This window comes from Gorilla gorilla, chromosome 10 (genome assembly GCF_029281585.2).
Source record: "Gorilla gorilla gorilla isolate KB3781 chromosome 10, NHGRI_mGorGor1-v2.1_pri, whole genome shotgun sequence".
Classification (NCBI taxonomy): domain Eukaryota; kingdom Metazoa; phylum Chordata; class Mammalia; order Primates; family Hominidae; genus Gorilla; species Gorilla gorilla.
The window spans coordinates 112,416,600-112,488,688 of NC_073234.2; the positions used below are offsets into that span (position 1 = coordinate 112,416,600).

General features: G+C 39.3%; 2 long non-coding RNA genes across 2 annotated transcripts; both read right to left on the bottom strand.

Moving 5' to 3' along the window:
* Window positions 1-4,401: 4,401 nt before the first annotated feature.
* Window positions 4,402-8,581, bottom strand: LOC134756525 (uncharacterized). The gene is made up of 3 exons (XR_010129262.1): window positions 8,492-8,581; window positions 5,690-5,777; window positions 4,402-4,939 (listed from the first exon to the last, which is right to left on the bottom strand). It is a non-coding gene; the product is annotated as an uncharacterized lncRNA (long non-coding RNA).
* A 6,026-nt stretch (window positions 8,582-14,607) lies between these two features.
* LOC109029085 (uncharacterized) lies at window positions 14,608-36,817 on the bottom strand. The gene is made up of 4 exons (XR_008670292.2): window positions 36,547-36,817; window positions 17,011-17,100; window positions 16,430-16,563; window positions 14,608-15,643 (listed from the first exon to the last, which is right to left on the bottom strand). It is a non-coding gene; the product is annotated as an uncharacterized lncRNA (long non-coding RNA).
* Between the last annotated feature and the right edge of the window lie 35,272 nt (window positions 36,818-72,089).

Genomic DNA, 72,089 nt, shown 5'->3' on the forward strand with positions numbered 1-72,089 from the left:
ACTCAAAAAACTAAATGTTAGCTAAATGATTTATTACATGGCCTCGTGTATTGGTCTAGTTTCCTCGTGTATTAGACTAGTCAGTTAGACTGTGGAAGATCTTTCACAACAAGAAAACACATCTGATGTATTTTTTTCCTCTAGTCCACCAGTAAGTAGCCTTGTGTTCAACCAAAAATATCTTCCATAAATAGGTATCAATGCATTGGTCACCTATGGAATTGTTGATCAGGACCATTCCCAGTTAGAGAATGCCAGACTTGAAATTTTAAGGCATATATGAAATCCAAAGTGCTTTTCTCCATTCTGTCTCTATGAGGCTGATGGCATATATTTCTTTAGTTGAATAGATACGGAACTGAAATCTGATAGGCAATTTGCAAAGAATTATCATAAGCATTTGGGATTTTTGGTGCTATTGTTCTTTTGATTTAGAGAATAAATTTGAAGGTAGTATAGTAGAAAGAATTCACAGGAAGATGAAGTTACATAGAATATTTGAAATGGAAGCATCAGAAAACCAAATGCTTCAGCACAGCAGAGATAACTAAAATAAACGTATACTCTCCCTCTTACTCTTAGAACTTTACTTATTTATCTGTAAATGTTGCCTGTTCCATATGAGATCCTACACCACTGAAGTTGAGTGACTCAGGAGAGCCTTGAGAAGTGGACATCTGTCAGTGGATGTGCTTAAGCAGAGGTTATCAGCAATGTGTCTGGGGTGCTTCCCAGCTGTGGAGGAAGGTTTTATTAAGTGACATCTAAAGTCACCTCTCAATCAGTATGTTTTGTGATTGTTCATTGAACTTGCATTACATTCATTTTATTAGAATCGAAGATAGCTTTACAAATGCTGAAGCATCATAAGGAAATTTGAGATGAAGACCAACAAGCTAAAAGCGTGGTGTCATTAGATTAAGGGTGGGTTATCCCGATTCAGGGTCTTATTTCTTGGTCAGTACTGCCTGTGAGCCTAAGGATGTATGTTAACTACATGAGTAGTACAAATTTTCTGTCTCTGGCAGTTGAGTCTAGTTTGCAGTGTTTATAATTCTAATTCAATTAGAAATGGATTCAAAGAGCTAATGTTATTTGCAAGAATTTAGAAGTAAATTCCTTAGTAAAATAAATGGAACTTTGGTAGAGTGAATCATAACCTAATTATAAAAAGCCTGGATGTTCTTCTATTAACTTTGCTTAAAGTCTGGCAGAACTTTCGGGAATTCTGGTGTGGATACAGAACTCATGTTCTCACTGTCTGACTTAGTTCAGGATCTGTCTGAAAGTTTTTCTTCTCCCAGCTACAACCACAGTCTCTAAAGACAATTCATTTATTTAAAAAGTCGATAATCTAAACAGTTCCTATTTTTGCCTTCTTGTTGTCAAGGCATCCCCTAGTTGCCTGTATATCCAGGTAGATTAATGAATTCCTAGTCAGGGGCAGCAACTAATTCTGTGTTGCAGATGGAGTGTAATGCATTATTGATGTTCAATAAACATCCAAACAATAGTACTATCACCTTCCCTTTGTTACATTCAGTGATTTTAGCCCAATGTACTCATGGGCTGACTTCATGCAATCAGAACCTGAAAGCCAGGACGGTACTCGCGTGTTTAATGTGAGTGGCCTCCTGGTGGCACTAGGAGGACACCTTCTTTGCACAGAAAGGCCACATGTTTGGCAGGCAGAAAAGATCCAGGATCTAGGATCCTCAAGTCACATCGTGCCTTTTCAAAGTCTATTTGATTACATTTGTTGTGATGTGGACAGGTTCCTACAATTTATCTTACGTCTCAGAAAGTGGTTTGGGGCTGGGCACACATTTTCGTGTTTGTTAATTCCCGAGGTGACACTTTTAAGTCCCCATGTTTCATGTTCCACAGTTCCAGAAAGAATGATTTTTGACTCTTTGATCCTGTAAGAAAAATCCAATTGTTTTTCTCTCTTGCAGTTCATGCCGATGGCTTTTGTTCTCTCATCGTTTTAGCAGGTATTTTCTCTCTCAAGCAAGCCAGAGTCATGGAAGGGGGAGGTCCATCAGGACACTGTAATAATATATATATAAATAACAAGCTGGTGGAATTACAAAGATAGCAGAGTAATTCTTAGAGCAAAAATTGGTTATGGTTATCAAGCTAGAGGACTGTTTTCCATGGTCCAGAGCTCTCTTTTAATGTCATGTCTGTTTCATTCCTCACTTTTAAAACCCTCTTCTGCTTGCTAAGAAGAGAAAACACAGGCTAAGGAATAAAATGAGCTGGATGTGTTTCATTTAGTTAGGTACCTCCCTCACCCTTTGGTCCTTCTGGTTGTTTTCGACCCCTCTACTTCTCTAACAATGTTACTTGGATAATTCAAGACAACCTGAAAAAGCAAAACAATGCAAGGAAGAAGGGCAGCGACAATGACAATGAGCTGAGCTCTCTAGGCTGTTCACAGAATGGCAGCAAAGACAAAGAACTTTTTTTCTGCTTTAGAAAAGCTGCCATTACCTTTCCTCTCTTTCAGACCCTTTTCTTCCTGTTCTTGGCTTCCTTGCAGCTTTTAGCATCTTTTCATGAATGGCTATTTTAACTTCTCTTTTTATCAATAAATAAGATGATGGTACTGTTACTAATTTACTATTTGAAAATAGAGGTTTTAAAGTGGCACTCTTGAAGATTTTAGAATAATTGCAAACTTTAAGTCTCTTCTTTTTCTTTTTTCACCCATCGAAACTGATTTTTTTCTAAGCCAGAGTGTTTTGCCTATTTTTTTTTTTTTTACTGAAGGTGCTTTTTTTAAAGAAAAGGATAATTGAAAGTTGTTCTACATATACAGCTTTTTTAAAAAATCATGTTTCTCAGTGAAAAACAACAACCCTGAAATGAAAGCCAGCTTCAGTCAGACCAAAATGGACTCACAAAGTGGAGCTGACATCCTGAAGGGAGGGGGGAGAAATGCTAATGTCCCAAGTCATCAGTTTGGGCCATTTCAGTGCTAAATGACAGGATCAAGAAGAAAAATTTTGAAATTGATTTTTACGACTGTCTGAAAAAGAAGACCGAAATGAATATTAAATGATTTCTTTGGGGCTGTCAGAAATGATAATGGAAGAAGAGACAGGCCCAGTCTTGCTACTGATGGTAGGATCAGGGAATTTAGAGTCAAGGCAGATTGGAGATGAAGTTCTGTGCTCCAATTTTAAAGAAATGCTAATGAATGGAAGAAAAAGGAAGCAGCAAAGGCATCTGATATGAGTAGTTATGAGCTGGAGAGGGAAGAGGAAAAGATGTGGTATCATACATGTTAGGGAAGAGGTACCATGATGAACATGTGCCGGGCTCTGTATTTTATATGGATAAAAGAACAGCCCCTTCCCTGGGAGGGTGAGCTGCATGAGATGTGGATATGGGGATGGATTTGTCCGGACACATTCGTACTCTCTCCCACCTCGTCCCCACCAATAGCCATGCACATTGATCCATTGACTGGTTAGAGTGGGGCTCCAGGCTGGCTGCCGAACAAGCCCATATGGCATGAGGGTTGCATTTATGTTTTTGGTCTCATTAGCACCATGTTGGAACCAACAGAGTTAGCTGACTAATTAATATAGAGATGGATTGGGTGTTCTCTGGGATTTGGAATCAGTTTCCCTTAAATTAGCCATGTCAATTACCACAAGTCCATAGATACCAATAGTTGGAAAAATATCTGGCAGGAGTTAAAAGCAGATAGGGAAATGCAGATAATTTGGATAAAAATAGAAAAGAACACCAATTTTACCAGGATTGTGCTTTTTCAGCACACAAATTCTAACCATAAAAGCTTTGTGAAGGACTGATACAGCATTTTGATGCGTTACTTTTTCTATGATTTGTTTTCAAATATTTTTTAATTCCATTTTTTTTCTGTTCTCTGAATACACAGGCTAAAAAACCATAATCTTTTTCAGCTTTCTACTTACCAATATTGAAGTGGACAGCAAGCGCTAATTCCCCTATCTTTTGGAAACAATATCCCAGTTTCTGTTTTGGAAACTAATCCATCTTTTCTTTGTCTTATAGGGTTGTATATCAAGGTACCTGGCCTTTTGTAAGCCATGAGGTGGGCAGTTGTTGATTAAATCTAAGCCAGTGGTTCTCACCTGGGGGTAATTTTGCCTACTAGTGGACACTGGGCAAAGTCTAGAGACATTCTGTCTCAGCTAGTGGGGGTGCTATTGCAATCTAGTGTGTAGAGGCCAGGGGTGCCACTCAATACCCTACAATGCACAGGACAGCCGCCCCCACCCCCCGCCACCCACCACAAGGAATTTTCTAGTCCAAAATGTCAGTAGTGCCAACAGGACCTTCTCCTCTGGAATTCAGAAACTTCAGTGATATGATATTAGTGACAAACTCAAAAAATGACTTGACTTATTTATTTGAGTAGCTATGCCTAGTTAAGACTGTCAAGTTGTGCCTGATAGCTAGACCTCCTCAGACCTTTCTTCATTCCTACTTTTGTGTGTGCTGCGGTCTTCAGCCTTTCAATCTATTCTCCACTTTACTCGCTTTTGATACCGTCTTTTTTCCCTTTGATTATCCAGGGATATTTTCTGTTGCTTGCAATCAAAGAACTCTAAAGTGATGTGGAATAACCGGCAGTTGGTTAACATACATATGTCAACTGGCACCTTCTAAGTAGACAGTACCTTACAAATCCTAAATATGGTTCTTATGTAGCTTTCTGGTGGTTGAGGGTCAAATTAGAGCAAGCAGAAGCAGTAGAAAAGAGATCCACATACATATTTGGTTTCTTGCCTTGACCTCCAGGGACCTAAGGCAAGCAACCACTGCAATAATGAGCAGAATCAATAAAGCAAATGATTGCCTGAGAATTCACTCCAAAGCAAGGAAATAAAACATTTTCCAAGCTGGTAGGGCATCAGTAGCTGCAGATCAAGTGAAAATCCTGAAAAGCAAGATTAAAAAAAATAAAGTGACTTACCATCTTTTTAACAATGTCTGCCTTTGACCTCCTTGGGCTGTTTTGCACAATATCTAAGCTAGGGGCTGCAGATAAATAATTTCTTTTCTTTTAAAAAAGTAATTATTCTCATTTTAAGCTTCATTTTAAAATAATGAAAGCATAGATGATAGTACCTTACTCACAGGCATAGAAGTTTTCTTTAAAGAGTTTTAAACTCAGGGCTGACACTGAGCTTGGTGCTGTATTTTATTAAACAGGAGAACCTTTTTTCAAATTAAGATGATCCAGTGAACATATCATTTGATTACCACAGCTAGAATAGGGACTGTACGTAGCTACTTGCGTCTGTTTAGCTGTTGGAGACCTTGGGGGCTGCCTCGTAAAAAGACCTGTTTTGTTGGAAGCTTTTCTTTCACTAAGTGCATGGGTTGGAATATGTTAAACTGTTCTTCAGTGAACAAAATCATAAACATATGTGAGCATACAAATAGAGGATTCGCGTTTGAGATCTCATGAGGTTCATCGTACTTCCAAGACAAGCTTTCTTTTTTTTAAGGTGCCAGCAAAATGCCATGGTATTTTATTTTTGTCTCCGGTAAATTGCTCTGGAAACTTAAACAAATTAAACATCCTGTTTTGTGTTTCCGAGACTCACTGGGGAAACTCAGTCTCTTTAGTCTGAAGTTTCAGGAGGGAAGGAACATCAGAATATAAGATATTGTTTATAATCACCTTTTTGAAATGGTTATGCCTATGCTGGCGTGAAGGGAGGTACATGGGCCATTCAGTATCATCTCGAAGAAGCAGTTCTGTTTATTATCTAAAGAAAAAGAAAACAAATGTGAAGTTTTTAGAGGTGTAAGAGTGTGTGTTTGTGTGCGCGTGTGTGTGTTCTGTTACGCTGTACAATGCAAAATCTGTTATGTTACTGTTCATATTTTAGAAATTGATTTTTAATATAATAGTTATACTCAGTTAAAATCCATTGTTCAAGCCATTTTGAGACAAATTTAAAAGTAAATCTTCATAAAGGAATAATTAATGATCATCATTCCAACCAAGGCAACATGACAGAAATTAACAACTAAAACTTAGGAGTTGCCTTTGGAATTTAATGAGGCTCTGTCTTTCTTGAGTTCCCAATTACTGAAAAATATTTTCCTCCATTGCCCATGTTGGTTAAATGGAAACAGCTACCCTTCCCTCCCCAACATTCAATGGATTTTTCTGGATCACAGTATTGCTTCCCTTTGATTCCTTCCTGCTTAGAAGAAAGAAACAGTCTGGAAGGCCGGACAGCTGGGCTTGTGCCCCTCGACCTGAGGGGTAAAATTAGCTTAAGTGGCTAATTTTAGTGCTTCCTGCTTTCAATGGGGTCTTCTTGACAATAGGAACTGTCTGGCTTGGTTGCTTTTCATGAAAACATCTTAACCTTCCCCCCTGCCCCCACCTGCTTGAACTCTCAGTTGAAATATTACATTTAAAGGCCAAACAGAACCCAAATGAATGGATGATAGCAGCACCTTTCAAATGTCACTTAAAAAAAAATCTATGAACTGAAAGCTCAAGTCCTTTGGGAAGGAACAGAAATGAATTGTCGCCTTTCTCCTCCCTCCTCCCTCTGCAGAGATATTGGCTTTCACTTTCTCTGCTCTCTCTCCCCATTTTCTCCTTCCCTTCTGTCCTCCCCCCCACTGCCTCCCACACACACCTGAGAAATATGAAATTCTGGTTTGGGTGTATGCCTCGGAGGCTGAACTATGCAAGAAGTGTCATCTGTGGAGGTGTTTCCTTTCGGAATGTCATTGTTTAACTTCAGGGTCCTGTTATTTTTGTGTGAACGAAATGTCAGAAAAGAATTTCACCATGTAATTTCCTAGGCATTGACAGGCCTTTGCCATCTGTCATTGGATCGTGGTTTTACCTTTGGTTCCCTGCCATGTTTAGGGTTTTGACCTATTCCTTTGAGTCCTCGTAATTTTACCTCTCAATATCGCCTCTGATGGAAGCCTCTGCTGCCAAGTGTGACTTTTGTAACTTTAGGGAAGGAAGTGATTTCTTTGATAGACTGCTTATTATTATTTTTAAAACCTCAAGTGTCAAGAATCCTGTCACTTGTAGAGTGTTGGCTTGTGATTAATCTCGTGTGTATTATCTATTTTCGTCCTCAGTGTTTGCCCATGAAAAAGGGCTGCATTGTACAAAAGTCTCAGCTTTGCTTTTGAAATGTAGGGCTGAGCTCTGTTTGCTGAAAGAGGTAGTTTAGAGGAGAAGAACTGGTGTAGGAAGAGAAAAAAATCGTAATGGTTTTTATAAGAACCCAAGTTTAATTGGAAAGAAGGAAAACCGAAGTTTTTCATTCCCTACATAGTGAAGATTCTGAGAAATCCTATTGCTCTGAAGTCAGAAGATGGATTTTATAAAGTACAAGCAGATTGTCTTTGAACTGAATTTTAAAGCTCTGCTGTCAGAGTTGACAAGTTCCCGAATTCAATTTTCAAACTAAAACTTAGAAAACTGGGGAAGACACTGTGTCTTCTCAGTAGCTTATCAAAAGAAATGAGGTGGCAGCTCCCACTGCTGTCTCCGGCTGGCCAGGCAGAAGGAGGCAGATGCAGCCCCGTCAAGTTATCTCCGCTCCCTCTCATGGATCATGCGTGTTTGAGAGGGGCTTCAGTATGAGCTCAAGCTGGCTGAGATTGGAGGATCATGACAGGCAGACAGGCTTCTCCTCAAGAACAGGGAGAGTTTTACCGTTTTCAGAGGAGCTTTAAGCACCAGTGATCCTTGCCCAAGACCTATTGGTCTTCACCTTTGGCAGATAAAGGATAAAGATGCATAGACATTAGCACACTAGTTGCTTTACTAGGACAGTGGTAAACTATAGAATTCCAGGCACTGCCGCCACCAGGGCTCTCATCTTTCTTTTGGGAAAAATATTAGCTAGTTTTGGCTCCTAAGTTCTCAAGATCTTCCTTATGTATGGAGGCAATAACTAGTTTTCCTAAAAAAGAAAACATGTGCAAGTAACTACTATATTAATATTAATACAAGCAAATGTTAAATATTTATAATGTGCCTTAGAGCCCATTTAAACCTAATATCAATCCAGTGAAGTAGTTAGTATCATCGACATTGTGCCGGGAGTGAGTTTACTCATGATTTCCTAACCAGTAAGCAGAAGTGCTGGGATTTTGACCCAGCTCCCCCTGACTCCTGACCTTGTCCTCTTAACAAGGGTTTTACACACTCATTCAGGTACTTGGACTATTTCTGTCCCTTGGCTCCAATATTCCTCTAGGATCTCACTGTTCTCTCCAGAGTCAAAGGAACCTGAATAGCAAACAAAGGAAGGCAGCCAGTTTGGAAGATTCTCTGGGAAGTTATTTGGGGCCAGGGTTGAAAATGGTACATCACATTAATACATAATTCTGCATTATACTGTAAAACCACCACCTAAATAAGGACAATGACAAGCTCAGTGGTAGAATTTCTTCCTACAGATTTTTTTCAAAAGTAAATGAATACCACGACCTTTTGAATACTCCAGGTTATGTGATTCTTTTAATTCTTAGATTTCCACAGGCTTTCATTTTGTATCCATTTGGTATCTGAAAATTCAGATTTATTAGTTACTTTATTTCATTTTTGTTCCTGTAACTGTTACAAAAACTTATTAGATTACAATCTAATTACCTGAAACTCTCAATTAACCAGACTTCCCCCCACCTTTTCCATACTTCACTTTTACAAGAAAACGGAAAACCACAGAAAAAATAAGCTCATATCAGCGTTTCTTTTAAAGGTTAAATATGGCCTATGGTCTTATGCCTTTTTGTTAGTTGTTAAAATATGAGCATATTTCTTTATGATTTTGAAATGCTTGGTCTATTGCAAAGTCTGCTAAAAACATAAATGTGATTGTTTTAGTAAGGGTAAACTAATGTCTGTGACAGAATCCCTGCACTTCAGTAGCTCAACTGTAAAAGTTGATGTCTCATTCACCCACAATCCAATGGTAGTTGTTGGTGGTGGTTGCTCTGCTCCACATACTCATTCGGGTACCTGGGCTATTTCTGTCCTGTGGCTCTAATATTCCTGTAGGATCTCACCGTTTTCCCCTGAGACTAAGGAACCTGACTGGCAAACAAAGGAAGGCAGCCAGTTGGAAGATTCTCTGGGAAGTTATTTGGGGCCAAGTTTGGAAGTGGTACACAGCTTTTCCATCTAGATTTCAATGGCCAGGGCCCAGTCACATGACCCCGCCTAACTGCAAGGGTGGCTGGGAAATGTAGCTTAGCTCTGTACCCAGGAAGAAAAAAAGATAGGGTTTGGTATCCACCTAGCCCTGTCTCTGTCATAGCAGTAATGTTACAGTTCTTCTGGAGTTCTTATGGCTGTTCCAATATTGTGAACCATCTTAGAAAAATCCAGTTATCATCAAGATTAATGGTTTCCAAAATCTGGATAATTAAAAAATATCTCTGAAACTTCACTTAGACCCACACAGAATCAGGATGGGCGTGGGGCAGGCCAGGATAGATGCAGGCCAGGAATTTGCATTTCTCAGAAGCTCTGATCATGATTCAGATATAGACAGTCCAGTGTCGTTTGTTGTTTGGGAATCACTGATCTAGATGATGTGCTGGATAAGGCAGCAATACAAGTTAACTCATTTCAAGAAGATGCTAGCACAAAGGACTAGGAGAACAGAAGAGTGATCTTTAGTTGCTTAGTAAAGTAAATTAACCCAAACCCTTGTTTACAACAATTATTTGAATTAATCAAGACTTTGAATATATGTTCTGCGATCAGCTGTTTTGAAAGTCCATAGAGTGTTTCCTAGATAAAAATGCTTCATTTCCCAGTGAAACACTCCTTGCAAGAAGAGATCCACCCTAGATATTAAGAACAGACTGCCTATGTTTTATTATAATTTTGAAAGAAACGCCCATGTCTTATTTCAATCTTTTTCACCCTCCTATGAAGCACAATTATAAATTCCTAGTCACTTAAACTACCCAAGTAGAGGTGAGGCAATTGTGGTAGTGAAACTGTTTTCTGAAGCAAATGTCATTGGGTTTTAAAAATCGAATAGTATATTTCCTATTTTTGGTCTTTAAGTATATGGAGTTGCCAGTTTGTTCTATGCGTGAAAAATAGGTTGAAATGTGTTTTGAAATGCTTGGGACCAGAAGTGTTTTGGATATTGGAGATTTTCAGATTTTGGAATATTTGCATATATATCATGAGAGATCTTGGGGATGAGACCCAAGTCTAAACATGAAGTTCATTTATGTTTCATGTATACTTTATACACATAGCCTGAAGTTAATTTTATATACTATTTTAAATAATTTTATGAATAAAACAAAGTTTTGACTGTGAGCTGTCACATGAGATCAGGTGTGGAATTTTCCACTGGTGGTGTCATATTATTGCTCAAAAATTTTCAAATTTTGGTGCATTTTGGATTTCAGATTCTCAGATTAGGGGCGCTCAACCTGTAATTCTGTTCCATGTAGACTTTTAGAATAGTGTGTGGCTTTTGAGGACTAAAGGTAACTTCTTATAACCAATAAAATTTACAGTGGTGAAATTGATCTCATCAGTTTTGCAGGGCACTCCATGGTTACCTCCCCAAGTGAGACTGGGAGTTGCAGAAGGTGATATACTCATTTGTGGTGCCATCATATTGGATTTATGAAAGGCAGCAGAAATTTATCATCCTTCTCTGATATTCCTTAACTGTAATTTTCTAGTCTCTTGGTTGCTTCTGAGTACATCTAATAAAATGTGCGCTCTTTGAACCTTTGTAACACAAATTTGTTTAAGATCTCAAACTATATATTGCTGTGATCCAAGTGGAGGCTGAGAACCCTCTGAGGGCTGCACTTCCATACCGACAGCAGCATTACAAACTATTCTTCAAAGGACTTTAATCGTATTGCCCTCAGAATTCTTCTGTGTTCTACATTGCCTACCTAATAATGTCCACCCTCCTTAGCCTTTCATTCAAGCATCCTCAGGATCTGACCTCTCTTTGAAACTGCTGGTGAGCTTTCCAGCATTTCGTCTATTAGCCCTTTACCCCAAATCTCTACTCTAGCCAATTAGTCAATTCATTATTTCCCAGAACATCTTGAGTTTTCTGTCCCTTCATCTTTGTGCCTCATATTTCCAAACCTCAATCTCTTCCCAAATGAAATCCAATTAGTTCTTGAAGATTCAGCTCGAAATGCCACCAACTCTGAAACCTTCCCTGTTCAACTTAAGTATGGCAATTATTGCTTGCATTTACCATGATACATTTTAGTTTGGTGTTTCCATGTTGGTTTTTTTACTTGAGTATAAGCTCCTGGAGATTAATGATCTGACTTTTTTCACCTCTTGTTCCCTGTGATGCTTTAACTATGGCAAGCATTTGGTAAATAACCTTCATAATAAATAGCATGCAGTTGGGGATTATGATGCAAAGTGAAAATCCAACTTTAGACTCTTAATTTAGAGCATACTTTCTCAAAGTGGAATAGTGATACAAGTTATTTTGGGGAAAAATATCTGGTTATCTTTACATAGATTGCTTCACTGCAGGGCTTTTCAGAGCCTTTAATATGCTTATAGAATGCCATGTGCTAATGTGACCTATCTTTAAAAGGAGATAGTAAGCATCATATTTCATATTCTTCTGACCACAGAACATTTTTTTTTGTGAAGCATATTGATGAACCAGGGTTTTTAGTGATGCATTTTGGGAAATACTAATTTAGAGTAATATTTTCCCTTTTTATAGTACCCTTTGTTACCAAAAGTGCTTTCACTTTGTTACCAAAGTACCCTTTGTTGCCAAAAGTGTTTTCAGGTCATTCTCATTTTTCTTGAAAATCATTTGCTGCTCATGAGAAAACAAAACAAAATCCTGTTTTCTAATTTGCACTCCTAGACATAATTATTTTTGGTATTATGTGTATGTATGTTTGTAAACTGCCAAAAATCACCAGATACTGTTGGCTTTAGCTAAGAGACATAATTCAGGAGAATTCCTGGTGATCTAAATGAAACCTATAATAAATGAAGACATGCAGCAGAAAGTCATTCTCTTGTCAAACATCTTTGAAGAGATATGCAAAGACTTTGTCTTATAGCAATTTTCCTGAAGGTCACCCACCATTCAGACTATTTATATAAATCTCCATTAATGCAAGCTTTATTTAATGATTTGCTGAATGTTAAGTCAATGATTAAGGTTTTTTATTATTATTGATTTATCTGTTCCACATCTTCTTTCCGAGGACACACAGATTTTTTTTAAAAATCAGGTTATTGCGTGTTTAGATTTCTCTCCCTTAAATCAGGTCTATTATCATCAGCAATCGTTTGTCAGGGATGTAATTACATTTACAGTGGATGAGATTGAATTGCAGAGCAAGAGGAGTTAAAGGATATTTTAAGTTGAAGTTAAACCTGTGATTTTTTATGAACCTTGGGGCACCTAATTAAGTGACTAGTAACAAGCAGGAGTTTCCAAATGTCAAGTGTATAATTATGAAATAAACAAGAGGAGGTCTTTCCAATAAACTTCTATGCTGTGCCCTATTACCTCTCAATGGACCCCAAACAAAGTCTGCTGTTGAACAGTATAAAATTAAGATGGATTTTCACAGTCGATAGAAGCAAATCTTGTCTTCTGGAACATAACCACTAAATACATAGAGTCAGAGTAGATTTGAATCTGGCAGATCTATAGATGAGTCTTAATTTTATCTCTCAAACCATACATTATAAAACAATGCCATGTTATTCCTTTTCATGTCTTTGTTTCCCTCAGCCTCTCTTACAATTGAGCTTCACCACCAACATTTTAGAATTCAAAACACTTATTTATTTTAAACTGGACACTGAATTAAATTTGGTGGAGAGTAGAGGACTGGGAGACAAGTGAAACATTTTAATATTCAATTGAGCATAATATCGTCTATGTGAGAGCTGATAACAGAAAGTGAACGATCTTTCAGATTATACAATTATTAAGGATGAGGGAATCTCATTTTTTTTGGATGAACAAGTCTACAGATTTAATGTACAATATGAGGGCTGTAATTTATAAAATTGTGTTATATTTGGGACTTTTGTTAAATAAGCAGATTTTAAAAAAATTATTATACTTTAAGTTCTGGGATACATGTGCAGAACGTGCAGGTTTGTTACATAGGTATACACGTGCCATGGTGGTTTGCTGCACCCATCAACCCATCATCTACATTAGGTATTTCTCCTAATGCTATCCCTCCCCTAGCCCCCCACCCTCCTGACAGGCCCTGGTGTGTGATGTTGCCCTCCCTGTGTCCTTGTGTTCTCATTGTTCAACTCCCACTTACGAGTGAGAACATGCGGTGTTTGGTTTTCTGTTCCTGTGCTGGTCTGCTGAGAATGATGGCCCCATTTTCATCCCCCATTTACTGCTGTTGTTTCTGTAAACATAGTCATGTTTGACAAATTTCCAAAGGTTTTCACCAGTCAAATATTAGGATCTATTATGTGCTAGGGAGAATAACAGGCACACAAAAAATAATAGTTCTTTTCTCTGCCCCTGGGAAGTTTGAAAGATTGTTGAGTGGGCAAGGTATATACAGAGTAGAAATAATTAGCAATTTTTATAATGAAAGTTTTTGTCATTTGTTATTATACAAGTAATACATGAATCTATTCTTTTTTTTTTTTTTTTGAGACAAAGTCTCACTCTGTCACCCAGGCTGAAGTACAGTGGCGCAATTTTGGCTCACCACAACCTCCGCCTCCTGGGTTCAAGCAATTCTTGTGCCTCGGCCTCCTGAGTAGCTGGGACTACAGGCGCCTGCCACCACACCCGGCTAATTTTTTTAAAATATATTTTTAGTAGAGACAGGGTTTTGCCATGTTCTCCAGGGTGGTCTTGAACTCCTGACCTCAGGTGATCTGCCCACCTCAGCCTCCCAAAGTGCTGGGATTACAGATGTGAGCCACCACACCTGGCCGAATCTATTCTTTTACTTAAGAATATTGTAATGCGCATATGGCCTATTTTTCTCTCAAATAGGTAAATAGAGAGGTAAGTGGATAGATAGATCTGGTTCTTTTCTTTTAACTACCTTCATATCAACCTACGTAATCTTATTTTTTCATTTCTCTACTAATGGGCATTTGCAGTGTGTGCCAGCTTGGCAGCATGAAATAGAGAAACCCAGATAACAGTGATGCAAACAACATAGAGATTTATTTCCCTGTCCTAAAAAGAAGTGCCGAGGCAGGTGGCACAGGGATGCTGTAACAACTCGAGAGGCTGACAGATACCCAAGCTCTTTTCAGCTCACTGTCCTTTCATGTCCTTGTCCTCATGGTCCAATGTGGTTTCTAGAGTTCCAGAGTCACACCTGAATTCCAGGCAATGGGACTGAGTATAGGAAAGAGAAAGCTGTGTCCCTAACGACACTTCCCAGATGTTGTACATACATGTTTACTTACATCTCATTGACCAAAATTTAGTCCCTGTGGCCATAAGTAGCTGTAATGAAAGATGGGACAAGTGGATTTTGTTTGTTTTGTTTAGCTGGGCAGCAATGGGCTCAGCTAAAGATCAGTGTTTTTATAATAAGGAAGAAGGATAGAGATTTGGGGAGGCAGCTGACAGTCTCTGCCACAGATCACTGTCAATTTTTTGCTATTACAAACAATGTAAAAATGACCATTCTTGGACATGGATAACCATGCTGGTTCATATCAGTTAGTGACACATGTTGAGTGAGTTACTAAGATAGAAAGTCCTTGAGGAGGGGCTTGGAGGAGGGGGAGATCATGGTGGGCTGGGGTGGCTGGAGAGGCCATTACTGTTGAGGTGGATCTGAGCTTGGTCCTGCTGCCTGGCAAGTTGCAGATGGGAGGAGTGATTGGTGCTATAGGCAAGCAAGCCAGAGGAATGGCATGCACCAATTCATTCACTTACTCACTCAACAGCTATTGATTGAGCACTTACTATGCGCCAGAGTCTAGTCACGCAGAGATTTGACTGACAAGGCCACTGCCCTCATTGCAACTCACAGACAAATAATTCGCGGCACTTGGAAGTACAACAGTGAACCTTTGGGATAGGCTGTGAGGGGAGTCTGGCTGGATAAGAAGGCTTGGGCTAGACTAAAGGGAACTTGCACGCCAAAAGAGATTAAACCTGATCTTGTAGCCAGCGGGGAGCCACCTAAAGCTTTGATCAGAGGAATGTTGTGACTTGAGTGGTGTTTGAAGAAAGAAAATGTGACATGCACCGGTTAACTGGAGGAGGCAAGGAAAACTTGAAGCAAGGTGGGCAACAAGAAGCTATTCCTGAGCCTTCCCTGTGAGGTGGTGGGGGCCTGTGCTAGACAGCAGTCCAGGGAGCTGTGCAGGTTGCTGGCCCCAGGCGCACTCTCTAGAGAGAGGTGGTCTTGGGTTTGGATCCTGGCTCTTTTCCTTAGTAGTGGGTCAGGCGTAGTCCCTGTTTTAGTCTGCTTGTGCTGCCATAACAAAATACGATAGCCTGGGTGGCCTATAGAACAGAAATTTATTTCCTCGCAATTCTGGAGGTTGGGAAGTGCAAGATCCAGATGCTGGCTGACTTGGTTCTTGGTGAGGATGCTCTTCCTGGTTTGCAGATGGTCACCTGCCTTCCACCTCCTCCTATGGTAAAGAGAGTGAACTCTGGTGTCTCTTCCTCTTCTTATAAGGACACCATCCCTATTGAATTAGAATCCCACCCTCATGACCTCATTTGACTTTTATCACCTCCTCACAGACCCTATCTCCAAACGTAGTCACACTGGAGGCTATGGTTTCAATATACAAATTTTGGAGGGATGCAAACCTTCAGTCCATAACTGTTCTCATAACCGTCTGAAGCACAATTCTCCCTTCTGCAGAATGGCAGTGGGGGGTGGGGGGTGGGGGGGTGGGAAATTCCATCAACCTCTTCAATGGGTCGTCATCACAATTAAGTGAGGTGAGGTGTGTAAAGTACCAAGCATGGTGTCTGACACATGGGACATACACAAAAACTGGAAGCTAGAAGGGACAGATGGGTTGAGCATTTCAATGGAAAAATTTTAGAACTTGGGGTATGGATACAGAAGACAAGGGAGGGTGAGGGCACAGAGATGATGCTGAGGATCTGAGCCAGGGTGATGAGGAGAATGATGTCAATTGACAAAAATAGGAGCATCTGAGAAGGAGCAAGGTTTGGGGGAGAGATTGATGGATTTGATTTTAGGTGTGTTGCCTTTGGTGAGGTGGCTGGATATGCGAGTGGAAATTTCCAGCAGACAGTTGGGTTTTATTTACAAGAGAGGATGTATGGCTGCTAACGACAGCTCCTGGGGGATACAAAATTGGTAGAGGCTGAAATTCAAGAGGAAAGAAACAGAGAATGCAAATGAACCTGTCCAGACCCAATAAACCGGAGGCTCTAACCTATGCAGGAGGAATTTCGTTTTATAAAGTTTTCTGGTTGAACAAATGAACAGGCTGAGGCAAACGTTGAACTGGGAGCTGAATTCTCTGGATCATTTCCTCAGTTCTCCACACTTTAGTTTTGTAGACACATACTGTAGACACAAGGAGATAGTTTAGGGTCCAAGGCCAAATAAACCCACAAAAAAAAATGTACATCTTGAACATTTGGGTTATTTCATATGAAAAAAGAAGTGGTTTTCTCAGTAATAGAACAAAGCAGCTGGAAAATTTGTGTGCTAGGATATCGTCTCTAAACAGTGCAGTCTTGGGCAGTCTGAAAGGCCTTTAGCACTTTAGGATCCAATTAAAAGGGAATTATTTTCTGTTCTACAGCTAAGGAAATGGATCAACAAAGAGGCTGAATGACTGTTTTAAAATCTGACAGATGTAACACGGCAGACAAGGAAATGGGATTTAGAAGGCTTCCCCTTTCTGAGATGTTATTTTCTTCTTAGTGTGGTCTGTCAGTTCTCCCAGCAATGAGTCAGTTGAAATCAACCTTTGATAGACTCATACCAGTAAATAAAAAAATAGCTCACCTTTATCCAGTTGCAGGCAACAGAAAAGAGCAAGTATGTAGAATTTATTCTCTCTCCATCTTTTGGACTCTATCCACACAATCCTGCATCCTCCTCCAAATAAAAGTAAAATTTGATTTTCTTCACTTTAGTTTGTACCCACTTACTCTATTCTGCTGAAATACTAACAGCCCTGATGTCTTTGAATCACCAAATCCACTGGACTTTAAAAAAATCCCCTTTCTGGCTTTTTCTGCTGTTTGTCACTAGTTTATCGAGATCTCTGTCCTCTTGGATTCCTTGATGCCTCACTCTCCTGGTTGTCATGACACCTCAAAGACTCTTCCTTCTTGGTTTTCTTCAGGGGACCCCCTACTGCTTACTAGTTAATTTCTGGCATTCTTTTCATCCTAAGCAAACTACTTTTCCCATTCTCTATACTTTCTCGCCTGGCTGCCCTAATCCATTCTCATTATATCAATTAGCATCAATATACCAAGGACTCCTGAATCTTATCTCTGGCCCAGATTTTTCTTCCAAGCTTTAGACTGACATATCAAACTGGACAGCTTCATTCAGGTATCTCATAAGCACCTCAAGATCAAAATATCTGAAACTAAGGGGGCTCTTTCCTCTTCAAGTTCTTTATCTTCTTCTTTTTTTTTTTAACCATTCTCTTATCTACAAAAGTTGAAATCTGGAAACCAGTATTAATCTCTTTTTCCATCAGCACTTTCAGCCCCTACTCAGGTGTTAATAATAATAATAATAATAATGTTGGCCACTGCCAACATTACTTATATTTCTCAAATCTAGCATTTGTGGAAGATAAATTCAGGATGCTTTATAAGAAGGGAAAAGAAATAAAAGTTAAGATTTGGGGATGTCAGATATATTGATAGTGTGGTTAAACTATGATCAGTCTCACTTTCATCTTCAAGGTAGACTTATTTGCCCAAAAATGATTCATGCATTTTGATGAGATGCAACTTTTTATTTAAAAAATATTCGTTTGGTGAAGAAATAGTAAATACTGGAAATTAAAACAATGGCAACAACAAAATTGGATTTTGTAACAGAAAGTGCATGTACATCCCCTTCTCCCATTTTCAGAGGAGCATATGGAAATCCAGGGGGTAAAATGTCTTCCTTAAGGTTGTAAAGGCATTTTGCAGTAGATGTGCAGGTTTTTAAAATTTTTCTCCTCTGTAGTCTTTCTCCTTCACCACAAGGCTTCCCTTTGCAATGTATGGTGCCCTATGTCTAATAATGAGTCAGGAAACACTCATAGGTTAGGTTCACTGGCACTCTCTGAGTTTTATTCAATCCTTTAGAATATTTATGCTGATTATAGAGGTGGGGTTTGGACAGGACCAGACAAGCCTGACTGCATACATATCTTCACTACCTCTTCCTTCCCTATGCTAGGTATCACCCATCAGTTGCAGCACCGTATTCTTAATGATCCCAGGAACAGCCCCCAAGTCCCTAACACAGGGATCTAGGCAGTCAGTGTCAATCAACTGGGGTCGGTAAGAGAATTGAAACCTATTTTTCATCCCTTCAGGTGTTTGCACCCCTATTTCTTTTGTTTTTGGGGTCATTGCAGTGGGCATGAATGCTCTGAGGAACTTCATCAGCCATTTAACTGGAGTCTTGTCATCCATCATGTATCTGTAGATTATTACTGAGTAGGCAGTGCTTTGTTTTAACAGCTCCTGTCTTTCCTGTGCTGAATTTATAATCATCTGTGAGATGGGGTGCTGGATATTTATTTCATACCACCCTGGACTTTTCCCATTAATCCAACACTGTGCTGAAGCCTGTGCTGGGTTTTGGACTTATTCTTTGTAAAGTCTGTCAGACAGGAGTGTAGACCACTTATAGATGGAACAATTTAGGCACCAAGAAGATAAATGTATGGGCAAAAGGCAGAAAGCCAAGAGTGAGTCCCCGCTTCCCAAGCTTCAGTACCAACCTAATATACCTTTCTAACACCTATCACACAGTGTTTTCTCAGATTCTCAGCTTTCACATGCAGTTCTTTCTTTCTTTATGTTAATTTTCTCAAAGTTTAAAAAAAATGATTTTATGAGTTGATAAATTGTCTGAGGCTCAGCATGCCAGATGGCAGGAGCAGTAGGAGGCCTATCTCATCAGGAGTAGAGAGAGAATGGTGAAGGAATAGAGAAAAGGTAGCAGACACTGTAAAATGATAATGGCGGAATGGAGACTAGGTTATTGTAACAGTTTTAGAAAGAAATTCCTATTGGATTTAAAGATATTTAGCAAATTGATGATAGATATTCATTGTATGATTTCTTTATTTTTAATACTGCCCTGGGGACCTTGAATGAGATTAATAATATAGCTCCTTTTTTTGAAAAGATTAAAATCTCATCAGAGTGATAAATACTTATAAAGGGTTTAGAGAAAAATATGTGTTGTGTCTCCATCAGTTTGCATGTCTGGAATTGGTATCTCACCCTTCTGATCTTAGGTCTGGGATGGCGCCACTAATGCCATCCCAGTCTGATGCCTGAGACCACCTTGGCAGATCTCTCTCAACTTTGTTTTTGTCTTCTTAGTGATTGGTCACTAAGGATTATGTTTTCCTTGTTCTTTTATCCTCATCCCCTTGCTGAGGCACATAAAAGATACTCACTAGTTGTTGGATTGTCGTTTCTCACTGTGCTTTGGCTCTTGTAGCTCTTCCTTCCAATTCAACCATTTGGCAAAATCAAATTCATCCCATCCTGACCTCATACCTGGATTATTCTACTCCCTTCCAATTTTTCACTCCTGCCAGACCATTCTTTCTAAAATACCACTTTTTTCACATTGTTTCCTTGCTGAAGAATTGATAGGTGTCCCCTATTGCCCATGAAGTCTATACTTCATTACTTAGTTTTGAAGTCATTCTCATAATTTCCCTCTATCTCACCCATCTCTCTGTATCCATCATTATCCTCAAAAGAAGCCCAGGGCTTCATTAAGGTCAATTTTCTTGGTTCCTGTCTACTATGATGTTCAATCTAGTCTCTGAGCATGTGGGCTTCCTACTCTTCTTACTGTGAGTAAGCTCTACTTTGCCTTTCTATGGTCTACCTATAGTCTACCCTGTGTCTTCCAACAAGCCTTCTTTCATTCATGAGTCAGTTAATCAACAAACTGGAAATAAAGATCAAGAAGATGTGATTCCTGCCCTGATCTCACATTAATCCAGCATACTCAGCCCTGTGCTCAGGGCAGTGTTCTGTAGATCTCAATTGAATTGAGTAATGATGCAGCCCCTCCACTGCATAGTCTTGAGTGAATTACCTGACCTTTCTCTGCTTCAAGTTCTTTATATATAAAACAAAAATAACAACAGTACCATACACACATATATGTAAAGTTTCTAGAATAGTGCCTTGTTTGCTGTAAGCACTCGTTAAACTTTAGCTATTATTATTGGTATGTGGATTCTGCAATGCAAAACACATAGTAAAAATAATATACAGTCTCACATTGTCTTATGATATGTATGTCTTTCATATGCTTAGCCTGTTCTCTTAACTGATCTGGAAGCTCTGTATGGAACAGGTCCTTGTCTTTACTCTGGTGGAGCCCTCATAGTACCTGTGCAAGGCTCGGTGTCTGTTCTTACAAGACTGTTATTGACCAAGTGTGAGTTTGCATAAGGTCTTTCACATCTATTGCCATGGCCAGCATGAAAGAACCCTGGGAAAGGATTGGTTCTCCCCAGAGGCTGGCCAAATAGTGCAAGGAGTAGAGTGAGTGATTATGGAAAAGAGAAAAATAGGCACTTTTTGGGGGTATTCAAGTTCACATTAAAAGGGCTTTAGATAAAAAATTATCCGGAAGCTGGGGGCCAAGATGAATGAAGAGCATTTGTTGAGCTCCTCCTGTGTGCCAGGAGGAGCTTGCTGCTTTTCCAGGACCATCTCATTTAATCTTCCTAACAGCCCTGGATGGTGGATATTGTTATTCCTAGTTTATGTACCTGGAGCCTGGGGTTCAGACTTGATGTTTGCCCAGCTGAACTCACCCAGATAGTCATTGGCTGGTTTTCCTGCTATACCAGGAAATGGTATATCATGTGTATTATTTTGCTGTGTGACAATTTGTATGAAAGTCTGGCAAAGTCATGTCACTTAATTGAACTTAATGGGGCACATACAGGCCATGTAATGTTAGCTCCCAACACCCAGTTTTGTTGTGTCTCTGATTGGCTCATACTCTGCCTTACTTTAGGTCCTTAGCCCCATAGAATCTCAAAGGTGGGTAAGTAAATGAGTTTGGCCTTGGTGCATATGAAATGGGTAGGGATGTCCTATTGCTTGGGCATCCCTTATACAGTACAAGTATATAAGGGATGATTTGAGAGACATTCTGGTTATGATTTGAGAGACATGAATAGACACTCTTCCCTCTCTCCTGTCAAACATATCATGCTGGGTTATAAGGAGTTTTCACATTACTTATTTCTTTAGGTAAAGATATTGGCAGTGACTTTTAAAAATAGACAGGTATCTTAGGAAGGGGAAGCGAGACGAAGCAATTATCAGCCATCAGTGTCCTGGCTCAGTGAGTGGACCTGTCATCTAGGGCCTGGATGGAATAGGAAGAAGGATAGTTTTTTATTGCAAAGAGGGGAATGGAAAGACATGGGCATCTGAATAAGGCTCCTCCTAGATAGCCAGGAAGAGTAGGTGGCTGTCACACACAAAGAGATGGGGATGGCATTGAGGATGGACAGGTAGCAGAGATAAACTTTACTTATGTTCTTTAACGGAACAGGGAGCCTGACCATCAAAGACAGAGCAAGTATCATGAGTGGGCTTCCCTGATTATTGGTTGTGGGTTGTGGCATCACCTGACTTTATTTTGTTAGAGGATTCTTTTCCTTGGGGTGATTTTTCATAAAGCTGCACTGTTCTGCATTTGCATCGGGTAAGAACATCATCGTTAGTCTAGAACAGCCTGCTGTGTTTGTCCTCTGGAAATGAGGCTCATTAACTGTCACAGTAAAGTGATTCTGGAGTGCCACTCTGGTAGGTCAGAAGGTCCTCTCAAGCTCAAGAGCTGATTATGGAGGGGAGGAAAGGTGAGAACAGTAAGTACATGATAATATTCTCTTAGTAGTATCTTATTCCTTTTCCTTCCACACTGGAAATTTACCTTCCATCACACTTTGGGATCACAATGATAATTAAACAAACTGTGCAATCATTAGGTTAAATCAAGCCAGGTAATTTTTATTTCCAATCTCTTAAAACCTGCATTGAAGTTCTCAGACAACATAAAATAAATCCACTGGAACCTACCAGCTGCAAGTCTGTTTACCTGGACATGATAACAGGTACAATTATCAGCCTTGTTTCTACTCCCAATTATTCTTGTGATAATAAACCCAGATTATGGGGCAGGAGCACAGGGAATAGAGCTGAACATGTTAGGTCTTACATAATCTTAAAGCCAATTATTTGAGAATCTGACTTTGTCAAGACTTGGAACTGAAAGAAACTGTAAATTATTATATAAAAAAATCTTTGCAACAGAGTTGAGCACTGCATAAATCTTGCCCATCCTTCCTTCTAGAAGTGGAGGCAGAATGAGTGTAATACTGGACTGTCTTTTTCAAATCTTGGCCATCAATTCGAATGTGCATTTTAGATGTGGGTCCAAGCGTTTTCTATGAAAGCGTGCCATGTAGTTCCTAGAGAGGATGAAGGTAGCCTTGTTGAGCTAGGTGAAGATACAGGTTGAACCATGTGATTATTCCATAAGTCTAAGTAGATTAAAAATGGTAGGAAATTATTGTCAAAGGATGAGTCGGTCTTCATTATGGAAAAGACTTTTTAGCATGTGTATACTTACTATGCTTTTCATTTCATTTCACTGGATATGTAATTTATGGCAATGGGAGGTACTTTGTTTTATGCATTGCTTCATTCACATAAATTATCTCATTGCTTCATGAGGGTGAAATGTGATCCAATATGGCATGTTTGGAAATTTCCAGAGAGGAAATTTTGGGAAAGCTGATGAAGGCAACAGGTGTGGGGCAAAGCATAGATCATCCCTACCAAGAAAAGGGTCAGAAAGCAAGGAAAACCTTTGGCATCACTGATTTTTTTTTTTTACATTTTGAAGTCATAGGATCATTCTATAGTTGCCAGTATAAAAAGCCTTTTTTTTAGTCTCTCAAAATTTTGTTGTAGTTCCTTTATATAATATCAACCAGGTTTCTTTTTGTTTATATTTACAATTACTATAAGTTCTTTGGAGGCTTATAAATAAGGCTTCCCAAAGTGAAAATATTAGGTTGTGGATTAGGTTTTCTAAATAAAGATTTCAGCCCAAATATAGTTCAATAACTTAAATGAATGGTAATCTGGCCTCCTGTTTTAGTCATGTAAACACACACACACACACACCTCTAGAAAACAGCCTATCCAACAGAATCTTCTTTGGTAATGAAAATGCTTTCCATCTGTCATGTCCAATACTGTAGCCCCTGGGTCCTCAACCTCCAGGCCACAAACCAGCACCAGTCCTTGGCCTATTAGGAACTGAGCTGCACAGCAGGAGGTGAGCAACGGACAATTGAGCATTACTGCCTGAGCTCTGCCTCCTGCCAGGTGAGTGGCAGCATTAGATTCTCATAGGAGTGCAAACCCTATAGTGAACTGTGCATGTGAGGGATCTATGTTGTGTGCTCCTTATGAGAATCTAATGCCTGATGATCTGAGGTGGAGCAGTTTCATCCAAAAACTATCCCCCACTCCAACCCTGTGGAAAAGTGTTCTTCCATGAAACTGGTCCTTGGTGCCAAAAAGGTTGGAGACCGCTGCTGTATCAGTAGTTATATATAGCCATTGAGTACTTGAAATACGTTTCTGGCAAATAAAGAATTGAATTTTAAGTTAAATTAAAATTAAAATTTAATAGCCACCTGTGGCTAATAGCTACTGTATTAGACATGCAGCACTGGAATCAGAGGTATGCACTGAATCTTAACTTCACTACCTTCTAGCTTTGCCACCTGAGGCCAGTTACTTTCCTCTCTTGGCTTCGGTTTAGCAGGCTTTCGTTAAACCCCAAATTCCTAACCTAACTTTTAAAGAATTCTATGCTTCAAACCTAACCTGACTTTTCAGTCTTATCACTTATTATTCTCCTCCATGTTTCCTAATTCCACACAAATTAGACTGCTTTTTTAAAAAAAATGGCTCATATGTTTCACCTATATTAATAAGGGCTCTTAATTGCAAGTTAAAAAAATCCAACTTGAGTTTAAGAAAAAGGGGAATTTAATGTCCTTGGTATCAGGCATTCCTGGATCAAGAAAGCCATTTTATTCTATCTCTTTTTTTCTGATTTCCTTTGTATGACTATTATTTCTAGGTAGGCTCTTCTATGAAAGGTAATATGTAGGCACCAGGAGTTGCAAACATATCCCACCAGCTTAGCAACTGTTGGAACAAAGAAAAAAAAAACTCTCATATGTCTTCTTGATAACTTCTGTAAAAATCTTGGATGTGAATCTCATTGGCCTACATTCCTACCCACCCTTGAATCAAGCAAAGTGGTTGGAGGTGGAACGTACTGATTGGTCAAGCCTGGTTACCATACCTGTCCCTGGTGTCAGTCCTATCAAATCACATGGACTGGGAAGAGTAAAGGTTATTTCCATAAAGGAAAATGAAAATCAAATACAGGCAAAACCGTAAATAGCAATGATGCCTCTCATTGCTCCCCAATCCTTGATCATCTAAAGTCTACTAGTTATTTAAAGCTGTGGCAGAAATTTTAGCTGTCCACATAATTTGGGCTCCTCTCTTAAAGGAAAGAATTCTTGCTAGGAAGCAACTCTTACCAGGGACTAAATGTAGCAACAAGGCCTCTTTCTTCATCCCCCCACCCTCTAGGAGGACCTAAATGACTCATTTTTTTAATGATAGGATGTGAGTAAAAGTCTGTTCTATAAATCTCTCCCTTAAACATTGCTCTCTTTCCCCACCTATTAGCTAGATATTGATTCCCAGAGAAATATTGGAAGCCATATACTGAAGTTGCTGAAGGCTCCTTCGGCTTGGATCCTTGAATGTTAATGATTGTGTGAAGCAAAGTCCACCCTGATCTCCCTTTCTTCCACCTGATTGGTTTTTCATGAGTGAGATTTGTGCTTCTGTTGTGTTAGCCCACCAAGACATCATCTATATTTGTTAGAGTATCTAGTTTTACCTTAATACAAAGACTCATTTCTAATTTGAACACCATTAAATTTTTTTCTGTCCCTAAGCTCCATTATACCCTCTTCTCAACTCTCATCTCCACCTCAAAAAGCAATCTCTTCTTCCTTTGACTGTCTTAGTTCATGATACATTTTTGCACTGAGTACATTGGCTTATATTTATGTATGCATTTATCTTATCTATTATGCTTGATTGCTTTGAAAAAAAGGTAGAATCTAAAGGAAGCCAGAAAGGGAAAGATTTTTTTTTTTTTTAATGACTGCCACTTTGTACTAGTATTTTCTTTCTTTACCTTTGGTTTACTACTACTACTCACCTACTCTTACCCACTTTGGCTATTCAGTCGAGCCAACAAATGGCTGTTCCTTGCATAAAAGGACTAGAGGACATGAACTAACCTCTATATTTTGTCTACTTTGGCTGAGATGATTTAGCTTTGTTAGCAACTAAGCTGGAAACTAGAATCCAGTTCACTTGACCCATTTTTTTTCTAGTACTTTTACCATCTGTATGATGGTTATATGTAAAATCATCAATAGATTTGGATCAGAATAAATAGCCAGGTGTGTACAGTGGGAGAAAATTGGGCAGGTGGAAACTGGCTAACTGCTAAATTACAGAGGAAATAACAAGGAAAAATACCTCATAGCCAAAATAATAATAAAAAACTAAAATATTTCTAATGATAATCAGAGCCTGTACTTTTATTTTCTTTTTTCCCCCAAATGAAGACATCTTAGTTTATTAACCTGTCCACCTGTAAAGACTGACCTTGTGTTTCAGTCAAATGTGAATTTAATATTAACTGTCATGTTTACAAGAAAAAAAATTATAAGGTTCTCATTCTCTCCATCGAAGCTTGATTAGCAAGAACAGTAGTTTTACCAGTATAGGGCTGGAACAATACTCATCATTTTTTTCTAACAGAGGGTTAGACTTGATTTGGACTAAGGGCAAAAACTTGAAGCTTTGTCAGTTAAAGGTGGCCAACTTAGTTGTAAGCAAATGGGGAAAACCTGTAGCTTTGCTAGCTTGAAGTTGTGGTCGTGATTGGGTGAGCAATAGGCTATCCATGTGTTTAACTGGAGAAACTTGGAAATGACACAGCATAGAAAAGTTAGGATAAGCTCTCCACACATCCTAGCTAACTGGGAAACTACGCACATGCACAGGGAAGACCCAAGAAAGGCCAGAGGAAAATGAAGCCAATGAAGAATTGAAAACTTGTTGAACTTTGAATGCATTCCTCAACATACACACAGATTGGTGGAGTGTAGAAGTTTTACACACTTGAGGTGTTTGACCACAACCTCCAGCCAAATCATTGGCCCACCACTAAAGTATGCAGGTAAAAGGGTGGACGATCAGAAGTCAGGCTAACAAATAAAAATAAATGCCTAAAAACTGAGTTAAGAATTAACTTCTTCATACTACAGGGGAGAGAGAGAGTCCACAGTTTAAAAACAGGCAAGTTATTTTTTAAAAAAAAGGCCTTTAGAAAAATATATCACAATCCAGAGTTGCCACAATATATAATCTAAAATTTCAGTTAAAACAAAATAATTATGAGTCAAGAAAAGCATATTGTGATGCATGCATACACCAGAGGAAAAAATTATTAATAGAAACGGACTCTGAGTGGGTCCAGATGTTGGACTTATATAAGACTTCAAAGCTGCTATTATAAGTATATTCAAAGCATTAAAAGAAAATATGAGAAAAATGATTCAACATATAAGGAATCTGAACAAAGAAACAGAAACTGTATTTTTAAAAGATGAACATTTTAGAGTTAAGTAAAATAACCAAAGTGTAAGATTCACTAAATAGGCCTAACAAACAGATTTGAGATGGCAGAAGAAAGAATCAGTGAACTTGAAGATAGAGCAATAGAAATTATTCAATCCAAAGAGCAGAGTTAAAAAATTTTGAGAAAAAAAGTGAAGAGGATCTGAGATCTGCAGGACATCAAAAATAATAATATAGACCAGGCATGGTGGCTCACACCTGTAATCCTAGCACTTTGGGAGGCTGAGGCAGGAGGATCACTTGAGGTTAGGAGTTCGAGACCAGCCTGACCAACACGGTGAAGCCCCGTCTTTACTAACACTACGAAAATTAGTCAGGTGTGGTGGTGTGTGCCTGTAATCCCAGCTACTTTGGAGGCTGAGGCAGGAGAATTGCTTGAACCCAGGAGGCGGAGGTTGCAGTGAGCTGAGATCTCACCACTGCACTCCAGCCTGGGTGACAGAGTCTCTGTCTCAAAAAACCAACCAACCAACCAACCAACCAACCAACCAACCAAACAACCAACCAACCAACCAACCAACCAAACAACCAAGCAACAAACAAACAATATGCAGGTAGTGGAAGTCCCATAAAGGGAGTAAAGAGGGAAAGTCTCAGAAAAAAATATTTGAAGAAATGATGGCCAAAAACTTCCTAACTTTGAAAAAAAAATTATAGGTATGAGAAACACAACAAACTCCAAGAAGGAAAAATACAATGTGATTCACAGGTATATATGCCATAATTAAGCTATTGAAGGACAAAAAGGTAAAGGGAAAGGGTTAAAAACAGTAAAAAAAAAAAAACAAAAAACTGTGACTTACATACAGGGAAACCATTATACGGTTAATGTGGTTGAGTTCTCATGAGAAACATGAGAGGTAAGAAAGCCATGGCGTGACATAGTCAAAATGCTAAAAGAAGAAAAACCTGTAAACAAAGAATTCTATAGTCAGTGAAACTATTCTCTTCTGAAATAAAGATAAAATAAAAAACATTTTTAGATAAACCAAAACTGAGAAAATTCATTGCTGGCAGACCTGTCCTACAACAAATACTAAAGGAAGACCTTCATGGAAAGAAATGACATAAAATGGTGACATAAATATACAGTAAGGAGTAAGAACATCAGAAATGGGAAATATGTGGGTAAATATAGGATGGATATATATATATAATTGTTTTTATCTCTTATTCTTTTAACTTTAAAAAAATATTGTTTTAACCTATAACTATTACATGGTAGTTTTGGCTTTATAACATATATGAAGTGTGATATGTCTGAGAATAATAGCACAAAGTAGGGAGGAGAAAATAAAACTCTACTGAAGCTAAGTTGATATATGTTACCAAAATTAAGTCGTATTAATCTGAAGTAGATTGGGGTAAGTCAAAGATGTATATGATAAACCATAGAATGACCACTAAGAAAATAACTCAAAATTATGCATGAAAATCTAACAGAAGAATTGTAATTATATACTAAAAAATCTTTCCACAGAAGAAAGCAGTACATGAAGAAACAGGAGCAAAAATGATGAACCATATTAAAAACAAATTAAACTATATCAATAATTACACTATAATTTAAAAAATCCATCTAAAAGCAAATCCATCCACCATATTAAATGGAAAAACAAATATATCCACCCAGAACAATAATCCCATTAAATGTAAATGGAACAGACCCTGAAATCAGAAGGCAAACATGATTAGATTATATAAAAATAGCAAGACCTGACTATATCGTGTCTTTAAGAGACATACTTTAGATTCGAAGACATAAATACGTTAAAAATAGAAGTATGAAGAAAGATATACCTTGCAAACAGTAACCATAAGAGAGTTTTAGAGGCTATATTTATATTGAACGTTACCTAAATGACTCTGATGTGCAGTCAGAAATGAGAACACCTTGCTTTACCCACAATGGGACTGTAGAGCATCAGGGAAGGCTTCCAGGAAGTAATTGTTGAAAGATAAGTTGATATCAATCAGGTCAAGAAGGTGATGAGTTGAAGGTCATTTTGCCAAAAGGGAAGGATGCAGTGTGAGTGAGCATTAGGTCGTCAGGGAACTACAGTCTGGCATTGTTGCAAGGTTGAAGTGATAGGTTAGCAAAGGTGGAAGGTGATGCAGGAATGGAGTTGACAGGCGGTGAAATGAGTGGTTTTACAAGTCATATACATAAGGCAAAAATTCTTTTATGTTGGCTTATGAGGTTTTGAGTATGATCACTATGAAACAGGAAAAAGTGGGGGGAGAAAAGCAGACATAATCACAGTGATAGAGGGATAAGAGTACTTCAGAGAGAACAGGAAGGAGAGGAAGACAGTGAGCCAGTTGCCTAAGGCCTAGGACCCTCCTTAGTTTTTGTACATGTGCCAGTTTGCTGATTTGTGATAAATGTGGATGAGTTAATCTTATTTACCACACTTCATGTCAACAATAACATGCACAAAACTCTTATTTTCCCATAGAAATAGTGTATCTGCACAGAAAAAGTCCAGTCAGTTTTGCCTACGTACATTTCAAATCCAAGACCTCTGGAACTGGAAGTGGCACTCCTTGGAACTCTCAGGGTATAAAAACTTCCAAGGTTTGGGTCTTTACAATATAACTTATTTCACAGTGCATTGTTTATAGTGGTGATTCCTAAACTTTTGTGTTGAAAACGTAGGTAATAGGGTCCCATGGCCCGATCTGTATCTCTAGGGTGGGGTTCAAGATTCTGCATTTTAACCAGCTCCCAACATAATTTGGCAAAGGCGTTTGTTGGATTCCTCTCTGAGAAGTATATAGTTTCAGAACTTTCATCTTTGGCCTTTTTTTTCTGTGTATAACATCATAGTCTTTTTACATATGGTGGAAACTCTTTTTTTATAATCATGACTCTGTTCTGAAATTCAATGACCTAAAATTGTCAGAAGGAAAGATGCAAAAACTAATTTAAATGTCAGCAGATCAACAAAATCTTCAATGTATTTAAATATTGGAAATGTTATCAAACAGAAATGAATGTTAGGCAACAAAATACAAAGCAGTTACTTGAGGAGCTGCCAAAACTATTTTCAGAGGTAAGAATTTGGATGACGCTATTCAATGCCAAATTCAATTTCCTCAGCTTGTGAGGAAATCTACATCTCACCAGCCTCCACGATGTTGTAGAAAGAGCAGGGGCTTTGGAATCTGACCTAAATTTGAATGCCAGACCAATTTTTCACAAGTGTGTTCCTTTGCATAAGTGTGCTACTTGGCCTTTTTGAGTTTTATTTCTCTCATATACAATAGATGGGTAAGAATACAACTACACGCGGGTGTAGAGGAGATTCAATAAGGAAATGAAAATAAAGTATCAGGTACAAGAATGTACTTACACACTGATTCCCTTTTATACATATTCGTAAGTACCCACATATGAAACTAAACTTGTAGCTGATAATGGAAAAGACACATTCTACAGCCCAGAGAATTAATTAGTAGATGATAAAATAGTACCGGTAGTCTATGGATGCAATCCAGGATACTGACCTCTTTTATCTGTTTCTCAGGGGACTAGTTCTCCTTCCTCAATAGTCAAGAAGAAGGACAACACTCAGATCCTCCAGGTGTGTTTGGCATAAGGGTGATGGGGCATTGTCCTGTCTATCTCAGGGGTTCTCCAGTCCTGAGGTCTGGCCCAGGGACCCCTCCTTTAGTCCTAACCTGGCCTAATCACAGATCTGCATCTCTCCTACCCCTCAAACCTCTTCCTTTTAGACACCCTCACCCTCCCCGCCAGCAGATTTTGTTAAGAAAGACTTTGTTAATGGGTGGGCACTGTGGCTCATGCCTGTAATCCTTGGACTTTGGGAGGCTGAGGCAGGCAGATCATTTGAGATTAGGAGTTTGAAGCCAGCCTGGCCAACATGGTGAAACCCTGTCCCTACTGAAAATAAAAAAAAAAATTAGCCAGGCGTGGTGGTGGGTGCCTGTAATCCCAGCTACTCGGGAGGCTGAGGCAGGAAATTGCTTGAATCCAGGAGGCAGAAGTTGCAGTGAGCCAAGATCAAACCACTGCACCCCAGCCTGGGCAACAGAATGAGACTCCATCTCAAAATAAATAAATAAATAAATAAATAAATAAATAAATAAATAAATAAGAAATAAGAAAGACTGTTAATTACATAGGAGAATTGTTAAAGCACATAAGAGAATTGACAAAAGAAAATGAATCATGAGGCTGACATTTTAAATACGGGCATAGTAGACATTCTAATAAATTTTCTCTCAGTAATAAAATATTTGGCCTACACGAGTTCTGAAAAGGTTCAACAGCCTAAGAAAATGCAATAAGCTGCAAATGTAATTATGTAGGTGTCCACTCTGAGACTAGCGTTTAGATTACATTTCAACTTTTCAGGGAAAAAGAGTTGGATAACAATGTTTAAAGTAGAAAGTTCTATATCTTTTAATAAATTCAGATTTCAAGGTGAAACTGAGCATATTCTTTGCTAAACAAAGAAACTTGTTGGCTGTGGCTCTCGAGCAGCTCCGGAGGCACAGGAAGAGGAGAAAAGGTGATTCATAAGAGGAGATAGACTAACAGCAGGTGCTGTTAATTCATTTTGAGTCTCACAAACGTGTTTCTTTTGTTTGTTTTGAAATTGATATAAAATGTGAATTCACTACTTATTTTTGCCTATTGCAAATCTAAAATTTGGATTTTTTATTGTAAAGAAAACAGCAAGTATATATAGCCCTTTTAAATAACAACAGGCTAGGCAATATTGGCTAATCTATATATCTAAAGGCTCAATTCTGAAGTGTAACACAATTGTTTTCAGTAGGAAAGATTTCAAAAGAAAAGAGGCATATAAACCATCTTTTTTCCTTTTCATTTATTACTGGATTCTGAGAAATGGAGACAAATTTAGGCAAACAAATTTAGAAAAAGTTCTTTTTGGAGTAAAGAATATTACCAATCAAGACATACTAGACAGACAATGATTTTAGAAAATTTTAGTTTTAAAAATTTTACCTAGCTTGTGTGATGTCTTTATTATATGATTATTACAAGATTCTATGAGTGTATGAATTGGGGTGTCAGTGATGTATGTGTATAAATCTATCTGTGTATTGGGTCAGCACAAATATCTGTGATAGGAAGATACAATTCCTTGCAATGAGTATCTTTCAAATGTGATTTTGGTTGAAATAATATTGTTGGGGAAATTATCTTTTCGATATAAACTGCCTAAGATTATAAGAAGATTCTGTATATAGATGTGGTGTTTGAAATGCCTAAAATAGTAAAGATAGGTTGATAATAATATATTTTTTTCATTTAACAGAAAGACCTTAGAACAAAATTAAAGCTGCATGTCTGGTAGCCTATAGTTACCTGTATTTTTCTTAAAACAACTCTGATGACTTAGCATTCAAAAGACCTTTTTGCACGACAATTCTATCAGGAAAGATCTGGGAGGAAAAAAATTACCAAACAAAAACGGTGATGGAGCAAACGTAACTGTTTGTATCTTATGGCAGCGTCTTGAAGAATAAAGCTATTTTACCTTGCTTTTTTGTAGAGGTATGAATTCCAGATACTTATTTTATATATAAGAATAGTATCAAATATATGAATTTTAAATTTAAATAAAAGAAATGTCCATTTTACATCAAGGAATTATGTGTTGACTCTCCATCCTACCCCTAGAATGGAGAATATTGTATTTCTTTTCTAAAATAAAGAGCAGATACAGGGAGTAGGAATAGCTTTCATAGCTTGTTCCCTACAAAATTTGAAGCTGCGAACTTTGCCATTTTTTAGTGTTCAGCTCAAGTTAAGTATACCGTAGAAAAATTTGAAGATGCCGAATCATAAATAATAGACACAGTTACAAAGCTGCTGGAAATTTCATAAAATTGCCAGTTTGAGCTTCAGTGAGCCACCAGGTCAGAAGCAAGTTCCCACTGCTCCATTCTCTGAGGCAAGCAATTGCGTGCAGCCTTGCATGAACTCCAAAGCCTGTGTAAAATGTGTCTTTTCTCTATATTCATAACTAAGACCTTAGCACCAAGCACTGGGTGAAATGTTTTTTTTTTTCTCTGTCCTCATAATTAAGACAGAACCCCACTGGCGTCTTTCCAGGTTTAGAAAAATGAACTTGTCCATTTTTGTGATAAAATTAATATCACAGACATACAACCTTAAAATTAAGGCTAGGAATACACACATTATTCCCTTGTACGAATATCTCTTCATATTCCATTTCCACTTCATATACCTTCTCTAGAGTGGGCAAATCACTTCAACAATTGCAAAGTAGGCTTCAGGAAACCAAGCCATTCTATGAAATATACAGAAGGGTCACAGAAACAGATCTCCCACCTGTTTAATGTTTCCAAAGAAAGGAGGAATCAAGACCCCTGTTAAATACTCTTCTTCTTTTTTACTTTCTTTCTTTATTTCCCTCCTTTCCTTCTTCTCTCCCTCCTTCCATAATCTGCTAATTTGCTCCACAACATTTAATTATAATTTAAAAAAGAAAAATAATGTCACCACAAGTATCAGAGAAATTTCCTATAAACTAAGAATTTTCTAGTTGTTACTTAGAGTTCCTCATGCAAGATATTTAAATCAGGAATCTAAAGGGAAAGAGCAGAGGCATTTTCTATACTCAGAGACTGAGGAGTTATAAGCATTTTAAATATATTTTGATCATATTTATTAAGGATCAGAAGGCTTTTGAGAGCTAGTTTTAAAAAACCCTCTAAGTTCTAAAATAACCACCAAAGACATTTTAATTTGAAAAAAACAAACAGGATTATGAGAATAGGTAACTTTTTCCTCAAGGAGCTATAAATGCAAGTCATTAGTAAAGTTCATTCGCTCCATCGGAATTCGTTTCTTATAAGGTCTGCTGGATAATTATTCTTTCTAAACACGACAACAAAAACTGAACAGATGTTTAGGTAGATAACAAGTTTGATGGATAAGATAATGAATCTGTTCTTTTCATTGTTTTTAATAAAGAAGAAATATCTGATGGTAAGGTTTCTTCAAGGTTCTTAATAGAAATATGTTTCCTAGATTAAAGAAGAAGAAAAAAAGCTGGTATAGAACTCGATGTGATACTAGGATAATGAAAAATGTATCACTTAACAAGGTTTGCATTATTCAGAGTTATGCCCATGCAAGTGTGTGCTCTAATCCCCAGCCAATACGTTGCTTGGTAACCAGCTACCTGCACACCTGCTCTGTAGCTATAAGAGACAGTGCATGTATGGTTATTGGCCATATTTAGTACTGAAGAAAGAGATAAAAATCTAACAAATATTAATATTTTATACAAAGATGTATCTTTTACCTTATTATTGTAGTCACTGTTTAGCCAAAGGTTTTTTATTTTCTAAAAAGAGTTACTGTCTCCCATCACACCATCACCTCCTGAGTAGCAAGAGAAAATACTTAAATTCCTTTCAGAGCATCTGTAATCAACTCTGTTTGCTGCAGACAACAGATGCTACCATTAGGAGGGATTTTGCACTTAGGAGAGAGGGAAGGCTGAATGGAGAATTTCCGTTTATAAAAGATTCCCACAGTGGAGGCAGAATCATTCTAGAATCGGTCTGACCGTAAGAGTCTGTCTACTTGAAGGCTTGATTAATGCAGCCCTAGAAATATCAGTCATTGTGATTAGCCTATGGTGTAGCCAGATTGTTCCTGATTATCTCCCTCTCAAGTTATGGTAAAGAACAATTTTTCCATTGATTGTATGGCAGTGACATGGTGGGGCAGCCAGAAGAGGCAAGCTTTGGGACCAACACATGAAGCCTTGTATTGTTTTTCTCCTATTAGAAGGCTGATTGCACACTATGCACTGGAGCCTCGGGGCTGCTAGAAAAGGGTGTCCCAAGGGCCTTGAAGTCATTTTCTCTAACTCCTGGTAGTATCACAGCATTTAAAAAAAAAAAGAGTGAGAAAGTATCTTTAGAGATCATTTAGTTCATTGGTTCTCAGCTCTCCCTACAAATTAAAATCACCCGGGGAGCTTTTAAAACATACTGGTGCCTGGACCCCAGCTCCAGAAGATTCCGATGCTAGGTCTAGGGTGAGATTCACGCTAAAAAAGTCAAGAGGTAGAACAAAGCCAGGTATGTTATTCTAAATGATGGTCCCTCACTTAAGGGGGAACATCAACAGTGGGGAAGAGTCATTCCTTTTCCATTAGTTACCATATTTTTATTCTATTAGTTTTAATGAACGATTTTGTTCATTAAGCTAGAGCGGGGCTCTCCCAGTGCTCAGAAGCAAAGCAGCAGCCTGTTGGATCAGCCTGCTCTCACCTCCCTGCTTCCCTTGCTTCTTGGGAAATCATCCTGGAGCCACAGGTGGGCAATGAAGATTTTGCTCTGAGAAGGCTCTAACATGGATCAGACAAGTTCCTTAGAATTAACTCCTAGGCCACTTGGTTTTCAAGGCCATCTATTCGCCCTTGGTCTATTTTCTATCACAGATGATGATGGCACATAGCCCATGTCCTGCTGTGGGATTAAAGGACAGCATTACCGTACTTCAAAACCAAAATACCAACATTATAAAGATGCATCCAAAGTGAATATCAATTCCCTATGAGATGTCTAGGGAGAAATGAAAATCTAAAGCCTTAATAAATCCAGATGAATTCAAGTCCAAAATTGTATTTTCTTGCTACAGTGATTTGAAAGTCCAAGGAAATTAAAATCAATATTTCATCCTCCTCAGTTTGTTATTTTGATTAGTTTTAGTGAGAGATGTTCTGGATTCTGAATAGATTGGGAATTTTCCAGAGACTGTAGTCCAGGTAGAATCTAAGTAGAACTGGGGAGTTCTTCTGTCCCTCAGCAGTTGTCTTGATACAATTCCAAGTCTCCATTAATACCTCTTGTAAAGAATCTTGAGTGAATAGGGCATTAAAGATCATTGGTTAGAAAATAAGCCATCCCTTGGCCTTTGAACTGTTACTCCCTATCCCTGGTAAAATTGTGTTCCCAGAACACAGTATTTTACTTAAGAGTTGTCACAAGCTAGAGATACAATGGTAACTGCGTGGAGTCCCAAAAGAGGAAGAGTTCAGTTGCACCAGGAAGCCAGTCAGTTGATATCACTTGTCCAAAACATATGACCTGTGACCTTAAATGCAATTGCAATGAGAGCAATATTCCAGCAAGAAGTCATCTAATTTGGGCACTGGGAACTTAGCATACCTGAGAGAAAACATTTCCTATACACCCGTCTCCTTCCTTTGACATGGTATTTGAGACATTGGTGACCCCGGAGAAAGAATAAAAATGTGCAATGGAGACAGCTCCTATCATTGGGTCTTAATAGAGCTGTATTTTTTCTCTTTGTTATCCCATACATTTGAAACTCTTTAAATTTATTTTCCCCTTTTGTATTTTCCCCTTTTAAATGCAATTACAGTGGGAAAAATATTCTAGCTAGCAGTTGGCTAATCTGGGCACTAGAAACTTAGCATACCTGGAAAACTACCCCTATATACACCCAGACTTCCATGGGGCTCTTCTGTATATATGGAGCTTAGCTGCTTCTCAGTTTAAAAGGCGCAGTTAAAAAAAAATCATTCCTCTTTCTGCCCCACCCCTCTATGGTCTGTTCCTCTCTTGTGATGAGGCTGGGCCTTTGCAGGGTTCTGTATATGCCATTCTGCCTCTTGTTTGTGGAATAAGCCACAAGAAGCAAAGATCAGCCAAGGGGAAAACTGCATATGGCCTCTTGTCCTGCTAGGCAGTTAAAAACCAACTGCCTAACTGTCAAAACCTGCCACGTGGAACATTTAAGCTTCTCTATTCACCAGATGGCCTCAAATCATGGGGACCACCAAAGGCTTGGGACTTATGTATCCTCAATTGTCAGCATTTTGTCTCATTTCTCAATATTCCTGGTTCATACATCAGTTGTGGGGACTGAGGGGGATGGCATTGAGTTTATTTTCTAAAATTGTAAGGCTCCTTGCTGTGTTGAAATGCAGAGTAGAAAATGTGCTTTCTGAGGGCAACTTGCCACCAAGAGAGAAGAAAGAGGAATGTCTTTTTTTTTTTCCTGCCAAATTCACCATCATATAAAATGCTATACCTGGAAGGGTGTGGAAGTAGGAAGACAGAAATAAGCCAGAAAGTTTATATTAATTGATGTCCTTTCACATTTAGGGAAACATCTGGAGTGGGAAAGAGATGTTCCCTTCTTAATAGTTGATGCTTCTCACTCACCTGTCTTATACCTGTTCTATATCCAGTATCCAAGTCTTCCTTTTTTTCCACTTCCTAAAAATCTGTGCATCTACCCCTTTTGCTCTACCCACAATGCTACTGCCCAAGTCAGGCCTGTGCTTTCTCTTTTACTAAGAATTGCATTCTCCTCATTATGGGGATTCTGGCCTTTGTGCTCTGCCCTCCTCCTGCTGCCCCTGCCGCAACACACAAACAAGTAAAACTGAAATCTTTATCTTTTAGAGCACCACAGTCATCATTTTATTGTATGTATCAGATGGTGTTATTCAGTATCCATGCTCAGTATTCATCAGTAGCTTCCCATTGCCTAAAAGATATTTTTCAGCTCCTGTGTTTGGTCTGCAAGATCCTTCATAATTTGAGAGGTGGTTAAACGTGTGGATTCCAGAGATGAAGATGTTGCTTCAAAGCCATTGAGTAGCTATGAGACTTTGAACTAGTAACTTGACTTCTTTGTGCCTCACTTTCCTCATCTGTGAAATTGGGGTGATAATAATAGTACTTATTTTAAAAGGTTTTTTGGGAGATCAAATAATCTGTGTGAAATACCTCTCATTGTACCTGGTACATTAAAAGTGCTCAATGATGAATCATTATTTTAATGTGTCCTCTGCTCACTTATCGAGCCCCATGTTCCATGGAATCCACCATATTGTAGGGTCTACTCCCAGCTAATTGCTCTTTGACCCTGACCCATTTTTTCAGGTTGTTGTATCTTTCATCCACGCTAGTCTTTCTGTTGGAATGCCTTTGCCAATTTTGACTGCCTGGCAAACTCTTATTCATCCTTCAATTCTCAGGTAAACTGCTTGGTCCTTGGTGGACTTATGTGTTGATTCTCTTGGGCTCTCATTAATAAAGCTAATACCCCTGTTCTCCTAAGACTGTGCACTTCTGAGGCCAAGGATTGGGTCTTTCTGTCTATGTTGCTATGCCTCACGCAGCAATAGCCACATGGAAGCTGCTCAGAAATGTTTATTGAAAGATTGGCCATCCAAATGCAAATGAGAAGGTTCTTTTCCAGGGGAAAATTTCAGGTTGTTAAAGCTTTGCAAATCTGGTATTTTATGGAGAACTGGCCCTTCATCCTATCATCTGATGCAATTCAGTGGAAACTTTAAATGAAAAAAGAATCTTAGGATACAGAAAGATAATTGCTATTTTTTACTTCAAACTGCTTTTTAAAGTCTAAATTCAGAATTAATAGAAAATTTTTTACCTGTACTAATATACGGTAGGGGTGCAAGGAAGGGGAGGATAATTCACATCTAACTTTTTGGCTACCTTCTTTGCTGAAATAACTTTTTTAAAACTAGTGATACAGTTGATGCAATCTCTTTTCAATGAAGTGCAGTGCTGCCCTAAGTAAGTTGGTTAGTCTCAAGGCAAACAATTCGTGTATACTGATCATCAGAGATTTTTTTTTTAACTTCTTAAAAGGTCAATTGGTTTATTTTCATCTATTTAGCAACAGTTTACAAAGCAATCTTTTAGAGCTGTCATTGTATTAATTTTCATGGTTTTAGTAATTGTGAATTTTATATTTCCTTGGGAAGCAATTAATACATTTAGGAAACTCTCCTGGGTTTCATAAACACTTCCAATTAAAATGCATTGATTTGGCAGTGGTTTCTCCTTGGTATTCATTTACAAAGACTTGAAAGCAATTTGGGTGGCTTTCTGTAACCTGAATGTTAGCAAAAATGGGACAACTGAAGATACTACCTCTTATTCCCTTCGAAGTTAATTAGTTCCATAGGTATTATTAGCCTGTAAGCACCTGGAGGGCAAGGGTAATGTCTTATTCATTATAATCTCTCACCCAGGGTCTAGCTGAGTCCCTGCATATATAAAGGACACAGAGTGGTGTCCCAGCAGGAAGTTTGCATAATTGGAGAAGCTTTGCCATGGCCAGTGTGGAGCCTAGGAGGTGAATCAGCAAAGGGCTTGGGGCAGGAGCCTAGAAAGTGTGGGAAACAGGGCAAAAGCAACCTCTCAGAGGCATCTGAGCTGAGTCAAAAATGGAAATATAGTAGAGGAGCCCTTCCTAGGAAGCCCAGGAAAGGGGAGGAGGATCCAATCAGGAGACTTCTGGATGTAGTGCAATTCCCTGAATACATTTGAGGTTGAGGTTGCCTGGAGAATAGGGCTGAATAGATGTTTGCAGAAACCTGGAAAAGATGCCAAAGTCTGGAGATAGGAGTTGTGGTGAAGAGTGTTTGTGATGCTTTCTCACTTTGGTGTGTGTGTGAGGGTGCACAATGTGTTGTTATGTGGGGTTGTATGCATGTGGCTCTTTATCAAGAACTAGGCCACTATTGGAGCAAGGGATTGGATTTTTCCCAGAGGCTAATTCTTAAGTGTAAGGATCAATAGATGTTTTGACATTGTGATGCTGACTGCCACTTTTTTGTTAAAGAGCACAAAAGACAAAAAGTGGGTAGGAAAAAATCTAGATTTTCTTTTATGATACCATTATAAATCTCCTATTAAGGAATCTTCTAGCCCAACCTTATTTCAGAGCTGAAGCAGCTAAGGACAGTTAGATTGTATGACTTGCTCCATTAGTGGCAGAGATGAGACTAGACATTGGCATCCTTTAGTCTAAGAATCAGTCACTCAACACAGATTTATTGAGAACCTCCTAGATGCCAGGTCCTCATGGAGCTTACATTCCATGTGAAGAAGACAGACAATAAAGATGAATGAGAAAATTATGCCGTGTATCATAAATATGTTGTATCATATCGTATTACATACAATGTGAAAAATGCTATGAAGAAAAAGCAAGGCATTTAAAATGGGGTGATCAGGGAAGGTCTCAGTAAGAAGATGGTATTTGCGCAAAAAAAGAGGTAAGGGAATGAACCATGATGATATATGGGGGAGAACATTCTAGGCTGAGGGAATAGGAAGTATAATGAAGGCCCTGGGATTGGGAGGCAATGCTTGGTGTGTTTGAGGAATGACAGGGAGCTGGTGTGGCCGGAGTGATGAGCAGAGTAGTAGAAGGTGAGATCAGATAATATGAAGGAGGGGGTGCAGATCAGAGAGAATGGTGTAGGCCGTGTAGGGCTTTCTCTTTGAGGTGGGAACCATAGGAAAGTTTTGAGCTACTTTATCTGTTTTAGATTTTAAGAGGATTATCCTGGCCCTTGGGCTGAAAATAAACTGAAAAGGGAAAAAGGAAAAGGGTAGAAGCACTGTGGCAGATGGGGAGGTCATTACACTAATCCAGGAGCAGAATGACAGAAGCTTGTGGCCTGGGAGGTAGCAGTGAAGGTGGAGAGGTGATAAGATAATGATGATTACAACATTGACCTTGGTCTAGTTTATTTCAATTATCAAACAATTTTAAGTATTTATTACAGGCTGAGTATCCCTAATCTGAAAATTTTAAATAAGAAATGCTTCAGTGAGCATTTCCTTTGAGCATCATGTCAGGGTTCAAAAAGTTTTGATTTTGGAGCATTTTGGATTTTCAGATAAGGCATGCTGAACCAGTAAGTATATAATGCAAATATTCCAAAATCCTAAAAAACGTGAAGTCTGAAACACTTCTGGTGCTAAGCATTTTGGATAAGGGATACTCAACCTGTATTTTCTAGGCATCTTGCTAAGGGCCGGGGATACAGAATTATATAAGAGCCAATTTCTACCCCTGAGGAACTCAATCTTATATAAGAGACAACTATAAAAAATATTAGGAACATTACAATGTGTTTTGGCAAGCACAACAATAGAAATACATTCAAGGTGCAGATGCAGAACCAAAAAAGAAGGCAGGAAGGGCTTCTGTGAGAAGCTGTATTTTGAAAAAGAAATAAGCTTTCTGGAGTTTCCCTCCCGGTAGCAGGAAAAGCAAGATTTATAGGGCAGTGTAAGCGATTGAGTTGTTCATTTCTGTTTCATTCTTAGTGCTGCAGTAGGTTCAAAGTATTGAAATGAGGATCCTCAAATTCTTGTCCTGTGCCCCAAGAACAGTCTGGCAGGGCTTGTGGTTTAAGGTTTGTCTTGCAGAATGAGTTCTATGTGGCATGAACAGCTAAGTGTAAAGATCCTAAAATATAAACTTGCTTTGTGTGTGAAGAAACAACAGGAGGTTAGAGGGATGGAATGCCAAGAAAGAAGAAGAGCAAGACAGCCAGTCAAATGCCCTGGAGCCATGGGAAGAGCTTGGGGGCCATCAAAGGATTAATCTGGAATTGCAGGATGAGGGAGAGGGAGAGGATCTTGATACTTTGAATTGAAAAGGAAAGTGACCTGAGAGGGGTGTGGTAGCTTCTTAGAGTTTGATAGGGATTCAAACTTCTAAGAGTTTGATGGGGACTTCTTTAAGTACAGGATAGGAAGGCATCATGCAATGGGAATGGTACACGGATGCTTGTGTGGAGGTGGTGGACAAGTCCAGCGGTCTTGGAGCAATGGCCAAGTTCCTCTGTGGACAACCCTACAACCAATGCAGAGTGACATCACTCACAAGAGGTTGTAGAGTGCAGTGATTAGAGCAGGGACTCTGGAGTCAGGCTGATGGGTCAAATCCCAGACTTACCAGCACTCTGGTGGTTACTTAATCTCTGTGCCTTGGCTTCCCCACATTCAAAAAGGGGCTGGTGGGAATAGTAGCAGAGAAGGAAAAACAATTTTCCCCTTATCCTTCTAAGTTCTCGACTGGGGTCTCTGTAACAAAAGATAAATTAGTAAGAGAAAAACAAACATGTTTATTAACATGTTGCATTGTGCATGTGACATATGAGAATACCCAAAAATGAGTACTTCAAAGAGGTGATTTAGAACTTTGGCTAACACAGCATCTTCTGCACAGAACAAAACCTTTTTAGAGAAGTGACAAGACAAAGAAAAAGAAGCTTGAGTCTCTAAGGTAGCCAATTGAGGGAGGGCAAATATATGGGAAACTAGTGGCGAGTCAAGGCTAATAGTGAAGTTCGTGACATAGATTCTTCTGGTGCCAGCTCCAGGATGATAAGGGTCTCAAGTCATGTCTGTCTGGTGATTAACTTTTTGTCCTCCCTGGACACAATTTATGTCCTGCTTTTAGGCCCTAGAAGGGAGACAGAGAAATTTTCTTACCTCTGCTTGTTCTCTATTGTCTTTGGCTCAAAATAATCCTCATGCCAAAGTGGCATATTTTGAGGCAGAATATTCTGCTACCCTTCAAGTATCTATCTCATAGAATTGCTATGAGGAATATGTAAGCTAATATATGCAAATTGCTTAGAACAGGGGCTAGCATGTAGTAAGCGCTATGTAAGTATACGCCATTGTTACTACTACGCTCTGGAAAAAGCATTTGCACATGCCCTGCAGAGAGCTTTGACATAGGCTTTATGTAAGAAGAACAGTCACAATAAAGCTGACCACGTGGACTGAGGAGAAGGCCTCTTTCCTGTGTGAGCCCTTACAGAATTGGGATTCTTATGGCACTGAGAGGTGACTGGGATTGAATTTCTCACCAACTCTGGCTAAAAAAAAAAAAAAAAAAGGCAGAGGCAGTTTTAATTTGATCTAGAAAAATAAATGTGATGTTTCTCAAGTGTCTCATGAAGAAAATTCTTACTGGTTACATGAGCTTAGGGAACTCTAGGCTGCTATAAATTGCGGAAAGATAGTTCTGAGGTGAGGATAGGTGGCAAGTAACGGTGAAAGGTGAGCAGGGATCAAATCTAGATGGACCTTAAGTGCCCTTCTAGTGACCTTGGCCTTTATTCTGCAGATGCTGGGGAGCCAGAGAAGGAATTTTAAGCAGGAACAACATAATTCGATTTAGATCTTTAATAACATTGTTGGCAGCAGGAGCATAGACATAAAATTGTCAAGGCTAGAGAGAAAAAGTGATCAGTTAAAGGCTGTTGTGGCAGTTCTGCAGGGAAAGAACAGGGACCCAGATAAAGATATTGATGGCAGGGATAAAGAAGCCTCAATAGAGTGGAGACATATTTAGAAAACGTGGGGCCGGGCACGGTGGCTCGTGCCTGTAATCCCAGCACTTTGGGAGGCCAAGGCAGGCAGATCACCTAAGGTCAGGAGTTTGAGACCAGCCTGGCCAACATGATGAAACCCTGTCTCTACTAAAAATACATAAATTAGCTGGGTGCGGTGATGGGCACCTGTAATCCCAGCTACTCTGGGAGGCAGAGGTTGCAGTCAGCCAAGATTGTGCCACTGCACTCCAGCCTGAGCTATAGAGTGAGACTCAGCCTCAAAAAAAAAAAAAAAAGAAAAAGAAAAGAAAACATAGATCTGATATTGCAGACAAAGTAAGTCGGGCTTTGGATATGAGGACTCCAGGAGGAAGAACAGGTTTGAGGATGACAGTGAGTTCCGTTTGGCTCCTGTTAAGCTTGAGGTGCCTGTGTCTAATAGGAGGTGTCAAAATCTGGCTAAGGCAGAGGTTTGGGAGTCCTAAAGATTGAGGAGGTAGAGTTGTATACAGCAGAATGGTAAAGTGGGAAGAGAAAGGGCTGAGGCCCAAAGCTGGGAAGCCCCAAAGGCTTTCGTTAGGATCACTGAGAAGAAAGGTCAGACTGACAGAAAGATAACACGGAGAGGAATGAGGGAAGATGTTGCTGGGCTGCCTCCTGGTTAAATTCGGGGGTTTCAGGAACTGAGAACTTTGTTAGCACACTGCAGTAGACTGGCAGGGGAAGAGATCAGCTTTCAGTAAGTCAAGGCTCCCTGGAGAAACAGGAATGGAGCTTGAATTTTATTTTGGAGAAATGGTTGGCGCTCTGTGAGAGATATATTTGGAATCATTGTAAATATGGTTTTTCCTTGCATGAGTGAATCTTAGATAGGTAGGAATATTCAGAAACAATACAGCATTCAGTGAGAAAACACTCAGATGCCTCATTGGACTCAGTGGTGTCTTTTATTAACTGTAACACCTGCCATTTCACAGCCTGTGCTGCCGTCTCCAGACACAAAGTGAAGGGGGCCCTACAACAAGTATTGGGCTAATTGAAGCCTCCAAATAACAAAATAACAATCAAACTCTGTATTGCAGACTCAGTCATTCGTACATGTCATGTATAAGCGATTTTCTTTTTGATGGAGTGAAATGTATCTGATCTGAGCTGCTCATTTAACAAATATTAATGAAGTTGCCTTAACGTGCCAGGCACTGTGCTAGGCTCTAGAATTATGGTGGTGACTCAAATGGACTAGGTCTTTGCCCTGAGGTCATTAATGGTTTCATGTAGAATGACAATACTAAAACAATAATTACATGTGTAAGGAAATAAATGAGGCTGGGTACAGAGGCTCATGCCTGTAATCCAGCAGTGAGCCATGATCATACCTACCACTGTGTACTCCAGCCTGGATGACAGAGTGAAACTCTGTCTCAAAATAAATACATAAATAAAAAATAATAAAATACTTTAAAAAAAGAAATAAATGAATAAACACAGGGAGTATAGCAATATTCAGTGGTCAGGGGTGTGGACTCTATTCACCCCTTTACTTTCATGTGGTGTAGGTGAAAACACCATTTCTGATGTTTCCTCCATGTAGAGGGATATCTATCAGACATTCTACCTGGCATCTGCTGCTCCGTCATCACTGCTCCCGCAGAAGGAGAGGAGACTCCTCTGGTGGTGAGTTCTGGAGAAGACCTGGGCACACTGAGCTCAGCCACTTCCCCTTCCTGGTATGGGTCTTCCCTCATGACTTAACCACCACCTTAATCACCTCCTAAAGGCCTCACCTTTTAATTCTATCACATGGGAGTTTAAGTTCCAACAAATACCTTTTGGAGGGATACAAATATTCAAACCATAGCATGGTGATGGTGGGGTCATATGCCCAAGAGATGTATAGGATTCACTGTAAAGATGGCACATAAAAGAGGACATATATTAATGGAGAAACCAGCTTGGATGTAAATAGATGACTGAATCTTGGTTAGATGTTGGTCTGATAGGAACATACTGGTTGGTATTATTCCACTAAGGAAAGCAAAGATACAAAAAATAAGCAGTTTTTGTTGAATAAAGAAACCCACTGGCAGACTCAGAACTCGTGGACTTGACAGCTCTCCCTCACTATGGGGAGACCCCACAAGACTTGTTAGAAGAGCTCGTTAGGAAAACAGATGCCTTGGCCAGAAAACAAAGGGACAGTACAAGGAAAGAGACATTCAGTTTCAGCAAATAATGCTAGCTTTACTTTATTAAGGACAAAAGGGGCCAGTTGAAGAGATTAAGGCTGTTACAAACTCCACTTAGCCTTCTTGAATGGGATTAAAAGGCAGTGCAGGGAAATAAAACTCTAGAGGCACACCTTCCTACTACAGAAGATGTTGCATGTGGAACTGCTACATGGTCTGGAACATTCAAAGCTTAGAAAAGACTGTCTTGGAGAGCCTGTGGCAAAGGCACTGGGCATCACCAGGCTGCCAGGGGCTCAAACCTCAGCAGGTTCAGTTCAAGAATCTGCTGAGAGCGATTCTGCGGCTGAAGCAAAAGTGGCATTAAGGAGGAAGCTCCCCAAAAGGCGTCCTTTACAATTTCAGGGCAGCCCTGGGACTCAGGACAGAGCTATCTGCCCTGGGGAGATAGGGGAGGAGTGGAGGCCGTGTTGCCAGACAGAGCCCATTGAGACACATGGAACTAGAAAGGAAATGGGTTTTAGGATGTTTCAAATATATTGGGTGAGAAAGAGGGACATTTCTCAACTCAATTAGAAGTCAGCATTGTTTGCTTTGAGGGAGGACACAATTTGTCTAGTGGGATTGTTCCAGTAGATATGGTCAACAAACTGCTGTGACTTCTCAACCGATAGGCAGTTTTTCCTAACCATGTTGAAGGTCCCAGGCCACATGTTCTGGACACGTGGCATGCACTGGCTGACATCCTGCCAAGGCTAAGACCCAGGTATTCTTCGTCTACTCTTCTTCCCTCAGAAACTGCCCATCTTTGGCAACACTAAGCGTTTGGTTCTGGCCCTAGGGCTTTGAGAAAGTTATAAATACATTAGGAGTTGAGGATTCCCTTCTCTGCCACACTTGGCCTGTGTAGGGTCAGGGCTGGGATTCTACTGTAAATCCCATTAACTCTTTAGGCCCTTGATTAGAATAAGGCAAATATGAAAGACATTTGTCTTTTGAGGTCCTGAAAAGTTCTAGCCTGGGCTGTGAGAGTTAAAGGAGTAATATATGCAGTGAAACTAATAATGATAATAATTATTATGTCAATGGAATGCCTCTTCTATGCAAGGTAAATCGTTTAAAATTTAAAATTAAATTTTTTTTGGCATTTTTAAGTCTGCCGAAGTAGTGAGAGGTAGGACTGGAGAGCCTGGAGAGGGAAGTCAGGCCAGATTGGGCGGGGCCTCACCTTGTGTGCTTCATCTTGAAGGATGCGTGCAGCTATCAGGCAGGAGTTTTGGGAAGGAGAGTTTGGTGATCAGATTTTGACTTGAAAAATCCATCTGATTAGAGTGTGGAGGTTGCGTATGGGAGGACGGGGGCATGCAGTTAGGGAGATCAGTAGAGGGGCTGTGGACGTAGCACAGGTGAGAAATGACAGCGGCCTTTATCCAATGTAGTGGGAGTGGCAGAGATATGGGAAGAGGTGGAGAACAGATGGGCCTTGTTGAGTGGATGTGGAGTTTAAATGTTGTTATCTAGAACTATTTACATGCTTTTAGCTTAGACAACTGGGCAGATGGTGATGTCCTTCATGAGATAGGGCATAAAACAAAACAAAACGAGGGCAGCAGTGGCAGTAGTAGTAAGAGGTAAGAAGGCTTTTTGCGCTTAGTAAATTCCAGGCTTTGCATTACCTCATTTAACACGGGCAACAATGCAATGTGCTAGTTATTATTAATATGTGGATTTTACAGAGGAGGAAACCCAGGCTCAGAAAGGTGAAAGAACTTGCTGGTGGTTACACTTCTAAGAATTAGGGAAAGAAAACTTGGAATCAGATGGATCTGGACTCAAATTCTGGATCCCCTAGTTGTGGGAACTTAGGCATGCATATTAACTGGTCCTATCACAGAGATGACACTTACCGTGTAAGATTCAGGAAGATGGCAATTAAGGAGACTTCAGCATGGTGCCTGGTGTGCAGTAAACACAGAGAATGTAACCATCACTGACAGCATGTTGTTCAATTATTACCATAAACCTAATAAGCTAAGAGTTAGAAATATTCTCATTTCATGAACTTGTAAAGTGAAACCCAAGAAGGGTAGTTGATTTATTTATTTGTGCAACATCAGGAAGCTAAATGAGATTTTCTTATTTCTAAGCCCGTCTTCTTTTTACTACACCAGGCTGTCTTTCATTTGCTTGGGAGTAAAAGGATCAATAATTAGCTTTCTGAGGTCTTGAAAAGTTATTAGCCTCCAGTAAAGCTAGAAAGTATGTGGGCTCCTGAGGTGATTTTTGCATTTGTGGCTGTGGCAAATTGCAGCTCGAGGGTTCTAAGCTCTTAATTTGTTATCATTAGCAGATGTGATAGATTAGCTTTCCAAGTGGTTCTAATATTGCCTCAGTGTTGAGAGCCACTGTCTTAGAGACATTCCACCACCTGAGTACGAACGACTGCAACATGTCCAGGGAGTATTGTTTGTAATAGCAAACAATTGGGGGCATGGGGGTGGGAAACTCCAAATGCTCGACAGGAGACAGGATAAAGAATTGTGCAGTGCATGCTCCTCAGTGGAATTTAAGCGCTGGGAGGGGAGAGATTGTGTCTCTTTTGTTCACTGCTGGATCCTAGCACCTAGAACCACGCCTGGTAAACATTCAAATAAGCACTCCGCTATTCTTTTAGCACTGAATATAGTATATTTACATAATCCCATTATGTGGTCCATCTGACAGCAGCAAATAGCAAATGAATTACAGCTATATGCACCAACAGGGATGAATGTCAGAAACATGAGTGTGAACATAGAAGGCCAAAGAATACCTGCAGTATGATGCCACTTTTTAAAGTTCAAAATCAAGCAAAACTAAATAACAGAATAATTAGGTACATAGCCAGTGAGACAACTCTATAAATAAGTACAACAGAAGGATAAAGGATCAAGGTTCAGGATTGTAGTTGTGGCGGTACAGGGGTGGGGGCGTGAATATGACTTTGGAGAGGGACACATAGAAACTTGTTTTGGAAATGTTCTGTTTCTTAAGTTGGGTGGAAGGTTCATGGGAATTTGTTTTATTAGGCTTCCTATCTTAATATTCCTTGAATATACACATGCTGTTAAAAATAGAACTGATGAGGCCAAGGCAGGTGGATCACTTGAGGCCAGGAGTTCGAGACCAGCCTGGCCAACATGACAAAACCCTGTCTCTATTAAAAATACAAAAAATTAGCTGGGCATGGTGATGCATGCATGTAATTCCAGCTACTTAGGAGGCTGAGGCACGAGAATCGCTTGAACCCAGGAGGTGGAGGTTGCAGTGAGCCGAGATCACAGCACTGTACTCCAGCCTGGGCAACAGAGCAAGACTCTGTATCAAAAAAATAAAAAATAAAAATAAAAATAAAAAAGAGAAAGAAAGAAAAGAAAATAGAACTGATGGTAGATTGATCAAATTGAAGCAGGTAACAGAAGGATGGTGCGCCAGAGATGAAATATGTGAGCTTTGCTTTCTTCTTGCTTTAGGAGGGGCTCCCTCTAGGAGGCTACAGGAAACCTCCTGGAGCCATCACTGAGGTAGCCTTCATGGGAAGGTAAGGGAATACAGTCCTCTTGGACTTGTTGAAGGGCAACCATGGGGTGATAGATCAGCCTCACCTTCTGCGAGGGGAGAATGCCTGGAGCCACCAGGAGGTGAGGGGCCCCTAGTCTAGTGTTGGAAGGAGCTGACCATGGGCCTTGTGCTGATGCTGATGATGGCAGCTACACACAGTCTGGGATTTTGTTCTGGATTCTATCCTTGACCCACCCACTAAATTCTGGGTGAACTTGGCAGACACCATTTTGGGCTCCAGTCCCCTCATCAGTAAAATTAAAAGATGAGACAGGAGCATTTGTCATCAGCCTGTGTCCATGTCACCTTTATAGTTCCCTGGCGATTCTGTTGAGTCACTCAGGGAGGGAGAGGATTCAGTTGAAAACGGAGGTCCTGGCCCTGCCACCCCCAGTTCAATCAGGGCGGCCACTCTTACGGATTTTGTATGTTTAGGTTCTGTGTATGATTTCATTTCAGAGGAGAGTTCTGCTGCTGAAATAAAAAGCAATGCAAACTCAAACAATTAAAGGTTTGGAAAACACTGATCTAGACTAGTGTTTCCCAAACCTACTTGTACATAAAATGATCCCAAAGAATTTAAAAAGAAAAGGAAAACAACTCAGATTCCCTGGACCTCACCCTTGACTTACGGAATCAGTATCTCCAAGAATAGGGTCTCCAGGGGCCTTTATAATAGCTCCCTACATGGACCTCACAGGCGCAGCCCATCTCTGGTCTACAGACTGGTTTTTGGAAACTGCTGTTGTGAAGGAACTTTGGCATTCTCTTCCCAGCACTAACATACCATGAGTCTGTGTTTATATTCCTCCTGTGTATAACACCTTCTGTTCCATTTGTTTATTTTTTCCCCATTCCTATAAAAACAACAGTGTCTAAGAACCAAAATATCAAAATGAAGCTGCCATCCTATTTTTATTATTTCCCTGTGCACAAAATTTAGGGTTGTTTTTCTGGTTTTTGTTTCTCGCCCCCCTCCCCACCCCAACCTCTGAACGTTGTGTATAAAAATAGGCTCTTTATTTTTCTACACTGCCTACTGCTGAAGCTCCCACATGCTTTAGAAATCATGCCATTCAAGTTGGAACAGACACTAAAGGAGCCCGGGGAGTAATTTCTCCTTGCATCATTTGGGCGACAAAATATTTCCAAACTGTGCTCTGACATTGACTTTGAAATATTTCTCCCTTCCTGTTTTCCCCCACCCGCTGCAAACATATAAGCATGCTTGATTGAATAGCCCACTGGAGAGGGTTAAAGGCAAGACTGGGAACACCTGCTCTTGAAAGAGTGTGTGTGGTTAGTACCCTTTAACAAAGAAATATGATTCTTAGAAAGGCCAGTGAAGGGCAGATGGAAGAATAGAGGGAATATGTGGGCTAAAACATGAGGTCAAACTAAGAAGATTAAGACTTTCAGACTACAGAGATGAAGGCTGCATGGGGAGATGATCAAAGATGACGAAGCCACAAAGGGCATCAATATGTTTGTGTTCACCAAATTCCAAAGTATGAGAAGGAGCAGGGAGGACTCTTTGAAGCCTGAAAGAAGAGAAATTTAGAAAAAAATAGAAAAAAAACCCACATTAGTTTACACAGTGAGTCATAAATGTTTGGAGCAAATCACTCCCAAGACATGGTCTGGGTTGAAAAGAATAAAGGTTCAAAGAAGGTGTAATGTATTTATGCGTCGTAGAGGCACAGTGGTTTTTAGAGGGTGCATTACACTGTCCTGTGGTACCTCTCTGGAGTTTAATGTTTGGATCGGTACTATGTCAAAGACAGAATGCTAAGCTATGCTTACTCTGCAGGTGATCTAATATGACAAAACTTACGTCCTTAAGAGGAAACACTTTATTCTGCCAAATGCCTCAAAAATTTTAAATAATGGACGCCATTTCCTCAATCTGTAAGGATGTCTTGCTTTAAGAAAACTCTCTACTCCTTCTGGAATGCCTGAGGCTTGTCAGTTGCTGGGAGCTGTTTTCATGAACACAAGAAGGCTGGGGTGGGATTGAAGCAACTGCAATGGTGGATGCATTATGTAACCTCTAACCAGCTTACCATGATGTGGGAGGGGCGTGTACGGGGGTGTTGGGGGTGGGAAAGACAGGAAGGGACTTCCACTGGTGCTATTGTGTACCCCATGGGGCCCACACTAGTGAGAAAGCCACATAATTATCCTTGGTGCCACCCATGGGAACTCCTTTCTGGGGCAGGTGTGGCCTTTCTACCTTCACATTCCTCCTCAGTTTTGCAAAGGGCTGACCGTTGAAGTAGACAGACAGTGGAACCTTGTATCCAGGGATGTGAAGTCAGACATAGAAAGAGACGAAGATGAGAAGGGATATAAAAGCAGCAGTTGTTAGATTCTTTTAAACCCTTTCTCAGATTCCAATGAAATATATCTAGAAATAAAGTGTTCTACGAATAGTTCACCAAACATTGGGACTAAGAGTTGATTCCTTCTCAGCCTATCAAAATTGTACTCTAGAAATGGCTGAGTTATATAAGAAATTTGATTAGAAGTTTGTTCTACGAATAGTTCACCAAACAGTGGGACTAAGAGTTGATTCCTTCTCAGCCTATCAAAATTGTACTATAGAAATGGTTGAGTTATATAAGAAATTTGATTAGAAGTTTGTTCTGGTTATCTACAGCAGTGCAACAAACTACTCCAAAACTTAGTGGCTTAAGGTAACAGGCAATGAATTATGCTTACAGAGTCTATAAGCCAGTAACTTAGATGGTTAATCCCTCCTCCACAATGAATGGGACCTCCAAATGGCTGAGGGCTGCGGTCCTCTGGAGGCTTTTCACTAGCATGTCTGGCTGGGATGACTTGAAGCCTTGGCTCAATGGAAAATGTCAACCAGGGCACCTACACATGGCCTCTATGTGGCTTGGGCTTTTCACAGCACAATGTCTGGGTTCCAAGAGGAAGCATCCAGACATGAAGCAGATGGATCCACATGGCCTAGTTTCAGCAATCATGAAGTGGTCACTTTCTCTGCCTTCTTTTGGCGTAAGTGAATCACTAAGGCCAGACCATATTCAAGGGAAGGGCATTAGATTCTCCTTGAGGGAGAAATGGTGAGGTTTTTTGGCAGAGGAGCATGTAGGAGAGTGGATTTTGTCACGGCCATGTTGGAAAATGAAATACAATCTACCACAAGGATGTATATGTATGTGTCTATGTGTATAAATAATCACCTGTTTTCCCACGTTAGGATTTGAGAGAGGAATTCTATTGGCATCCAGGTGTCAGGGAATACAGGATTTGTTTATTAGGGGGTGTAACGTGGGCAGGGGATTAAGATCAATATTTATCCATTAGAAGAGAGGACCTGAATAAAACTCTCTTTGGTAAAGCAAGCTAACAAATAAAAATCAACATGAGGCCTTTGCAAAGTTTCTGCAACTTGAGAGTAGGGGACCATCACCTTGGAGATAGAGATGGAATGTATTTGAAACGGAAACTAAAGGAAACAGAATAATGTCTTTGAAATCTTCTCTAGAACGATGAAAGAACATAACAGAACCTGCAGAGTTGCTATCAGTTCCCATGAAGAGAAAGTTGAGAGCCTCCTTTACAATGCAGAAAAAGTCATTAAAGAGATGAGAATGATAACAGCAAAGTTAATCAATATGGAAGCCAGAGAACAGACAGTGAAATCATGAGTATCAGGGGCTTCTGAAGATGAAGTCAGCACAAATGGTATCAAAGTAATAATAAAAGATATAAAGAAGAAAACATTCCCAAATGGAAGAAAGATTGAGTCAGCATTTGATAGCACTTTATAGCTCTCAGAGAAAATAAAGAGTTAAGACCTGCTCGCAGACTCATCCTGGCAGAAAATGTTTGAACCTCATAGACACACAAAGGCACTGATGCAAAACCCTAAGTCCTCAACGTTTTTTAAAAAAATAACACCCAAGCTAAATTCAGACTTCATTTCTACATTATTAAACACCAGATAATGATGGGGCAATCTCTATAATATGAAGCAGTAGATAGTAGTAGTCTTTGAGGAAAAAAAGTTGTGGCTGGGCGCAGTGGCTCACGCCTGTAATCCCAGCACTTTGGGAGGCCAAGGTGGGCAGCTCACGAGGTCAGGAGATTGAGACCATCCTGACTAACACAGTGAAACCCCTTCTCTACTAAAAATACAAAAAATTAGCTGGGTGTGGTGGCGGGCGCCTGCAGTCCCAGCTACTCGGGAGGCTGAGGCAGGAGAACAGCGTGAACCCGGGAGGCGGAGCTTGTGTGAGCCGAGATCGCGCCGCTGCACTCCAGCCTGGGCGACAGAGCGAGACTCCGCCTCAAACAAAATAAAAAAAAAAAAAGAAAAGAAAAAGTTGTGACCTAAGAAGTCATCCAAGTTTTTATTAATGTGTGAAAGCAACAGAAGAATATTTTCATATATACAAGTGTTCAGAAAGACTGTCACATATGTATCATGTCTAGAAAAAAAATTGAAGTTAAGTCTGCTGATGGCTTCTGGAATGATAAAATACACACTACAAGAAATTTAATAATAATTATGGAATTTCATATTGGATTAACAATATGAAGACTGGCAAGTAGTTAAGGGAAAGACAATGCTCAGCTTACATAGGAAGAAGTGACAAATGGACTGTTTCCACTTCTAAAAGCAGATCGAAGATTGGTGGAGCTGAGTGGAGGATGCCCTGCTATAATATTTGCATGAAAGGTTGCAGCTGAGAAAGGAGGAAGCCCGTCTAGAATATTCCAAAATGTCTCCAGACTTCAGGCTCAGAGACAGCAGCTGAGAGAGGGGCAGTGAGAGTTTGCAGAAAGCAGAAAATCGAAGGTTATATTTAAAGACCCTTTTATGTAAGGACTTCCTCCTTCAGAAAGCCCAGCAAACCAGTATTTTTCTCCAGGCAAAAACAGCAATGGCAACAAAACAAAAGCCCAGAATGTTCTTTTTTAGAGAAATTGAACAAATATTTGGGAAGAACTTGGGCTGTTAGTGTGGGTGTTATCGCCCTGGAGTGAAGCCCTTCACATTCTATCATTTAGATAGCCTTCAGTAAAGCTGGCTCTTACTTCCTCACCCTGTTACCCTAAAGTGAAGCTTGCTAGTTGATAAGTTCTGCTCCTAGTCAGCCTTATATTTAAGGATGTTTACCTCCTGGAAGATAAAGTAGAAGATAATCACAAAAACTGACCTCTGAAGAAACAAAATTCAGGGAACTGAAGATAATTTTAAAATGATGACAACTCTACTGTTCTCTGAAATTTAAGAAGATACTGAAAGCTATTGCCTCCATAAGGGGAGAACAAAATGCTATGAAAATGAAAAATACAAAGAATAAGGAAGATCCCTTGGAAATTAGAGAGGTGATGACTCAACTAAAACAACTGCTGGGTGGCTGGGCACAGTGGCTCACGCCTGTAATCCCAGCACTTTGGGAGGCCGAGGCGGGCGGATCACCTGAGGTCAGGAGTTAGAGACCAGCCTGACTAACATGGCGAAACCCTGTCTCTACTAAAAATACAAAAATTAGCCGGGCATGGTGGTGCGTGCCTATAATTTCAGCTACTTGGGAAGCTGAGGCAGGAGAATCGCTTGAACCCGGGAGGTGGAGGTTGCGGTGTGCCGAGATTGCGCCATTGCACTCCAGCCTGGGCAACAAGAGTGAAACAGCGTCTAAAAAAAAAAAAAAAAAAAGAAAAGAAAAAATTTGCTGTAATGATTGGGAGAAAAAGTTGAGGAACTCTCTCAAAAACAGCACAACAGGAGAGGGTAAGAGGAGATAAAACAGAGGTCAATTAAGATAAGGACTTTATATGAAAAAGACACATACACACACAGATATGTTTATCTCAGCACAATTCAGTTACAAAACTATGGAACCAACGTAAATGCCCATCAACTAAAGAATGGATAAACAAAATGTGGTATATATACACTATGGAATACTACTCAGTCATAAAACGGAATGAAATAATGGCTTTTGTAGCAACTTAGATGGACATGGAGGCCATTATTCTATGTGAAGTAACTCAGGAATAGCAAACCAAATATCCTATGTTCTCATGCTTTAGAGCATGCCTTATGCCTTAGAACATATGCCTATGTTCCTATGCCTAAGAATATAGGATATGTGCTTAGGCCTCATGACTAAGCTGTGAGGATGCAAAGGCGTAAGAATGATATAATGGGCTTTGGGGACTCAGGGGGAAGGGTGGGAGTGGGGTGAGGGATAAAGACCACATACTGCGTACATTGTACACTGCCTGGGTGGTGGGTGCACCAAAATATCAGAAATCACCACTAAAGAACTTGTCCATGTAATCCAAAACCACCCGTACCCACAAAACTATTGATATAATAATAAAAAAAGATGAGGATTTCAGTGTCCAGTGGATGGATTTAGCAAAAATGATGCCATCGGTGGTGATCTTGCCAAAAATAATTTCACAGGAGCAATAGAATGGATACAACATAAATATCCAAATGATGTGGTTCTATTTGGTTGGTTTAAGAAGATTGGCTCAATGGTTTAAAGTTAGTAGAAAGGAATCCTGTATTTCATTACCAGCATATAATCCCAACTCATCTATACTTTAATGGATAGTGACTCTACAGCCTCTACCTTTTACTCAAAAACTACCTACTATGCATTAATTGTCCCTTCTGGTTCCAGAGGAGTGGCAGTGATGACCTCAGGCCAGAAACGAGCTGGGCCAAGGTTGTTCAGAAGATCAATTTATTTTCCAGGAATGTAGCTTACATATCATTGTGGATCTTAATGGTATAGATTGTATTTAGTTGTGAGTTGGCGATCTCTACTAGGAAGACATGTGTGTTATTTGATTATTTTATCCATTACCATACCATAAAATGGCCCATAATTTCTTCTATAAGCAGTTAGAGAATTTTTCTGGGGGGGTGGGGGTGGGTGTTTTGTTTTCTTCACATAAATAAGTAAACTCAGATAAATATTAGAAGAAACAAGGCAACAGGAAAAATGATCCTTAAACCACATGTTTCAAAGATTGCCATGAAGTATTCAGTGACACTAAAGTAGTATATTACCAGCCTCAGTACCCTAAGAAAAGTAGTAGCTTGTATATTGATATTATTATTAGATTTTGAGCGGGGAGAAAGGTCGCCTTCCAGGTAAGAACTGTCTTGGAGCTCACTGTTTAACTACAAATGAAGGGTTTCCAGCTCTGCAGTGCTCTTTAACTTTGTACCATTGGCAGAAGGCAAAATGATAATGGGTAATAGCAAAAAAGTCACTTTTTATATAGCAAGTGAGCTTGAGACTTTCAGTCCTGCAAATTAAGTTAAAATGAATGGCTTCTGAACAGCACATTGGGTGACAGGAAGTTTATAAATGTTATGTCTCCTGAGGTGTTCCAGTAATGGTAAGTTTGGGCAGAATAACATTTTTCTACAACAGCCTCCTTAGAAAGACCAGCCATCTCCAGAGAGATTGGTTAATAAGTCAGTTACCTGAGTGTTGAAAATGAAATAGAAAAGGTAGGGGAATCAAAAAGACAGAGAAGGAGAAAAATGTTAATTTAGCCAATTCAGTGCTTTTCCTACCAGATTGCTATTCAAGGCTGGCTGACCCACTGCCTGTGGCTTCCCTCTCATTTCAATTTGCATGATGGCAGCCACAAACACAGGGTTTTGTGTTTTGGTTATGCAGAGCTGATACGGAGAAAATGGTGGATGTGAAGATCTAGGCTTGGTGCAGCAGAGGCTGGAGACGGTTTAGAGGGATGACCAGGTGGGCTGTTTGATTGGGCAGCCCAGTGTGTGGAATATAGTGGTGTGCTGTGGTCTAGCCTCATCCTGTCATTGCTTTTGCAGGTTTCAGTGGGAATCAAGGTAATGGTAAGTGGTAGATCTATATGTCATGATCTGAGAGTCATCCTAGCAAAAACATTTTTATTTTCTCATCTAAAAATGCTCTCAGAGGAAACACAATTAATTGGCTTCTGAAATACCTTGACACTTTGTGGTCATTGGACAAATATGTAAGTTCAACAATAGAATGTGCTTGGGTATATGAAGAAAGAGCATCTCCTTGAAAAGGCAGTGTTGCTTGCTAGAAGTTTTATTTTTTTCTCACCCTTGGAATAGGCTAAGTTTCTGAGGCAGCAGAAAGAGAGAGAGATGGAAGTCTCTTCAGAATTCACAGGCCTCCAGCCCCGCAAGTCTCATGGTTTCATTTTATACACGTAATCCTACATATGTTTACACATAGTTTCTCTGATTTTCCGGTAGCTCTAGAAGTTAATAGTGTTGTTGTTAAATAAATGAATGTATAAATTTTAATGTGAAATGATTTTTTGAAAATGCAGTAACATTTCCTCAGGAAAGCTTCATGAAGTATTCATTTTTCTATCACCACACTGTAAATCTATTTGCTAGTTATAATCATTTTAAGGTTTAGTTTGTTTGCTCTTTGGTTATTATTTTGACCGTGAGGGCAAGGAGGAGAGCATATCATCATTTTCACATCTCTTTTCCACCTTCTGCCCTCCTTTCTCTGCTCCCAATGCCATTACCCCAGTTCAAGCTTGCATCCTTCCTTGCTTGGACCATTGCAGTAGCCTCTTCCCAAGTGGACTCCTTACTCCAAATTTGACCCTCTGCAGATACTCCATGTGAACATGGTATGTGTGAGGGATACAGCTGATCACAATTCCTTCCATGATTTTCTTTTTTTCCTTCTTTTTAAAAATGTGTATAAATTTAGGAGGTACAAGTACAGTTTGTTACATGAATATATTGCCTAGTGGTGAAGTCTGAACTTTTAGTATAACCGTCACCCAAATAGTTACATTGTACACATTAAGTGATATCTCAACCCTCACCCATCTCCCACCATTCCACTATTCAGACTCTCCAAAATCTATTATCCCACACCCTACCCTCTATGATTTTCTTTGCTTAGAAGATAAAATCCAGACTCCATGCAAAGCCAGTCATAAATGGATCAGTTTCTACCTCTCTAATCTAATGATTCTCAAGCAGGGTCAATTTTACTGTCCAGAAGACATTTGACAATGTCTGAAGATATTTTTGATGATCACTTTGGAATGTGTGTGTGTGTGTTACTAGCATCTAGTGGGTGGAGGCCAGGGATGCTGCTGAAGCTTCTACAATGCACAGGACAAAATGTCGGTAGTGGTGAAGTTGAGAAGCCCTGCTTTTATGTGAGCTGCTCCTTTCTCCAGTGCAACCTGGACTCCAATCACAGGCAACTATTTGCCCCTCCATGAGCAGGCCATACTGCATTGCTTGCCCTTATCTTCACACATTCTGTTACCTTTCACTAGAATGTTTCTCTCCACTTTTACCATTTGGAGGTAAACTAATATCATCCCTGGGCTTTCATAGCACCTTGGGGCTCTATTTATTTTGTGGTATGTTGTATGGTAATTTTTTGTTTTGTCTTTTTCCCCTTCTCCCCTACAAGGCAGAGCTATTCATGGTCAGGCATCATGTCTGGCTTCTTTCTATTTCCACCATCTGGTACAAATCCTGGCACAGAGTAAATGTTTGGCATGCCTGTCTGTTGGATACTTGGATAGATGCGTGGATGAATAGAGTCTGTATTTAGAGCAGATGATAGTCAGTAGTCTGATATAGTTTATGATCCAGACTACTAATATTCCAACTTGGAAATGAATTCCTCTTTTGGTCCATACCTTTCAATGTTACCTTCTTGATTATTTTCTTTTGATTCTGACTTTGGTGGCTGGCACGTTGAATGTGGTAGGTGAACAGTAACTACTTGTTAAAGGATTGCTGGCCATAGGTCTAGGTTTAAACAGATGGTAGCATTGGATAACCTTAGAGTCCTTCTCTTTAGGAAGGCAAGAAAGAGAGATTTCTTTCATTCAAAATTGACCTCCTGGAGCCACCTTTTTCTTTTTATCTCTACCCCAGTGGTACTTCCCTCCCTGCCACTTCACCCACTATAGCTCAGCAAATGCTGACAGCTTGGGTGCAGAACTGAAGGCTCCTGGAGTGAGAAGGCCTGGAAGCCTCCCACAGATACAGCTGTCTTAATTCAGTTCACCCCACTCAAGTCTGGAACATTAAATCCCATCCCTGCTGTGCCAGTAATGGCATAGATTTATCTCTTTTTCAGGCTTCAACCTCTTCTTTGGGTTCTGTGCCCTTCAATTATGAATGCTGGTTAGTACACCCAGCTTCTACCCTGAAATCCCAAGTTGAGCTATTTTCTATCTTTACCCTTTCTTTTTGTCAACTGGAAGAGAATGGTCTATCCAATTTCTTCGGAATCTCCTTTCTTCCTCTGGCCTGAGACCTGGATCATTAGGGGAAGTAACTCCCTCTGGATCTGTATTAGGGCTATTTTCCATTCATTTGCCCATTCTCCCTGTTCTCACCCCTTTCCCTCGGTTGTCGGCTGCTGAGAATCCCCAGTTTTGGACCCTTCTCCTTGTTTCCTGGCTCTTTCATTTTATTATAGATTCTGGTCCTCTTCTATCTGAACGATAATTATTTTCTTTCTTATCAAGTCTTCGGTTATTCTCCTGGACTCTTTCTTGTTCTTTGCCCTCATTTCTCTATAGGCACCTATTAGCACTTCCATCTCTGCCCTCTGAGTTTACCATGTCCTTTTTAGGCAATGGCAGTTTTTCACAGGACTTTAACTTGAGACTTCTACTTATTGTGCTTCCTGAGTAGCAGATGCTTGGTGGGCTTAATCTTCAAGTTTTATTGTGTCTAGGAAATGGGGTTGGATGAGGGGAGAAAAGGAGTATTTAAAGAAGAAAGAGGCAAGAGATCTTCATTTCACTCTTATCGGAAAAGGGCAAGGGTCACAGAGACAGGGATTTTTTTCTATTAAACTCCATTCTGAGTTTTGTAGAATTTCCTTTTCTTTCTTAGAGCCTTGATCTCTACTTCTACCCATAAGCAAAGCTTCAGTAATTTGTCTGTGGAATTTGAAAAGGCAAAACCAACCTCAGGAAGTTTGCTATTGGAACCTATTTGGTACTGGGCCTGGCATGATAAGAAGCATACACCTCCCCTCAGAGAGAGTCAGAGGGTAGAGTGAGTGTATTTCTGATCCAAGACCAGCGTCCTTGGATCAGAAACAAACCAAGGCAGAAAAAAGTCAGCTTTCAGCAAGGACTGTAACCAGAAAGTTAACCTTCCTACAAATATAAAATAAAAACAAACAGCAACCAACCAACCAAAACCTTCTCTTTCCTTTGTCACAGGCAGACAGAAAATACAGATCACCGAGAGCTCAGAGAATAGTCAGGCAGGAAGTCCCCAAACATCATGAACTGAGAGATAAACAATGTATTTTGGGACTTAGCACAGAAGGTAGGCAGCCAGCCTGTTACAGAGGATATTGGAAGAAAACAAAGTGCCCTCAGCAATATGATTGATAATTAAAGTGGAGAAAGTGAACTCTGAACTACATTAAGACAGATGTAACAAAAAGGCACTGATCAGAAATGCAGCTACTCCACTGTGGACCAGAGGGGAATAAGAATAAGGTGGTAAAGATGGAGGAAAAGGAGCAATTTGGGTACTATCAGAAGGCCAATCCCCCACCCCAATGGCTAAGGGTTTTCAGCAAGTACTGCATAAAAAAGAACAACGTGTTTCTTTTAGAAACTTACCTCTCTTTCCTTTATATTTGTGTGTGAGTGAAGTTTAGTTCATTCTCATGAACTAAACTTCATAATGCCTCAAATAACCTCATTTGGTTTTATTGCATTCAGGCAGCTGATCCTATTTCAGCCAAGATTCTGGCAACTAGAATTGCAAGCCTTACCTCTTACAGAATGTTGCCCTAACCAAACTTCCCTATCCTCTGCTCTAGGTTCTTTTGTATAAAAGGTAAACCCTCTCTAAGCAGAACCCAATTAACCAGGACATTTTAATAGTCCCAGTTTCCACCACCACTCCTTGTAGTTTTGAAGATTTTGTAAAATTTTATCAGAAGATGGTCAAATATAAAGAACATAGATGGTGGTAGTATTGTGTACATGAAAGATCCTGACAACTATTTATGATCAATGAATTAATATTCTGGGATTAGTGTAGAGTCAGTTCTATCTACATGGTTTAAATCGGTAGCTATGGAGACTCCTACTTGAAGTTTATTATAATAAGCTTGAAATGATGAGCTTGGTCATCAAAGAAAGACACAGCTGTGTTCAGGATGATGAATGTATATAGGCTGGAATAGGATCTAGTAACAGATCTTAGAAGGATATAAAACAAGAGTTGAAACAAAGGGTTCAAGAACATTCTGAATACATTTTTTAAAAACTGGGTTTTTTTTACATGAAAAATTTCAAACATACACAAAAATAGAGAGGATGATATAATGATCTAGAGGTTCAATTAGACTCAAGTTCAGTTTTTGAGGCAAGACTCTTTTCTGAGCAGAGTTTTGCAGTTCTCGTTGCTTTACGTCATGAGGCCAAAAGGTCTGGTTGTCCCATTTTAAGTGATGCTAAGATCAATGAGTGGATTCAGGTGTGTCAGCCTCATCCTTGCATTATCAAGTTTCCATTCCTTTGATGATTGCTGCCTAGATCCACTATTTCCTTCTTTAGGGGCTTGCAAAAGTTGATTTTTCTAGTTCTATCACTCCTGCATTTATTAGTGGAAATTTTTCCATAAAGAAGAATTTCCCTCTTCAATGATTTGATTACCCTAAAACACAGGAAGTGTCACCGTAAAGTACATGAAGGGCAGGATAAATACCTGATCTACTCTCTTCATTTATCAGCCTTAAGAGTCCTCTGTTGGGGCCCCAGCCACTGGATTGGTGGCCACCTAACATGTAATGAGGGGTGTTGTTTTTAAACGATTTGCTAAGGTCACTGGTGAAATGCCTTTGTCCCCGTCTAGAATTATATTAATTCCTTGACTATATGCAGCCCTCTTACCGCTTCACATACTTCCTGCGTCCGACTAGAAACTAGTAAAAATTTTTAAGCAGAAGTGACAGTAGAGGCATTGAGTCGAAGGAAGAGTTATGGCTTTTGTGTTCATTCTTCAAGTATTCTGTGATTTGTGTTTAATACAAGGACCTCCCAGACCTGACATTGCAAGGGTAGGTTTAAATATAAATTCTAGATGTTGAGAGGTGATATATGACCTCCTCCTTCCCTTGCTGCAAGGCTATTGCAAGGATGTCCACATGCTTGTGATCTATGGATGGGAAAATGCCGTGGCAGTAGCATGTCTTTGCACTGGCCCTCATGTATCCTGGCAAGGACATATTGGTGTTACCAGCATGTCCTATAAGGGATTTTAGGAAGTAAAAATGGAATGAATCTAGGATAGGCTTAACCTAAGGAATCATTGGCAGCACTGTTAGTACTTTATTTTGGGGGTATAGTGACATAGGGGGTGGGAAGACATTATTTAAAAGCAAAAATAATTTTAATTATTTCCTGTTTTCCATCCTTTTTTATTATCTTTTGGCTCTTCACTGGATTCAGTCTCATGACCAGAAAATGGAAGAAGTTAAAAGCTTATTGGATTGACAAAAATAATAATAATAATAATAACAAAAAAGCCATGGTGAAGATTAATTCTGAGAAGCTGTTTAAATGGCAAACTTTTTGGGAAAATAAGGAAAGGCAATATCAAAAAGACCTTGGGTGATCATGTTGCCAGATAAAATACAGGAGGTTCAGCTAAAGTTGAATTTCAGATAACAATTAAGTTTTAGTAAAGTGTGTCTCAAGTATTGCATGGGACATACTTCTCCTAAAAATTATTTGTTGTTTATCTGAAATTCAAATTTAACTGGATGTCTTGTACATTTATTTGCTAAACCTGGTAGATCTACTTGGAGGACTCAGAACAATCCGAGAGTTGTTTGCAATGATGTGTGCTGGGCCCGAGGACTTCACATTATTTCAGAAAATCTCAGGAGCGTGCTAGTGAGGACCATGAATATTCCTCTACAATGTGCTGATATTCATTAGAGCAAAGCCTGCTGTTCTCTAATACATATACATTTTAATGGCTCTCTTTACTCTATAAAAGTGAATTTCAATAGGCATAGAGTTTTGTAAGAGTCTGAAAACCCCTGACAATCAATGTTTCTCCCTATATGAGGTCATAGCCTGGGAACAATGAAATGCTAGGAACTGGGGCAGTTGTCTTTACATTTAACCTGGTAAAATGGATGTTAAATAAAGTTTTGTTTAGCTTGTTCAGATATCCAGAGAAGAGGCCAGTGGAAAACTTGCATTTTTCATGGCCTGGTTATAGAACTGGAGCAATTTAATAAGATGTATCTCTTTGTTTTAAATGTTGTTGCGTGAAATAGATCACACCAAAGCCTATGTTTCTGGTGATTCCTGAGAAATTTGTACCTGGAATTTCTCTGTACTTCTGGCATGAAGATTATCAGGAATGCCTAGAGGTGTCCTTCTCCAACTGGTTTATAGAACATGTTGTTCTGCTGCTTTTTATAGTGTATATAAGCCTCAAACAGAAAGAGAGAGATGGCTGCCAAACTATATTTATGTGATATTGAATAATCTTCAGGGAGGGGTCTTTCTTGCAGTATGAAGGACTAAAATTTTACACAATTAAATGTGCGGAACTTTATGGCTTTATTCATTCCATATTCCCTTTCTCCTTTTGCAAACTATACTTCCTTTATTTCAACGTTGTGCGTTCCTAGGAGCTGCCATTTTTATAAAATATGTCCATGCTCACAGCTTTATTTGATTGGTTCAGGGATGGTTATTTGATACAAACTGAGCCAATCATAATACAGCTGTGTGTGTAACCCTTTCTGAGATGTCTCCAGATTCTTCTTCCCCAAATCAATGAACTCCTTTTTTTTCCCCAAGCCAAAAAGTTCAAGTTGGATTTCTAAGATCTGCAACCAAGAATTCCAACAAATAAAACCCAGAACTAAATTTTTACAAACTGTAATACATAAATTTTCAGATGGCTTTTTAAAAAAAACAACAAGTTAAAACCCAACAGGCTACTCTTGAAATGTTAGTATTTATTCTTAACACTGCCTCTACAATGCTTTTTAAAGTTATTCTTTTGAAATTCTTTTTTCTTTCAATGAATAATTATATTTCATTATTGATACCACTGTTGTCACACTTAATTTATATTGTTTTGTGTCACAATTATTTTTGTTCACCTCTTTCTCCTGTTCTTGAAAGCAGGGACCAAACTTTACCTCATTTTAGTGGCCCTCGCAATATCTACATGGTAAGTAAAAAATAGTATTTCTTATATAGGTAATTAAGTATTTTCTTGGTTCTTTGTTCTTAATGGAGTACGGCATAATAAAAGTTGGGGTTGTTATATATCCAAGAGAAGCTATTTACAATAAAAAAATTTATTTGATTACTTAGAGATATACACATATTTGTGCAAATGGTATATTACACACAAAATAGAAAAGCACAGCATTGAAGATCTAATTTAAATAGTAGTGGAAAATAAGCGTGTGAGATAATATATATGTTAATTAGCTTGACTTAGCCATTCCACAATGTATACGTATTTCAAAACATCATGTTGTATACTATACATATATGCAATCTGCATTTGTCAGTTAAAAAAATAAACAATTAAAAATGTAAAAAACAAAGCAGTGTGGGATGATGTGGCTGGCTTGGGGAGAAGGAGAGTTTTGTTGGTGGAGGTTCTCTGTGTGCTCTGAGAAGATCAGCTTCCATCGGTGTCAAATGTGGGAGAGGACTTCTAAATTGTCATGGACAATTGGAGACATTGAAAAAGATTCTCAGTCACATCCTTGAGTTGCTTCTGGGAGGAACCAGATGCAGATCCATCCATGAAGTTATGTTGTGGAAGGGACTGGGATTCCTTGAGGGAACCACACTGAGGGAGGCACATGAGGGACTCAGAGTGAAATCACATCAGGGAGACATCTGGAGGTTGGCCAAAGTGCACTGACTAGGGTCATTGCTCGGAGAGAGTGGTGGTTCTGGGTACAATACCTTGTACCTAACCCAAGCCTCTGGAGAGCCGTGTGTTCTTGAATCTAGGAAAGAATCATGCCACTGAGGACCCATGAACTCTGCTGTGGGAAAGCCCTGAAGGCAGCTTTTTATAGGAAGTGAAAGGACCTATTTTCTTGGCCAGAGATGAACACCAGGTAGTGGCCCTCCTAAGGAGAGCAGCAGAGGCGGTGGCAGTCAAGGGAGAGGTGCTGTGGGGATAAGGACACCTAGGTGATGAGAAGAGGGGCTGGGGAACTCAGTTCTATGGCCACCTTCCTCTTCACCCTCCTCTTCCCTCCACCCAGAATAAAAGAGAGGATCACTAGGGGAGGCATTCCTGGAAAGTCTAGTCTTACTGATAATCAAGCCAGCGAGAACTTATAGCTTAGTATTATGGTACACATGTGATAGTACAGTCATGTTGCTGCATCATATTTCAGTCAATGACAGACTGCATATACCGTAGTGGTCCCATAAGATTATAATGGAGCTGTATTAGGCTGTTCTTGCATTGCTATAAAGAAATACCTGAGACTGGGCAATTGATAAAGAAAAAAGCTTTAATTGGTTCTGCAGGCTGTACAAGCATGGCACCCGCATCTGCTTGGCTTCTGCGGAAGCCTCAGGGAGCTTTTAATCATGGTGGAAGGTGAAGCAGGAGCAGGCATGTCACCTGGTGAAAGCAGGAGAGACTTATGAACAACCAGATCTCTTGAGAACTTATGAACAACGAGATCTCTTGAGAACACACTCACTATCACGAGGATAGCACCAGCCCACGAGAAATCTGCCCCCATGACCCAATCACCTCCCACCAGGCACCACCTCCACCACTGGGGATTACATTTCAACATGAGATTTGGGTGGGGACAAATATCCAAACTATATTATGAACTAAAAAATTCCTATTGTCTAGTTGCATAATAGCCATTGAAAGGTCATAGCACAATGCATTACTCATGTGCTTATAATGCTGCTGGTGTAAACAAACATATGGCACTGCCAGTTGTGCAAAAGTAGAGCGCACACTATTGTGTATAGTGCATGATACTTGGTAATGATAATAAACAATTATGTTACTAGTTTATGTATTTACTATGCTACAGTTTCAATCATTATTTTAGAGTGTACGCCTTCTACTTATAAAAAGGAAAAGTTAATCTGTAAAGCAGTTTCAGGCAGGTCCTTCAGGAGGTATTCCAGCTGCAGGCATTGTTATCATAGGAGATAACAGCTCCATGTGTTTTATTGCCCCTGAAGATCTTCCAGAGGGACAAGATGTGGAGGTGGAAGACAGTGATATTGATGATCCTCTGTGTAGGCTTAGGCTAATGTGTGTGTTTGTGTCTTAGTTTTTAATAAAAAAGTTGAAAAAGTTAAAAAAAAATTCAAATAGTGACAAGCTTATAGAACAAGAAAGAAAATATTTTTGTACAGCTGTACAATGTGCTTATTTTAAGCTTAGGGTTATTATGAGTCAAAAAGTTAAAAATTAAAAAGTTTATAAAGTAGAAGTTACAGTAAGCTAAGATTAATCTATTACTGAAGAAAGAATTTTTAAAAATAAATTTAGTGCAGCCTAAGTGTACAGTGTTTATAAACTCACCACTTATTCACCCAGAGCAACTGCCAGTCCTGCAAGCTCAATTCATGGTAAGTGTCCTATACAGGTGTACCATTTTTTATCTTTTATATTATGTTGTGTTTTACTATACCTTTTTTATGTTTGGATATGTTTAGATACACAAATACTTACCATCATGTTACAGCTGCCTACAGTATTGCTAACAGATTTGTAGCCTAGAAGCAATAGGCTATGCCGTATAGCCTATTGTGTAAGCACACTCTATGATGTTCACACAGTGACAAAATTGCCTAACAACACATTTGAATCTCTATCATTAAGCAATATGTGACTGTATATATAACATATATAGTCTTAAAGTATATGATATTATAGCATATAGTATTACAGTATCTAGTGTTATAGTATTACAGTAAATATACATAGCATTATGAGAACATGACACATTTATATATACTTGGATGAGGTCAAAGGATATTAGGGTGGCATGCTTATGAACCATTTGTTTCAACATGTCTGATTATGTAACAGCTTATTCTAATTTTTCACTGTCATCAATAATAGGACTGTGAATTCCTTGCATATTAATCTGTGTCTATATCTCTGATTATGTCCTTAGGATAAATTCCTGGAAGTATAATTAAATCCAAGAGTATAAATAATACTACAGGTCTTGAGGCCCATTGCCAAATTGCCTTCTAGGAAGGGTGTACTAATTTATGTTCCAACCCATAGTGTATAACAATTCCTACCTCAGTGATAGCATTATGAGCTTTGAGTGTTATCATGTATTAGTTCATTCTCACACTGCTATGAAGAAATACCTTAGATTGGGTAATTTATAAAGAAAAGAGGTTTAATTGGCTCATGGTTCTGCAGGCTGTACAGGAAACATGGCTGGGGAGGCCTCAGGAGACTTTCCATCATGGCGGAAGGTGAAGGGGAAGTAGGCACATCTTACATGGCTAGAGCAGGAGGAAGAGAGAGACGGGGGAGGTGCTACACATTTTAAACAACCAGATCTCATGATAACTCACTCACTGTCACGAGAACAGCATCAAAGGAGAATTCCACCCCCATGATCAAGTCACTTCCCACCAGGCCCCACCGCCAATACCAGGATAACAATTTGACATGAGATTTGGGTGGGGACACAGACCCAAACCATATCATCACTAAGATGAAAATCTTAGTACAGGTGAAAAATGGGTATATTCTGGGTTTTCCAAATGCTTTTTACTCTACTAATATGATGTATCATATTAATATTTCTTTTATTGCACTCCTTTGATAAACACCATTTGTGCTAGAAGTGTTTTTAAAAATAACAAGTTGATTTCCTTTTTATAAAAGAAATACGTTTAAGGTGGAAGGTACAAGCAAGCAAAGAGGAGAAAATAAAGATTACTTGTAATCCTACCTACTGGAGATAACCACCATAGAAGCTTATGTGTACATATGTTTAGTCTTTTTTTCTTTTTTAATGAGTACATTTCAGCAGTTTTCAAGCTTGGCTGCACATTAGAATCACCTGTGGTGCTTAAAAAAATACAGATGACCAGACTTCATCTCTGGAGATTCATATTCAGTAGGTCTTTTCTTAAAATACTTTCTTCCAAAGTGTTTAATTGGGCTGCATTACACATATCTTAGGGTTTTGTTTATCTACTTGCCCTCCCTAGGTCATCTCATCTAGTGTCAAAGCTTCAATAAGCACGTTACAATTGAGGGACTTATGATTCCTACCCTAGCCCAGGTGACTATACTAAGTGTTAGAACCCTGTATCCCAGCAAGCATTCCTCAACTCTACATGGATGTACTCCTAGACCCCCAAACTCAGTATCTCCAAAACTCACTACTTTCTGGTAAAAACTAATCCCTGTTTCAGTGTTCCCAATAATATGGCCAGCCACCCTTTTATTCATCCTAACCCACATAGCCATGCAGACTCAAAGATGGCCCTCAATGTTTCCCGCCTTCTGGTATTTCTGCCCTTGTGGAATCCCTTCCCCTTGAGTGTAGGCCAGCCTAGCAACTTGTTTGTCACCAATAGATGCCATGGGCATATCACTTGCATAATTAGGTTACATAAGATTATGACTTCTGCCTGGTTACTAGACTCTATACTTAGCTGGCTTTGCTAAAGCCAGCTGCCATGTTGGAGAGGACCATACAGCAAAGAACTGAAGCCCTCAATCTAACTACTGCAGGGAACTGAATCCTATTAAAAACCACTTGAACTTTGAAGCAGATATTTCTCCAGTTGTGCCTTCAGATGAGACCCCAGCCCTGACCATCCCTTTGATTGCAGCCTTGGGTGAAACCATGAAGCAGAGGACCCACATAAGCCATGCTCAGATAAGCCTGACCAACAGAAACTGTGAGATAGAAAATGTATTTGTGCCAAGTTAGTGGTAATTTGCTATGCAGCAATAAATAACTAATATAAAACTAATTATCAAGTTCTGTTATTTCAGCTTTTTTGATACCTCTCAAATCTGATATATTTTCCATGCCTACCATCAGATGGGTCAGGCATGATCATGCATTCCCTGCATTGTTACAGCTGCCTTTAACCCATCACTCTGCCATTTGTCTTATGGCCTCCAACCCCAATTTATTCTTTGCAGAATCATCTTTCAAAATGAAAATTGGATCATTCCACTATTTGAAACCTTTTAGCACTCTTACGTTGTTCATGAGGTAAAGTTCAAAGTTTTAAACATGACTCACAAAATTCTCTGTGACCTAGCCCCATGCTGCCTCTGTTTCAGGTTCTCTCCTCTTGGCTCTTGACCTTAACCCTTACTGCTCTCTTTACTTGAAGTCTTCTATTATGTACTTACCCACTTGCTCTAACTGCAAACCTTTCTCTCACTACAACTTGTTTTTCACATACAAATAACAATTTCCTTTAAATCTTTCCCGGATGCCCAAGCCTGAGCTGGATGCCTCTATGGACAGTCTGCTATCTCCACTTACTTCACCTACGATTGGGCATATTATGGCCTTTACCTATTTATTTGTCTCATGTCTTCTATAGACAGAGCACAAAGATCATGCCTATTTCATTAACTACCTTGTTGACACTCAAGTAAGTATTTATTGAATGGACGAATACATAAATGGCAGTGGAAGATTTTTTTTCCTGTGTGTTTGGTGAAACCTCTGAACCACAGACCGGTTTTCTGTATGCACCATGTCTGGATCAAGCTGTGACTTGGTACTTGCATTTAGTATCTGGTCTCCTTCTGCAACACAGCCCAGCATATTCCCAACATCATGCCAGCTTTTTGCTTTAAGTGGCTGCCCAGTGGATCCTAGGGCCACCCTTTTTCTGATGTCAATGATAATCATCAGGGGTGAAACAGAGTACAAGTGATGTCCGGTTGCCCTAAATCTAGCCCAAGACTGCAGCTTAGAAATATCAAGGAGATGGAGCCAGGACTCCCTTCGTTTCATCCTGGATTTAATGCTCCTTCTTAGGAAGAGGCCGTGTAAATGGAACGCATCTAAGTCATCTCTTAATCTGGCTTTATCTTCAGTGATGAGAAAGTTTCTAGCGTTTTGCCACATGGATGCTATCCTTCCCTTCCAGGGCATACTGCTAAAAGATTCCTCTTCTATTCATTGGGAAAATGGGAGGGAAGAAATTAAATGGCTGGGCTTAATGCATCTGGCCTGAAGGAAACACTTGCAATGATTTTAGCTTACCTTTTAACTCATGCTGATGCTCATCTCCATCCTCTTAGACGTGACTGCTTGATTTCTTAGCTCCTTTTAAAAATTCATCTTTGTTCATGGGAATGTATTTTCAAGTATATTTTTAGATTCATTACATATGTGAGAATGTCTTTATCTTCACTTCGTACATGAATAACAAATTGTGAAGTATAAAATATTTAGATAGTAATCTCTTCCTTTCAAACCCTGTAGCTGTTGATCTGTTGTCCTCTAGTCTTTACTATAAAGAGAAGTCTGAGACTAGCCTGATTTATCTTTCCTTTGTGGATCACAATCTTTATCTGAAGTCTAATATGATTTTTTCCCTTTATCATTGCAATTCACTTTTTTCCCCCTAGCATGTAATCTTAGTTCTTAATTTTGCTTAAACCAAAGTAAGCCCATTTTGTCTGCACACTTGAGTCATTTTTTTCCAGCTTTGGAATGTAATTTTCAGTCTTGTTGCTTCTGTTTCACTTGTACAGAGTTTTAAAATATTTAAAATTCTTAGGTGGAATCTCCATGTCAATTGTGAGGGTTGCTTTTGTGTGGAGAAAAAAAATCTATGCTGTTATCCAAGGTTTTAATTTAATATGCACTTATTAAAGGTATTCACTTATTAAAGGTACATTAAAAAAAAACTCCAGCATTTTTCAAGCCCTTAAGTTCACCTTACGTATTTTATTACTTGATTTATGAATCTAGCAAAATTTAGCAATTGCTTTCAAGGGAGATTTTGAATAAGGTTTGATCAATTTAAGTTGAACACATTGAACTCCCAAGCAGGTCCCTTTACAACTTGGTTAATAAAATTCCCCTAAGTATTTAAACTCCATTTATAAATTTAAAACATTCAGTTTTCTTTTTAAACTTTTCAAATGTCTGACCTACAGCCAAACCTTAACGACTCCAGTAAATCTAATAAATTAAGTAACGAATCACATGTTCTCTTAACCATTCCAATACTTTTAAACTTGATTAAATTCTCTAAATCTTTCCACTTAAAGGTAACAGTCTAAAATCCATTACTCAATACGCCATTAAATTGAATTCCCAAGGCTAATCTGTCATATTCACTGATATGCCATATGCTGTTAGACATTAAACCTTTTTATATTGCTCCATGATTAGAACCTTATTCCCAAACTTAACACAAAAGGATTAGTTGGTGGATTTTATTTACTTTATCATGTCTATATTTAATACAAATATTTTTATAGTGCAAACACATATATCCACTAAATTTTATTATCAAAAAATTGGGGTAGCTATTCTGCCAAAATTGGAGCTACAATTCTGGAGTATGGAACTACCATTCAGGGAGAATGGTACCATTCAGTGTTTCATCAATTGGCTGAGAATGGATATTGCCTAGAGATTTTTGACCAGAGTGCATAGGTTCTAGGTTGGCAGCATAGTATTGTTGTTATGACAATAGGGAATTCCTAATCTGTTACCTGTGGATAAGATTGGTGCCTGTTGGTTCAAATTATGCAGCCTACTAAATATTGCAACTAATTCCAAAACTGCTTTTTTGGAATTTGCATTTCTTTAACGTCTTTATTTTACTGTATTTCTCTTCATCTCTAGAGCCATGTATGTAAATTCTTTCCTCTGGTTGGAATAACAACAATAAGAATAACACACAACAACTGATTTACTGTGCATTTGCTATGTGCCAGATTAAGTGCTTTGTATAACTCTTAATTATCGTAGTTCTATGATAAA